The sequence below is a fragment of the Clupea harengus genome, chromosome 21 (genome assembly GCF_900700415.2).
Source record: "Clupea harengus chromosome 21, Ch_v2.0.2, whole genome shotgun sequence".
In the NCBI taxonomy this organism is placed as follows: domain Eukaryota; kingdom Metazoa; phylum Chordata; class Actinopteri; order Clupeiformes; family Clupeidae; genus Clupea; species Clupea harengus.
The window spans coordinates 8,787,471-8,844,970 of NC_045172.1; the positions used below are offsets into that span (position 1 = coordinate 8,787,471).

General features: G+C 46.8%; 1 protein-coding gene across 1 annotated transcript; it reads left to right on the forward strand.

Annotated features, from left to right (window-relative positions):
• The first annotated feature begins 20,556 nt into the window (after positions 1 to 20,556).
• Positions 20,557 to 52,224, forward strand: klf7a (Kruppel-like factor 7a). The gene is made up of 4 exons (XM_012823391.3): positions 20,557 to 22,175; positions 43,006 to 43,654; positions 47,300 to 47,423; positions 51,069 to 52,224. Exons 1-4 carry the CDS (start codon positions 21,990 to 21,992, stop codon positions 51,118 to 51,120), a joined length of 1,011 nt encoding a protein of 336 aa, XP_012678845.1. The 5' UTR covers positions 20,557 to 21,989; the 3' UTR covers positions 51,121 to 52,224.
• The last annotated feature ends 5,276 nt before the right edge of the window (positions 52,225 to 57,500 follow it).

The following is a 57,500-nucleotide window of genomic DNA, read 5'->3' on the forward strand; positions in this document are numbered from 1 at the left end:
TTAAGTAGATTTTGACTTAAGTATTGTACTTTGCTACATTGGAAATTGCATCCGTTACTGAGTAAAAAAAAAAACATAGTTCAATGCGCAAGCATGTGTTGGTAAGTACAGTATTTGTCCCTTTCCATTAGTAGTTTAGACAGCGTTTTTGTTGTTTAGTTAGCTTTGCTCCATTAAGCAAAATATGCATTTCATGGCACTAGTAGCCTAATTTTGGCTAGCACTTGCAACCGCCCTGAGTATGCTAACATCGACGATAGTAAGGCTAGCTATACACTCGTGCACACCCCTCGTGTCCATCCTTCTGTTAACAGCCGTCATCCAATAGACTAATAATAATTCCATTCCTGTCTTTCATTTGTTTCAGGTCATAGCATTATTATGTTCAGTCTCTCATATTGTGTTAAAAGTAGGGCTGTCAATAGATTAAAAAAAATTAACTAATTAATCTCACATTTTGAAATTCATTAATCTAGATTAATCGCGATTAAAAGTTTGTTTGTCTGTTTTTTTTTTTTTTACTTCCAATGAAAAATATCTGAATTTCCATACATTGTCAATCAAATGAGCTGTGACACCCAGGTAATTGTGATTGCTGACTGATGTCCAGTGGTCACCAGTAAGGGTGACGGTGGCAGCTTGCTCGAGGAGCTGAATTTTTCGTGCTCTCTCGCCGTCATAAAAGGAATGTATGCGAGACACAATGGTGCCCCTCGACGGTAAATCGTAAGAGTTGTCTCCTGAAGCAATTCGAATCACCTAAGTCAGCCCAACGTCCTTAACTATGTTGATGGTCCGACAGTCACCGGCAACCCAAACTGCTAAAGCGTTGGTAACCTTTTCACGGACTGGTCTAGTTATTTTACTAGGGAAGTCGTAGAGTGTGGGTTGGCGACCATCTAACCTGGGACTGCTTTCTATCGGGTGCTTTGCATTAAGGTGATAACTTAAAGACGAGCTGCTTCTGTGATAGCTAAATTCAATTTGACAAATGCTACATACAACTTTAGTTTTGTCGATTGTTCCGTAATCTTGCCTTCCAGAAACTTACCGCAGTGGTTCTCAAACCTTTCCTGTCATTCCCCACTTTCAACAAGGGGGGCTATTGGTAGGCCAAGCCCCCTACTTACATTGCCCGAGGGGACACAGGTTCAAGTCTGGCCTGATGTAATTTCCCAATCCTCTCCCCACCTCTTCTCCGCATCGCTTCCTGTCCTAACTTCATAACTATCCAAATAAAGGCATTCAAAAAAAAACTTTTTTAAGTTGCGTTAATTGCGTTAAAATATTTTATCGCGTTAATCGCGGCCGCATTAATCGCATAGATTAACGCGTTAACGCTGACAGCCCTAGTTAAAAGTCATCAGCAATGAAATACACCACATAAACTGATATTAGGCTAATCATGTGGCTGCCTCCCATGCCCTGAAACAGGAATGATGTGAATGCGCACACCGTCACTGTCAGACCCTTACCCTAGTTGGACAAGTCAATGTCAATGTGTATGTCGTTATCTGGAATTCATCACGATATTTAGTCAGATATTTAGTAACGATAAGTGATGGCTTGGCAACGTGCACGTCTTTCATGTTCATGCTCAGGGGTCTCGGTTAGCAAAAATTGAGGATTATGAATTGTGATGCATGTAGAAATAGAAAATAATGCTATAATTCTGTATATATACTGTCGGTCTGTCATCTCAAATAGCTACAGTATTTATAGCTATTTCTGTGTTATGATGCACTCTTGATGGCAGCTCAATACTATGTTGTTTGTCATTCTACAGGTCTAGTCTATGTCAGACAACACCTTGACAGGATGGTAGAGGCTGGAGCAAGTTGGACAACATTCATCAGATGAAGATGATTTATTTTCCTCAATAAAGGTGAGAAGGTACAGGGGAGTTAGAAAGGTACCTAGCCTGTGTCTCAGTCAATATGGATCTGTTGAATTCCTTTCAGAATATCAAAAAACTGTCCCTGAAACTCAATACTGGCCTACCTGCCTTGGCCGCCTGCGAGCGACTCTTCAGCTGTGCTGGATTGCTGTTCACTGCAAAGCGAGCCCGGATGAACTCTACTCACCTTGAAAATCAGCTGCTGCTCAAACTCAATAAGAAGTTTGTATACTAATGCTCTAAAGGTGGACACAAGTAAAGTAACCAATTTAAATGCAGCTGCATTTTTATTTTATCTGTCATGTGGTTCATGTCTTGACATGTCCGCCCAAAAGTTCTTAAATGTTGTGTTGACATGTTTAATGTTTAATGTTTGACATGTTTAATGTCATTGCACTTATATTTCTAAAGATTCTCCTTTAATTAAAAATAACTAGTTTTTGTATTGACTATGACCCCTTGTCCTTTTTTGCACTATATAGGAGCGGCCCCCATCAAGTTGTTGAAAGTAACTAAGTAACTTTTACTTAAAGTACATTTTAAATGGACTACTTTTTACTTTTACTTGAGTAGATTTTTACTTGAGTAGATCTCACACAAAATTGGGTTTGGGCTGTAAAATAGATAACACAAATCGTTAATTTGGTAATCTGGAGGTTGACGCATCCAATGTTTTCCGCCGAACACTGTTGAGCATGATCTGTTGCATATTACCAGGGCTAACGCTGTTGGTTTTAGATGTAATATCATTGGCTGTATGTACTCTGGTGATAACTAAACTGGCAGTAACTACACAGAGCAATAGTTTTGCCGAGCCGTCTGGCAAACTTCCCATTTAAGGGGCCTTTCTCCATCATTCACAGAGTCAAAGAGTATATAGCAACTTGTATTACAACCTGATACGCTTGAAGGCTAGGGTGGCGCACATACCATTTGCAGCTTGAACTACAGGTTATTCATAGGGTCAAATAGAACCTGCCTCAATGGCACACATTTATTTTAACTGCATTGCATTCAAGTGAGATTAGGTATGTTATTATGGCATTAACTTCAACAGCCCTAATATATACATATGTATGTATGTATATATTAGGGCTGTATATATATATGTATATATACTGTACTGTATATATATATGTACTGTATGTATGTATGTATATATTAGTCTCGTCTCTGTATGTATATATTAGGACTGTATATGTGTGTTTGTGTGTATATATATATATATATATATACAGTACATACAAGGATCCTCCAAGAAACAGGTAAAAATGCGAACCCCACATCCCTAAAAGCTGGTCAAACATATGTCGAGAAGCTCATGCAGGCCTCACACTCGTATCGGTGGGTAGCGTTAGCACGCTCGTCTCTTCTCAGGGGAAAGGTAAACACAAGGTGAGCAGGACTCCAGCCCTTTCATCCATCTGCAGATAAGTGGCCGTCGCTCTGTTTGCCCAGCTCTGGTGCGTGAGATTGCATTCTGACTCACATCTGATCTGCGCGCACACACACACCGGCCTCTTTCTCCCTTGCCGTGCCTGCCTGCCTGCCTGCCGACAACATCAGAAACATGGGTATCAGAGATGCCGATAACAGCAGTGGCGAAAAAAGAAGGAAAAATAGCATGGTCTGAATCCACACTATTACACGAGAAGCTCATGGAGAAGACATGAATCCTCAGCTGAGTTTGCGTGTTCCAACTGCGTTGACTGAGACTGTTTGTGTTTATTTGATTTTGTTGATTTCTACCAAATAAATAAACAAAAAAAAACACCAGAATTGGTAAGGCACAGCATGAGTTGTTGCGAGCTAGCTACCCAACAGGACAATTCCCATGGCGGATATGAAGTTTTGTGTCAAATATCTGCTCGATTTTCTGGGCGCCAATTTGTCAGCCAGTTTGTTCAACTACTAGTACATGCAACCAACAAACTGGGTCGGCATTGGAAACCCAGCGTCTGCAGCTACAAAAGCGTCAGTATGGAGAAGCGCCAACCAGTGAGCCGAAGCAATGCCAGTCTTTTGGGTGAGCATGATAAGGAGCTGAATGGAGTTTCGACACCTGTAAGGGGAGGCTCCGGGCACACACACACACACACACACAGAGCTGAGTGTGGTGATGCACGGTGAGTCATAGTTACACGCCATCGTCAGACAGTTTGTCAGAGGCTTTGACAAAAGACAAAGGTCTAAAGCAACGGGCCAACGCGACAAGAATGACACAAGGAACACTGAGAAGACTGAAGAGCCAGGAGGAAGTTTCGTCTGGATATAATTCACAATGACTCAGGTACACAGTGATGTGAAAAACACTGCGCAGACTTGAATGCCAAGCTGCTGTGTACAGTTCTGAAAGATGAAACTGAAAAAAATGGCTAAGAGCTCGAGCTTGCCTTCAGGCTTTTCTGTAGAGACCTTCATTCAGTCCATAACCTACGTTTGTTATGATTGCACATTCAAATAATCGACAAGAATTACAATGAATCTTTGCAACACCACTTGAAGTTATGGTTGAATGAAGAGTTTGCATTACAAAGGAGACTTGATTGTTTGTGAAAATGGACAACATTGCAAGAACACTTTTCATCCAATCAAGATAGTGAGCAGTTTTGTGAACATTTTGCATTACTACGTATCCATATTGTTAAGCAATACCACACAAGAAGGACAGATTGTCACATTGATGCTGTGCTGAATATCAGCACAGCTGTGTCAAGGTCAAGGTTTTGCTTTTAGCATTGTGCCGTTACAATTCCAACAAATGCATTTCCTGTTGCCAAGCAACACAAAACTGACTATAGGTTGGCTCTGTAAAGGGGAAATGATACTCACACTCAGACAGGACAGTGCCGTTACACTAAATATCAGCACCCGTGGAACGCCTCTCATCAAATTACTCTCCTGGAACTAACGGTAGTATAAAATGCCTATCAGGTCAAAGGGTTTTGCCGATGGGGCTTGAACTCACATGCGCGTATCCCGGCGACCCTGGAGCCCTACCAGAGGAGGGATCAGATGCTGGCCTGGAAGAGTGCAAATATTGGGGAGCACGGACCTAACGGCCAACATGTGGCGCAGGCTCAAATCCGTGTCCATCTCGGGGGGGAGCAGCAGCCTGGGCGCGGAGCATGACAGAGGTGCCGCATCATCCATTAGATCTACCCAGGGGCTCCGAGGGACACGCTCCCACAGGCGGGCCCCCACTGACAGCTAAGCCAGGCTCCAGCTGGCCTGTCACACTTCCATCTCGCTCCCTCTCCCTCTGTTTCTTTCTTTTTAGACGTGTCTCTCTATATCTATCCCTCGATCTCTCTCTCTCTCTCTCTCTCTCTCTCTCTCTCTCTCTCCCTTCCTCTGTTCATCTCCTGTTCTCCTCTGTCACACTGTTTTGATCTTGCTCTCCACGTGTCCGCGCGCTCTCTAGATTCTCTCTTGATCTGAAGCTTTTGTTTGTCTATCTCTTCCTCATTCCTCCTGTTGGTCTAGTCATCTCTATTGTGGGTGTCTGGCTTCCTGTCTGTGTTGCTACCTCTATCTCTGTGTGCACTCCACTTATCTCTACAGCTCTTACCTCACTGTCCACCACTCCCTCTCCGTCTTTATGTTCGTCTTTTCTCACACACATACGTCTCCCTCGCTTTCTACTTCACTCTCATTCTAGCTCTTTCTCTTTCTTTGACATATCAGTTGCATTTAAATTGAAAATACACGCTCCACCATGGGGAATACAGAGAAAGCCGGCACGAAAATGATGACAACAAACATGTGACACACAGGTCTAATGTCTAGATACTACAAATTGGACAACATGCCAATCATCAGGACCACAGCTTCCACCTAACACCTGCCAAATCTGCAAAATTGCAAGTCCCCCCCCCCCCCCCCCTTCCTCTGCTGTGGCTGGCTTCGCAAGCGGGCAAACGCCATAACGTCCAAACCATCCTCGGCTCTCTCTGCCGTTTATAAACAGCACCGAAATCACAGGGTTGGAGCCAAGTCAGTGGGAAGCGGCAGGGTGCAGCGAGAGTGTAGCAGCGCCAGAAGCCTCAGTGAGCTTCTCCTCGGCTCGGAGATGCACCACCGCTGGGCCCCGCTCCCCTCCGCTGTGCATCCTGAGTGGGTGTTTTAGGCAAGCGCGGGGTCCAGAGAGCCGGAGTGAGAGAGAGAGAGAGAGAAAGAGAGAGAGAGAGAGAGAGATATTGTGTCACTGGGAAGGTTCACACACAATAAACACAAGCACAAATACAGATACACTAACCCTGAGCTCCTATTGATCAGCTGAGATGATTTCTGCACTCAGCCCAGATTCCGAATCGACAGGAAGGATCTGAATGCGGAAACAGGACGAGGAGTAAGTATTTCAACTGCAGAGTGCACTCTGACACACACACACACACACACACCAACTCATACTTCCAAAGTACTTTTGGTAGGCTAAATGGTAAAGTTTGCATACAAATATCATTCAAATATAAAGGTATAAACACACAGAGACATGCACATGCATAGGAACAACACACAAACAACAGCACATGCTCAACGATAGACAGGGAAACACACGTACACACACACACAGTCAAATACTAACAACACACACACACAACAGTTCCTGCCAGTCATCTCAATGATAAAACATTGGTCTGAGGCGCTCCGCACAGAGAATTCCTGCATCGGAATGTCATTCCCAGGAGCAAGCACAGGTGGGATGCTCGCGGCTGGAGGAGACAGTTATTAATTACCCCCACTTTTTCACTGTTTTTCCGTCAGGAGGCAGGAAGTAATTACCATGGCTGCAGTCACTCTTGGTCCCCACAGCCATCCGGATTGACGCGATAACCAGGACCCCAATAACTACACTGATGAGGCAATCATTGGGGCCAATGGTGGGAATAGCCCAAGTTCTGCCGGGGGGGGGGGGGGTGCTGGGGGGGCCGTGTTTCTTTTTCCTCTTCCAATTCGGCCCTTGTGTGGAAATGTGGGAAATAGCGAAGGGAAGTTGGGGAGGAAGGGAATTACACCGACCTGCATTTATTTTTGAGGCGGTGGCCATTAACGGTGGGCTCGGTTTTTAATTATTTATTTATGCGTTTAAAAGGACTCTATTTGCGCCGAATAGGCTCCGGCTCTAATCAGGAGATGTAGGCAGGAAAACAGTGAAGATAGATGGAGGTCATTAGCGGGATCATCCTTTGCCATTTACTCAGAAGAGAGGGGGAGATCCAGTCTCTTGTGCTGCACCCCTTCTAGACCTCCACGAAGCTTTTGTAAGATTAATTATCTCGGGCCAGGCACACACAGAGACACAAACACACACGCACACATGAGTAGAATTTGGAATGGTGTATGTGTCCGGAAGAGAGAAGAACAGACAAAGGGAGAGACACATTGACATTTCGATCTTGAGTGGTTGAGGCTCAATATAGTCTCTGCATAGGGTTTACCTTGTAGGTTGGACTAGATTATCATATGATCATTGTTGGCAGTGTTTTTTTGCCGCACATGTCAAGTGCATGGGGTTCAATCGATTGAGTGGAGAAGATTATGAGCAACAGCACTCCATGGGACACTTGAGAGGGGATTTAGTATGTGTGTGTGTGTGTGTGTGTGTGTATATGTGTGTGTGTGTGTGGGGGGGGGGGTCTCTGTGTTACATGGATCTACAGGACACTCTGATCCTTTTAACCCTCAGCCCTGTTAATCCGTCTGTCAGTGTCTAAGTCATCGTCATGGACGCAACATGCATGTATATGTGTTCTCTCCCTGCCTCCCAAACAAACACACACGCTCTTGCGCGCATCAATACATATGTGAGCTCACGTGTGTTGGCATGGCCACAAGGACCAAAACCAAACGCTCCTATGGTCCAATACACATCTACAGTACATATGCTCACCCCCCTGAAACACACACACACACACACACACACACACACACATGCACGTACGCACACACTCGCTCACACTCAACAACTGGCTAAGTGCTATATTAGCCTCTCCCCTAATTGCCTGTGTTTGCCGTCTTCCGTTAATGTTACCATGGGGGACCATAGGCGGGCGATCAAAAGCGGATTTCTGACAGGATCTGAAGCACTCCAGAAGGCATTTTGTGGCATGGCGTCCAACGAAAAAATAAAGCCCTCAGTCCCCCCCCCCCCCAAAAAAAAATTTAAATCAGCTCTAGCCACAGCGAACGAGCTGCTTGCACTTTGCCGACCCATCCCAGCTCACTTCGAGCCTCTCCCCGGTCCGGTTTCTTTTCTTTTTTTTTCAAGCTGCGCCTCCGTTAATTGGCGAGAGCTCAGATCCATTTGCTCGAGCCAGCCTCCCAGCAGCAACCCAACACACACACACACACACACGCATTAACACACAAAAACACTCATACGCACACACACACAGAGAGAGCGAGCCTTCCTCGTAATTACGAGTCATTGATCCCCTGATCATAAATGGACGCTTGATGGAGAGGCTTCGGGTTACAGGTTTATGGATCTGATTGCTCCATAAAAGGCAACGCCTTCTCCCTCTGTTCACTGGTGCCTGGAGAAATCACATCCCTGATTAGTCACTTGTTACCGTTACTGTGAGCATCCGTTTTGTTTTTTTCCAGAAATGTCTGCAGTTTAATCACACCACGGATGGACTGGACGCATTGGTTGCTTTCTTGCCATTCTGATGTCCAAGTCAAGTAAGTTACCCCTCGTGGCTACTGTATGAGTAGTGCTGCGCAGTACTGTACTGTACATCCAGGGCTAATTTGCTGAGCCAGGCTGTCCGGCGCTGCGCTTGACCACAGCGTAAATAAATAAATAAGCCCCCAGCTGTTTGCAGGCCTGTGTGCAATCAGGCAGCTTCAAAGGCCCTAATAAAGAAGCCACACAGCCAACACCATTTGCCTATTAATGGAGGCTTCCCCACCCCCACTCCATCAGCCCAATACTCTCTCACACACACACACACACACACACACACACACACACACACACACACACACACACAGACTCACACACACACACATGCTCACGTAGATACGCAGTGAGAAAGGGGCACCCTTATTTGAAAATACTCCCACGTACACTCTTCCATACGTTGAAACACAGCCAGGCACACACACACAAACACTCAGTGAGAGAGACACACACCTACATGCAAATAGACACACATCCACACAGAGATACAGGGGCTCACTGGGGTGTGCCCTGCTCCCCCCCCACACTCCTCCGTCATTAGGCAGCCGGTGCAGGCGAAGATAAACAGAGCCCTCTGCCGTGCTCCATTACTCCCTGTCCACAGCCCCGAGCCCTGGCCCTAATGAACTCCGTTCCCATCGGGGCCCTCCTGAAGCAGGTACAGTGCAGCAGCAAAGGCATGGCGTGGCACTGATGGGCCCTATAGCGTGCAGGGGGAGGGCAAAATTGGCCTTATAAAATGGGCGCAATTACAGCCTCCCTAGGCGCCGCGGCGCAGTGGCCACATCAATACTGCATGAGGGCCCCGGCGTGCAGGTGGGTCAGGGGGGAACGCCGGGGCGGAGGAGCGTTGAGGGGAGGGGAAGGGAAGGGATGGAATGGAAGATGGCCGGACCCACCATGGAGCCCGCTTGCTGATGAATAGGGGCGCTCGCGCCAGAGCGTATGGCTGTCAGCTGAACACTGAGGTGGAAAAATAAGGAGGGAGGGAGGGAGGGAGAGTGAGTGAGGAGAGGGGGATGAGGTGAAGGGGTTAACAGAAAAGGGGGGGAGACAGGGACAGGGTGAGGGCAATGCATGTGAGGTAGAAGGTGAGACAGAAGAAGAGAGTAGAGACAGAGAGCAGAATGAGGAGATGGAGAGAGGAAGGAAGAAAATAGTGTGAGCAGGTGAGGGAAAGAGTTGGAGTGAAAGGAAAGATAGAGTTAGGAGGCGAACGGGGGGGTTGGTAGAAAGGGGGCGAAAGAGGGAGGGGGATGGAAAAAGAGAGGGGAGAGGCCTGGTAGCCAGCTGCGTCCATTTTCATCTGTTCCATCTTTTTCATCTGCTTGACGTTGCTAGTGATTAACCCGCTCAGAGGGGGGACTAATTACTGCGCACAAGCTCCCAGGCATCGCCACCACAGCCTCAGGAACACAGGCTCAGCAACACAGCAGCCCTATAGGTGCTCTATAGCTCTATACATACATGCACACTGTCTGGATATAGAGATTAGTACTGTGGGGGTGAACATTTACATTTATTCATTCACTAGATGAACATACAGATCTGTACAGATATGCATTCAGTCAGTATGTTTGCTCCCTAGTAACTGGTTCCATGCCTATGGAGTTGTTAGCATCTTGCATAGTAAGCAAAAAGATTAGTTTAGGTTAGATTCGGTACATGGAGCCACAGTGAGATAACAAATGCCAGTACACCAGTTTCTGGAGCACAGACCATGGCTGGGTCAAAATACTGCTCAAGCTACAGCTATGTGATGCCTAAATATATTACTCTACAGATGTAAAGGAAGTCTGAAGTGGCAATGGCTGACTGACTAGCAAACATGTATTTATTTTTGAGAACCCAGGAGACGTCCTCTGTAGAGCTGCACATCTAGTGCCAGTCCATGTGTTTTTCTCAGGTCTGGTTTTAAGGAAGGGGGGTGGAGAGTTTGATCAGAACCAGGCCTGGGATTTTAGATGTGCCCAGACTCAGCTAGTAAATAGGAGATTTCTGACCAAGACACAAGTTGGCACTTACTTCTAAAACAAACTTGCATGGAATCATTGTTTTTGTAATTATCACCTCATTTGAAACATACAACAAACTAACAAACGACACGTAAATCAGATATGAGCCGCTTGTTCTTCGATGGCTACAGCACCATTTCTGCTCACCGCTACACAGAGAGGAGATTTTCTGCGCCTGACAGTGTCACACCACACACACAACAGCCTCCACATTTCCACATCACCAAAGCTCACTCTCTCTCTGAACCTAGAAACCTAGAGCCACAATCTGTTGACAGAACTGGAATCTGTCAAGCCTGTCAATCTTAATTCTGAGTTCAGTCTCCCCCCCTCGCGCCAGCCCCAGAGGTGCACCCACTTTAGCAGGGGACAGAAACAGCAGCCTGAGCAGCCCTGGGTTGGGTTAAGTTGAGTTGAGTTGCTAACAGGAAGTCAGTGCACAGAGTGGATTGAGTGGTGGCTGGAAAGAAGCTGCATTAATGCAGTCCAGTACCAACACATAAAGAGGGACAGGTGGGCACATATATACATACATATGCACACACACGCATACAGAGACACACACTCACATTGATTTATTGATTCTGATTGATCATTATTCATTGACTACAAAGAGCCATGAAATAAGCTGTCATGGACTTGTTCTCAAATGCATTTATAATTTCAGAAATACCTCTAAATTATCTCTGATCGTTTGTTTTTGCCTTCACCATTGCATTCATCTTTGACAAGAAATAAAAGGCTACGTGCACCCATCCAGGCATCACAAATAAAGCCAGTGCTGACACGCTCCTTAAATTACAAAGTCAGCAGCACTTTTAACTACACTTTCCCCCTTACAAAGTGATTTCTGAAGAAGGCATATAAACTTATGAATGAATCAATATATTCTTGCATGCTCCTCACTCTCACTTCCCCTGACGTCATCAAAAAACAAAAGAAAAAAAAAAAGAGCGAGAGATTTCAGTTTTGAAACAATGGCTCTCATCGTGCGTTTGATTTTATTTTCCACCCTTCATTTATTTTTTTTTCTTTAACTCCTCGTGTTCACACACACTCCCATCCTAATTCTTCCGTGACATGTACCATCTCTCTCATTACCCAGCATGCAGTGCTGCTGCCCAGCCACAGTCTGCTGGAGCCCTGAGAGTGCTGAGCCCCGTGGAGGCCATGAGCATCCACTGTGTCCCTCTTATTAATTTCATACAGAGAGCGACAGTCATGGCCAGTGGCTTTCGCTCCACTCTCCAGCTCCAGCTTGAATGGATCTCGCCCCCCCAACACACACACACACACACACACACACACACACACACTCACTCACACACCTCATCATCTCTTTCTTCTTCTTCTTCTTCTCCTTCTTTAGCCGGGGCACAGCCTTGTGGATCCCTAATCTGGGATCTTAATGGAATTGCATGCTCCGAACCCATGCCGGATACCAATCTGCCTGCTTTATCTGTGTAAATGGTGACTGTGCGGCGGAGATTTAAGACTGGAAGCAGAGAGTGGGAGTGTATGATCATAAAGCGTGAAGAGGGGGGAGAGACGCTCCCAGACAAAGCAAGCTGTTTGTTCTTCTCGCTCTCTTTCTCTCTCTCACACACACTCCCTCTCTCTGCCTCTCACTTCCTCTCTCCCTCTCTCTCTCTCTCAGTCTCTCACTTCCTCTCTCTCTCTAACACTCTCTCTGCCTCTCACTTCCTCTCTCCCTCTTTCTCTCTCTATCTCTGTCACTCATTCTCTCCTTTACGGGGTCCGTTCATTAAGGAAGAGATGGCTTTGAGCACAGGGATATCCAGGAGCTCTGCTGCTGAGGGAGAAGGGGGGGGGGGGGGGGGGGGGGGGGTGCAGCTTCTGCAAACCTCTGAGGTTTCAACGAGAGCCCAGAAACACTGAGAGAGAGAGGGAGAAATAGAGAGAGAGTCTGCAGAAGGATTCCCCTTGGAGAGAATATGACTGTTTAATTAATCATCTCTATGTTTCTTCCCCGTCATAGATGTGTATATTTGAAAGGAAGTTTAAAAATAAACACAGACAGATCACAGGGAGTTGTGTCTTTGGAGGCGCCCACGGGAAGGGGTCGGGAGACACGTGAAGGTCAGGCAAAGCAGGTCACAAGGAGCAGGTGATCATACCCTCCCACTGAGCTGATCTTCAAGGCCAGGTCTAGCACACACATCATAAGCTACTCCTCCTCCTCCTCCTCCTCCTCCTCCTCCTCCTCCCCCCCCCCCCCCCCCCCCCCCCCGCCCACCTCTCTTTCTCCTTTATGACAGCTGGACTAGTAAAACACACATTACATGAGTCAACACACACAGGACTAGTAAAAACACACACTCAAACGAGACAACACACACAGGACTAGTAAAACACACACACACACACACACACACACACACACAAGACAGGGTGAAGTAATATTACACGCGGTGGCATTTGGAACTGTGCACCCAGTCTGGAGATGAACTGAAAGAAATCCTCCGAGTGAAGTTGTGTAATTGGACGCAGACACCCTGACCCCGCGTCACAATAAACATACATCATGCATACATCAAACATGCAATTGAGATGATTAGATTTGCGCTTTGCAATCGAGGAGGTTGTTTAAGTGTCAAAAGAACCAATTACTGATAATTGCTGATTACTCGTTAGACATGGCGTTTGACTGAAGAGGGCACATCTCGAAGACGGTGCATGCTGCCAAGAGAGAGAGAGAGAGAAAAAGAGAGAGGGGGGGGGAGAGAGAGAGAGAAAAAAAGAGAGAGAGAGGGGGAGAGAGAGAGAGAGAGAGAGAGAGAGAGAGAGAGAGAGAGAGAGAGAGACATATCAAGTCTTCCCAGTCACAGTCACAAAGGAGTTCTTTCAAGTCAAATGTGTAGGACTTTCTTTCTAGCCGTCTTCTTCTTTTTTTTTTGTACCGCACTGCAGTTCCTTCGCTGTAAACAAGTTAATGTCCAGTAAGGTCATGGGACGACAAACAGGCACTGTGCTTTCTCAAGCTTGGACGTTCCCAATCCAACATTTTGTCATACTGTATCCATTATCTTCTATTTTTTTAACCTCTGCACAGTCCTTTTTTTTCCTGCTCCTCGTTTCACTGCATAGTGTCCTCCAGAGGATGGGCTCTCTGTCCAGGATCAATGGGGTGAAACAATCATAAAGCCATTTTCTTTTGTCGGCTGTGTGTGCGCACTGTACTGTAATTTCCTCCCATAAAAAAGGTGCTTACCAGAAAAGAATCCTTAAACAGTAATTTTCACTAGTCCAATCTTAACAATTGCTGATGTTCACAGAGAAACACAAATATTACTGCCATCTCAGCTAAGCAGGGGGAGGGGGGGGGGGAATACATAAAATAAATATATATATAAATATTTTCTGCGCTTAATGGAGAGGCAATTTCATGGCTTCATTTTCGTTGAGAGTATTGATGACAAGTGTTGCTGGAATGGTCTGCAGAGCCACAACACTTATTGATTCGAACCGTTCGCTGTCAATATCAGCTCGGAGCGCGGGGGAAACGAGCTGACAAAGAGGGCCTGTCTGTGGAGAGATTGGGTTAAACCAGAGACCAGACAGGTGAGCAAACTATGGCTGCATTATTAGGCCCTTATCACCAACTAAATTATGATAAGCATTAGTCAGACACCCGCTCTGGATTAAATGCAGTTTCAGTGGGTGTTAAATCTAGAGGTTGTTATAGTAACACAACAAATGGAATACTTGAGAGCATTGTCGAATGTCTACTAAGTATGTTTTATTTATTTATTTATATATATAAAGCATTCAGGTTGCGTACAGCCCATATCTCATCCATTTCTAAGGGGAGAAGATATTCAGGCCGGCATTGAGATTGCGGCCGTAAATAAAACAGACACATATTGGAGCTGTGGCACAGTTCGGGCTGATGAATAAGTCCTTTGGTTAAGGATGCTGCGCTTACCCAGCACCCCTGCTGCTGATCCACAGCCCCCCAGCCCCCACTAACACCAAACCAACCACTCGCCCCCCCATCATCAACCCCCCCCCCCCCATCCCAATGCTGAATGTCAATACCTGACAGCTGCTACGCCGTGCGGTGTTGCCATGGCAGCCTAGTGAATGGCCCGATTCTTTGACCCCTGACTCCTTCTTTTGTGCTAAGTCACAACATGGAAAAAACACACACAGTCCAGTGCACTCCACACACACACACACACACACACACACACACACACACACACACACACATACACATACAAACACACACACACACACACACACACACAGACCGATTAATGTGATTTCCATGATGAACATCAGGCCCCCTGGAATGCCTTCCATATTCATATCTCTATCTCCTGTGCGCTTCTGACAGGTACTAGTAAGGCAAAACAGTTGTGAATATATTACGGTATATTCATGTAAACTAAGGGGAAATAACCCGCTTATGCAATTATGATGATGGAGAGAAATTGTGGCAACGTCCCCAACTCCCTCCCCTCCCCCGTCAGGTGCGACCACAGTCACAGAGTGGAGGAGAGGAGAGGAGAGGAGAGTATCGGTGTGCAATTATTGAAATTCAGTGAGGCCGTATTTGCATCACGTTAACCTTTTGGAGGATGGCAGGGACAATGGGGGGAAATTTCGACTGTCTGTTCTTCCTCGCTCTCTGTCGGATTTAATTGGCTTGAAAAAGCTGCCCTTTTGTGGCCCTGTCCGTGTTTCCCCCCTCCCTGCTTGATGTTTTTGCTGTTTACTCCGTTTTCTTGGCACGAGAAGCACCAACACAGCACTAAAAAGCGAGCCAGCTGAGAGGGCATTTTGGTTCTTTGCTCTTCCCTTTTTTACCCCACTTTCTCTTTCCTTCTTTCTCTCTGTCTCTACCTCCCTCTCTCTCTCTCTCTTTTTTTTACCCCCCCCCGCCCCCAATACCCCCGGGGAGATGAACCCCTATCTCCCCTCCAGTATGCCACACACACAGGGATCACTTGCTGACACACACACAACACATCACACAGCAGGTACTGATAAGACGCCAGCACACACATCCAGGCATCTTCTGCACTGCCATAAATGTAGGTTAGAGAGTTAGGGGGTTATGGAGAGAAAGGGGGGGGGATGATATGGACAGGGTGAGATATAGATAGAGAAAGAGAAAGTTCAAGACAGAGTCAGCGAGAGTGAGTGTAAGAGAGGAACAAATGAGACAAAGTAAACCAGGGAAGAGAAAGAGAGTTGGAGAGAGAGAGGGAGAGAGCGAGAACGACAGTGAGAGAGAAAGAGCAAGGAAAGGGAAAAAAGTCGATAGATCAGTAAGGAGAGAGTAGGTGGTTTTGTTTAGAGGGTAGGAATTAACAAGTAGAGAAAGCCCACCACACATTTGGTCCAGTTGCAAAGCACACACAAGTTACACTCTCAAAAATGTGCCCACCCACACACACACACACACAAAGGCATGAAACTAAATTGCAGTTAACTGTGCAAAAAAAAAAGAAAAACGCATGACAGAATCACCATACAAACATGAAGGACAAATCTGACTACTCCCACATGAACTCAGAGATACACTGTGCACTACAACACAACACAAACCCAGCACCTCACAACAGACAGACAACAGCATTCAAAGGCACACAAATAGTCACAATATACACCCCACACACAAATGCTGAAATTCCATGACACACCACATACACACACTAATATGAAAGCAAAGATACCTCTGCGTACCTGCCAACACCCCTAACCCCCACACAATTAGCCTCACACACAAAGGAATCGTAAATGCATATTATTGCATACACCTACGACACATCAACCCATCCATCCATCCGCCCACACACACACACACACACCTACAGACTATATACCCCCACACACACACCATGCTGTATCGTCAACCACCTACTGTGTCCTGTCCATGTTCAAGTGCAAAGGCCACAAGCTGCAGAGAGTGCATGAACATCTGCTGGATCAGGCACGCAAGAGCCCTACTGACTCACACAGCTTTAGGAGCCGCCACAGGACCACGCTCAGGCTGCACACACACACACACACACACACACACACTCACACACACACACACACACACACACTCACACTACAGACTTACACAACACACACACACACTACAGACTTACACAACACATACACACACAGACACACACACACAAACACACTCACACTCACACTACAGACTTACACACTACAGACTTACACAACACATACATACACACACACAGATACACAAAAACACTTACACTAAGATTTGTGTAACATATACACAACACACACACAAACACATTTACATAAAACACACATGTAACACAACACATACACAAAAACAAACACTAAACAATTACACAACATATACCCACACAGAACTACAGACACACCTTATACATTACATACCAATGACACACAAACATTGACTCAGTGTACACATACACTTGCCATGTACATTTCAATGCTTGTAATAATTTATGCATGATACATCCTTTACAGAGACAAATACACACATACATACACATGAGACATGACTACATACACACACTCACCCCACAAGCAAACAGTGTTCAGTGTGTACCAGTGAACCACACATCCCCATAGACACACTGGGACCATGTATAAGACACAGCACCAACACCCACGTGCCTGTGTACACACACACACACACACACACACACACACACACAAACTCAATCTCACTAGGGACGGGTGGAGCATATCTTATCCTCGCCGCACAAATAAGTTCATTCGGTTCAGCGTTGCCGGACAAAGGTCAAGGGCATTTATCAGGTTTTTTTCGCCCCTCCTTCCACACTCGACAAAACATTGATTAACGCCTGCAATGGATCCAAGGAGCAAAAGAGCAAAATATGCATTATGCCGGAATGATTAGCTCTTTTTTTTTTATAAGGCGGGTGTCGCGTTTGGATGGCTAGCGCTCTATTATTAATGCTGTAATGCTGCTAACTGGCAGGAAAAAGCCTTGTCAGCGCAGAGACCCAACGGAAGAGTGGACAGACTAATGGCATTCCCCTTTAACTGCCGGGTGGTTATGAACACATGGGGACCACTGGCAGGAAATGAACACAAAATTAGCCTCAACTGGGTTTTTTTTTTACCCCTCTCCTCTTCTTCTTTCCCTTTCTTTCTCTTCTTTCGTTTCTCCTTCTTCTTTCCAAACGCTACACTCTTGTCTTGGCTTGTTGGCTTTATGGTGTAACATGGACAGACCTGATTGGCTAGGCCCGGCAGTGCTGGAGTGAGGAGGGTTCCCTTGAGGTTCCACCAGCACAGCCGGCAGCACCTTTTCAATATTTAAACTCTGCTCAGCGCAGTGCCGATAAGTAGAGATGGAAAACATGGGTGTAAGTGTGTGTGTGTGGCTATGCCTTGTGTAGGTGAGTATATCTGTGCTTGGGTGCATGAATGGAATCTGTATGAGTCTATGTGTGTATATATGTGTGTATGTGTCATTTTGTGTACGACTGTGTGTATGATGTTTCATGCGAGCTCTGTGAGTATGTATGTGTGTATGTTTGTGTGTGTGTGCGTGATGTTTTTTATGATGTGAATGAGATGTTTTATGTGTGCTGAGTGAGTGTGTGTGTGTGTGTGTGTGTGCATTCTATGTATGCCCATGTGTGTTCCAGTGGCTGCTTTCTGTTATGCGTCTCAGTGGCTGCACAACACACGCACACACACACACACACACACACACACACACACACACACACACACACGTGGACTGAATGTGAGAAAGTCTCATAATTCTGTTGTTCTTCCTGCGGCTCCTTGGCTCGTGCTCCCCAGCTGAACACACACATAGACAGCACTGCAGGCACAGCAAGACAGACTGCTTGGGAAAGAGAGTGTTACAAGGTTGTGTGTCAGTACACCCGCGTGCATGTCTGTGTGTGTCTGTGTGTGTGTGTGTTAGGGAGACAGGACATGGTAGAGGGTCGCAGAATCTAGGGAAAGGGGATGAGAGAGCAGGAGAGATACAGACAGGGAAAGAGAAAGAGATAGTAGCAAGTGAGTGCCCAAGAGAACGATAGAGAGAGAGAGAGAGGGAGCGAGAGAGGAAGAGAGGTAAGACAAGGCAAATGTGTCAAATGGATAAATGTCAGTGGGTGCTTCGACGATGGCGCACGCTCCTCTCCCTCCCCAAATGCCATGTGTAAATCGTAGTTCCAGGGCCGTCAGCCAGCCCCCCAGAGCAGAATAATGAGATTACAGCTCCCCGTGCCACTGTGGCCGCTCAGGGGAGGGATGGAGAGGAGAGCATAAATCGGGCTTACACAACTAGAGCAAATCGGATACATAACACACCCGGAATGTGGAAGGGGGGCTTTGCACTGAGTCAGATTACAGTAACCCACCTCACTCTCGCCCTCTCTCTCTCTCTCTCTCTTGCTCTCTGTCTCTGCCATGCTCCTCCGTACTCCCCCTTATCCCTGTTTACTTGTTTCACGTGGAGCCCACACATACTCCGGATTTACAGGATTGCCATTCTTCTCCGTGTTTAACCCCACAGCCGTGGTGGCATCATGGGCATATGGTGCGTCCAACATCATCAAGGTGTTCTAGGGAACAGAGCATGTTTGTTTGTTTGTTTGTTTGTTTCCCAGAATGCAACAGGCTCTAAGCATGTGAGTTTAACCGCTATAGCAGCCCCTTCACATCATAAAGCTTGCAGCTGTTTTCTGCTTCTGTAGGCCTATTCTCAAATTCCACATCTAGTGTCTAACCTGAATCCTTTCTACAGGATCTTAAAAGCCATTACGTAAGCTGCTGCAAGACTAAAAGGCATGCTATAAAAATGTGAGACTGGCTGCTCCTCAGTCTGCAGACATGACATTTTTGTGTACTGATACTCTCTTATTAAGCAAAACACAACACACACACGCACACACACAAAGAGAAGTACTTGTCCACCCCTCTGTTGTCTCCAAAGCATTTAATGGTTGAACTTATCTAATTACATGTTAAAGGTTTGGGGTCAAAAGAGTATGGTGGCAACCCCCCCCCCCCCCAGCTCAGGAGACCGGTCACGCTCAGGTCACTGTATTTCCATGGTGATTACACACGCACACTTGGACCAGTTAAGTCTGAAAGTGGCTTTTGTTTATTCTGAGGAGCAATGTGTGAACGTACAAACGTACAAAAAAACAGATAGCCTTGGACTTATTCAAGACTAGTTCCACCTTTTCCCACACATATCTCCTTCTGCTTTTTCACATCCAGTGTATCAGACAAATGTCCAACCTTGACTGGACGATGAAGTTGTATTCTCTCATATTTCATTTCCTCCCCTCCCATCCCATTCTATTCTATATACTTTGAGCATTCAAAATTCATAAACCACCCGAAGTGTAATAATACTGCATTGTAAGGGACTGATGATAACCACTTTGTCTTGCCAGCCTAAAAAACAATATTTGACTGCATTACATCCTGCTGCCTCAGCAAAGTCAGCATGTCAGTGCATACCACTAACAACCATGAGCCAGAGGATTTTCGGATGCGTTGTATTGTCTAACAAGTTCTCAGATAACGGGCAGAATGCCAAATTTAGGCATTTCATGGCTCCTAGGGATTTGGTGAATGTAAACAAATGCCTATGTTTTACGTTTTTACACCCAGCTAACTCATGTAGCCTACCTTGTCATCTGTCAACCTTTAGGATTCATAATAATGTAAAACATGCCAACCAATATTTTGGAAATTAAGTTTCAACACAATCTCCAACTATATCCATACTTTAAGCTATATGCTTGTAAATCCATTGGAATAATTACATTCCCAATGGTAATGATCGGCTAGAGTGATTACTGTCATATTAGGTCTATGGTTACTGTTGTTTGCAACAGCATTATGACTATAATTATTTCATGGTCTGGTAGGCATATCACCCCGAGGTAAACCATTTCAAATCGACATCGATTTTTTTTTACTCTCTCGCTCTTTTTCTCTCGCTCTCTTCCTTTACAATGTTCCAAAGAAGGAGAAATTCAAGAACAAACACTGTACACTTTGGTCCCCCTTTGCGTCCTTAGGGCCGTTTTTGAGGAACATTGGATTTGTGTGCACTGTGCAGCTATTCCACAATATGTGGTCCGAGGTCTGCTGCTGACAGTTTTACGTTCAGTTCAAGATTCACATCAATCCGTAAATTCACGAACCGTCCGTACACTTACCTTGGCCTTATTTACAGCGTGGAAATTAAGTTCAGGAACGTGCGTGGCTGAGAAATAGACTAAAATAGTCTATGTGTAGACACATGGAATGGATAGATATCAGTAATTCGAGAATTTCAAGCAAATATAAGCTCTAGCAAGTGTGCAGATGGAAATTACTCAATCAGAGCAAAACCCGCCTGCACGGGCTTTCAAACACAGATGGCGATCTGGATAGAGCAGGAAAGACGGAGGAAATAGTTCCAACTACGACCACCAGAGGCAACAGGATGCTCCAGGGTAGGCTTAGAGCAAATTTATTATTTTAGAGTTTTACAATTGCATAATGTTCTCGTCGTGGATTCGTACAATATTTGTAAATTCTTCAGTTTTTTTTTTTTTCTTATTGGTCCACTTATAATACAGTGGGGAATAATACTCTAACATCGGTAGATTTGTCTGTAAAAAACATACGTTTACAGATATAGGTGGTGAGGTATGTCTGTCATTAGCATTGATGAGATAAGAGCAGTGACTGCTACTTCTGCTGTGGCAACTGACAGCTTCACACGTTCACGTTGAAAACAGAGCACGCGGCTCTCCATGCTTGCGGACGACGCTCTGACTACGACTGAGCCGGCGCCACTGCCTCTTGATTTATATAGCCCACTAAAAATAGCTCACCTTTCAGCGCTATGTATGGTGTGATTGACAGAGGCAAGCGACCAACGGCAGTACGAAGCCTAATTTGACTCCGCCTGAATACAGATTTTAGCGCCGCCCTAATTGGTCGCAAGCAAAGTCATCAACCCTATTTACCTTATATGGTTACGTGCTGAATTGACTGACAACTGTACACGCCCCCAAACCGCTCTCCGTCGCTGCCCCCTTCTGAATCGCCCTTGGCTCGCACTCGGTACGAAGTAGGCGAGCTCTGCTTCTTGCTTGCGATGAAGTAGAGCAGGGGACGGGTACCTGGAATCTAGTAAGATTGCAATTTTGAAATGCGGATAGCCTGTTTGATGGACATTTTGTGAGAGAGCTTGCATCCTACTCTCAAGACTGAAACCGCAGCGCGCTAACTAAAGCGTACGGACTTGCACGTCCAAGTTGTCACACAATTTACAAATATTGTTTTCCCTAATTACATAGTTCATATTTTTCCATTTTTATGTAGCTCTCACAGTTTTATCGCATAGGATTGGTCATATCGGATCTGAATGGTTTTTGACGTATTTGATCAAGCGAAAGTGGATTCTCTGTATTGTGGATCAAAGTCGCCAAATAGCACGTCGACCAACAACATGGATGTTTTGGCGAATTACAGTATTTTCCAGGAACTCCAGCTCGTCCATGACACTGGCTACTTCTCCGCGATGCCGTCCTTGGAGGAGAACTGGCAGCAGGTGACTTGTGTTTTTATAACGTTACTGTAGCTCCCCGCTGTTAAAATGACTGAAATTGCTGGCAGCATCTTGTAGTTATTGGCTGACAGCATCAACTTCCATGCATCGCTGCTGCCTCTAGATGCTGAAAAGTAGTAATGATTCTCCTGCAATGTTACAAAGTTTCGGATACATTGTTTACAACAGTAGTAGACGTATAGTTGAAGTTAAATTGACTTACAACGGTTGGCATCGTGTACTCTTAGCGTTAGCACTTTGGGAACCAAAGCCTAAACAAAATATTCGCTGAGTTTTCCTTCATGTGCAATTTGATGACAGCCAGTTATTCGTATTTAAAAGGAGCTACGGACATCGCGGTGCAAGATTTGCCTATTGAGGAGAGAGGCGAGTGGAACAAAAAAGAGGATTTAAATAATATAAAAACAGACACGTTCTTTAATAATGCATTTGCTTCTGTCGGTTTCCTTAATGTTTTAAACCTCTCAATGGGAAAAGAGACTCCCATTTGCTATGCATAATATAAGCGCAGCTGCACGAATGTATCAGAGCGATAAGCGCCGTTGACGGAAATGTCCTGAATGATGCTGCTAGAACAGGGACTTTTCTTGTGATCCCATTAATGAGTCAAAGTCTATCTTTAAGAAATCCCATGGAAGTCAAGTAGTCAGTTGTCATTTGCCGGCTCTTGCTGAAAAGCCTATTTAATCCAGCGTTCATTCTTTAAAATGAAGCCATGCGGACCAGACAAAGCACACTGGCATCCACATGGCCATGCGCTTACGCTTACGATAGCAGCCATTTCTCTCTTAAATGTACGATGCGCAGCGAATTAACGCAAGTCTTAGATTCAGATATATTTTAAATGAATGCTATCTAAGTGAAAAGAGTAAAATAGTTTTGTGTTTTTCAATCCATGCGCTCAGTGTCAGCTTCAGCTGAACCACAGTATATTGCAAGGGGCTGGTTAAGATATTGTACGCCTTTCACGCAAAGAAGTGATCCATGAGGTTATTGCGCATACTGTGAGATCTAAAGGGAGAACTCGATGACTCCTTGCATCCCTGCTCTCCTGCCGTAGCATCCACACGTAGCGCATGGTTAATTGATGGAGGTTCGACGTGAACCCCCGGCATCTCTCTTGGTTGATATGCACAAACACAGCCCTTTTCAAACTGTAGTGTATAATCATTACCTTAGCCTGCCTATGGTACAGGTGAACCTACTATGTGGTTCATCTAGGACATTAGGTTGGCTGTCCATCTCTGCGTTGTGTAATAGTAGCTTACATTACCATTTCCTCTGTTTCAAGCACTGTGAATAATCAAAAATGATAAGTTTTCCTCTGTGAAATCAGAAGTATCCATTACTGATTAAGTGCCTTCCTGCATCAGACTGCAAATTGGTGATGTTGCTGATCATGTTCAAGAAACTGTGCCAAACAGTCAAGGACGGTTGGCTCTGAACAAGTGTGTGTGTGTGTGTGTGTGTGTGTGTGTGGGCACACTGAAAGACCATCTACATGAAGCTGTATGAGTGGGTCTATGGACTTTGCAGTAGCCTTGTGAATGAATGGTGGAGGTGGGGGGGCTTGACATCATTAAAGCTGATCAGTGCACAGCGAGGCCAGAGAAACTGGAAAGGGCCACATCGGCTGCCCATGGGGCAGAAAATATTGCTTTGAACAGCGTAAAACGCCGGCATTTGTGTTGGGGGGTGGGGGGGGGAAATAGGCCATGACACTATGGATAGCTGGTGGAGGGAGAAAAAAAAGATGTTCTCACACATCATCACCGCCTGTGAAAGGCCCTGATGCCTCTGCACACAGCTGTATGTATGGCTAGTGGGGCTGGCCAAGATCTTTCCTGACCTGAAAGGGGGAAACATTACCACCACCGCTTATGACAAGAATGATTGTTGTGTTTGCAGCCCGAGCTGGACAGCATGAATCAGGCTGTAAAAGTGGTTGGTGTGTAGGGTGATGTGGAGGATGCAGCTGCTAGATGGAGCTGCTGCCAGCGTGCTGTCTCCACGCAGCCTTTAGGATAAATATGTCTTTAGGGCCATGACGCATGCTCTGTTGAGCCAGAGGAGACAGCCAGGTTTGTTTGCTCCAAAGTCTGCGCCATCCGCTAACAAACAGAGGATGTCTTGCTGTGCGTGTGTTATCAGGGGCAGTGGGAAAGGTTATGTGAAGAGGTTGTGTGTGTGTGTGTGTGTGTGTGTGTGTGTGTGTGTGGTGGGGGTATTGTGAGGAGTGGGATGACCCTTCTTCCATCAGCCCAGGCAGAGCACAGGACAAAGGAAATGCATACGCTTGAGGAAGTGTTGGTCTGGTGAGATACTTGTCAGTATTTTCAACAAACACTCTAAATATAGCCCTAACCCAAATACGGTCCCACACTAACCCTAACCTAGATACTAATCGCTGCCTGGCTCGCAAATGAAGCCTTTAACACATTTCACCCAGTATGCAACACAATGGGATAATTGCCGTGTTATTTGGTTACAACAGCTTTACACACAGCCAATTACACACAAAACAAATAGGGTAGCATAACAAACACAAATCAGTTTTTAACCAGTTTATTTTTTCTGAACCTTGACTGGTTCAGTAGGATGACTTTTCCCAGTAGGAACGGTCCACACACCAAAGAATTCCACCAAAAGGATTTTGCGGTGACATGGGAAATGTGTGGGCTGTCTGATCTGGGATCTGCATTTTGTCTGCCACTGACAGGCGTGCTTTGAGTACCCGAAAGAATATGAAAACAGAGCAGTTTGTCCCCCTCCTCCTCCACCACCACCACCACCACAGCCAATCTCTGCTGATGATTTTTGTGGGGGTCTCAACGGGATATGGTGCCTCATTCCGACTGTTGTAGACCACGTTTGTCTGCTGCATCTATTTCGGGATTTTCAGGAACTTGAAACATCTTTTTGTTCTTGTTGCTTCGATTTCAGCTGCTGGGTATTTTTAGATTCTGCACGGCATGGGGCTCAAATGCACCTTGCCTAATCCTGCAAGGAGAAATGCAGGCGAGGATGGTGGAACTGGCAGGATTATAGAAGAAATCCAGGTGTGATTTTTTTTTCTCATTGGAGGAACAGTGTGCAAACCGCAGTGCTGGTCGCTTACAGGTTGCAGTAAATTAGTTACAGGTTTGCAGTACGTTTTTTTCCTTGATTTTGCAGCCCTCAAAACACCTTCAGTAAGCCGCAGACTAATCGTCATCAAACTTGCTGGTCAAATGTTTGTGGGTTTCATTGCGTATTTGAGGGAAAGAAATGTGGCATGGTGACCAAATAAAGCATCAGTAATATTATGTGACCATCTCCCCCAAATATCTCTCATGCGGTTTCATTTCCAATCGAGTTGCCGCATTCGTCTGTGAATCATGTTTTCTGTGTCACAACCGTCACCAGTCATCAAAAGCCTGGGGTTTAGCTGTCTAGGCACAGTAAGCGGCCATACGTATTAAGCCAGGCTGGGCCCCTATGCAGTGCTTCTGCAGTCCCTCAGATGTGGGAATTGACAGGACAGTGAAGTGAATTGCAGAGGCTGCACATTCTCCTCCGCAGTGTCTCATTGCACAGCCCACTGCTCCCCAAAACTAAAGGAACACATAGAGGGAAAAGAGAGAGAGAGAGAGAGGAAAAAAAGAATATCTTATTTTTTCTCTCTCTCTCTCAGGAAAGAAGAGAAAATAATTCAATCTTGTTTTTTCTTCAGATGACTTCGGCAGGATGAGCCCCCAGAGGGGCCCATCTCGCGTGCCCCACAAACCCAAGGCCCTGGCTGCAGCCAGCTGGCCATGAGGGTTCAAGCGTTAGCTAACGCTAACGCCTCCCTGTTGAGTCCTATCCAGCTGAACGCGTTCCCATTACTGTAGGCGATGACTGCTGGGATGGCTGTTATGTAATTCTCAGTAGAGCCCAGCTGCTTTCTCACACAGTGGTTATGGGAGCAGGCGAGAGAGCACCGCCACACCACATCCCCTTCGCTCCATCTAAACTCATTCGAAGCCAAGCGCCGTGAAATCTTAAAGACTTTTCCGGACAGCGCGGAAATGTTCCCATGCACTGTGAAAGGGGAATGGCCAATGGAGGAGCTGCTAGACCATACGGGTCATTTGTGTGGGGAAGTCCTCTGCAGGTCAGCATAGTGTGTTTTTTTTTCACGCTCTGTATGTTCTCTCCTTCACTGTCTTCACTGGAGGGTTTGATTTAAAACATGCCGGTTTTGTCCTCTGGCTGGCTTCACTCTGTGTCTCCCTGCTTCTTTCTGGAACATTCTCTCATCTGTCAAATCTGAAGAATGGAAAATGGAAAGAGAGGTTGGGCAGAGATGACCATCAAAGTTTTTTTTTCTCCTCCAGACTCCATCTGTCCACATAGTAAGAAACAGAAAGCCTTTTAAAGTTTTTAGCAAGTAAAATAAAAACAAGGATCAGTGGGAGATATGAAATGATGTAACATTCTCCATCACTGAGGTAAGATTCTCAATAATTTTCCCTGAAATTGCCAATATGCTCTTATGTTGGGTTTCACAAGTTTGTTAAGAGTGTAACAGTACTACACAAAACTGAAGGTGCAGCCTCTCATAACTTAGATCACTGTCAACACTGTCATGCATGGCGATACAGTTCCCCTTTCTATTGTATTCACTTTATCAGCCTATCGTTAAATCCTCTATTTAACATAGTTTACTATGTTGTCTCCATTAACGACAGTAGAGCAGTGCGTCAAAATAATCACTTTGCAGATTATTACACATCAGCTCACAGATAAGATTAAGGCCGACAACCATCCGTAATTGAAAACGACAAAAGAACTCAGAGACCCGTCTCCTTGAGGTGGCGGGCGAATCGCAGATGAAATTGCTCGGCGAGATAATCATCTTGCACCGCCGCCATGTAGATCCTTCCTGATACATTATGACACACGGTTCCCCGAGAAGAGGTGGAATGGCTGTAATTAATGAAGTGGCTATAATTAGCTAGCAGACGGTACTCTCCTTCATATCTTCGCGCCCTCTGTTCGAGCAGGTATGCTGCGTGCCTCTGAGGTGCTAAAGTGATGGATAAGAAGTTTTGCTCAAAGCGAATAGTAGGGGAGGAGGCTATTTTTGGGCAGCTGCCATTCCTTAGGCCTGTGTGACATTTCGAAAGCGCAAGCTTTGTGCGCTGTACACAGTTTTTGTGTCAAAGGCTAGCTGGCTGCATAATGTAGGGTAACAGTAACGGTTTATTTCACAGGGAGGAAAAACTTCAATAATTAGGCGACCCATCTAATATTTATAATATGTTAATTCGTCTACTGCTCAGTATTAAACTGTCTTGTGGCTACATAGCACCTTCGACAGCACTCTCGCAATCCAGATGCCACAAGTGTTTTGACAACTGGAGCGGGGAGTTTACGCAGACAAAATGGAGCCCCCGTGACGCATAAAAGTCACCGGCTGTGTAATCGCCGCCGCCAAGCGCAAAAAACTCTGTTCCTTTTTTTTATTTATTTTTTTAATCCCATCATACTCGAGGAAAGACTGCCAGGGTCACCTCTTTAACAATGCTTTCGCTGACCTAGCGCAATCCAATTAAGATCATACACCAGGCTGCGCAGAATGCACCCACTCCTGGCCTCGGAGTCGTTAATCAAGCCAAGAGCAGATGATTGCCGGTGATGGGCGCCACGTTGAAGGGTGATGAAAAGGTTAGGGTTTGATGAAAGAGAGGATGGGAGACGATGCATTCATTTGTTGGAGGCTTCAGGAGTGACTGTCAGCACCCCAGACTATGGGGAGAGACAGAGAGAGAGAGAGAGAGAGAGAGAGAAAGCGGAGGAGGGTGAGGAGGAAAGCATCTTTATGTATGAGTCCCGGCGTCTTCGGAGTTGACGTGTGCAGCTCCAGCACTCAAGGCTTTGATTAACAAGGCGACGGTAGCTAGTCATTTTTCTCACACAGGCATACATGGCTTGGCAATGACTTTCGCATCATTTGAGAGCAGAAATCGGAAATGCTACAATGCTTTAGAGGAGTGAGACAAGGTATTGTATGGAAAAAATAGCACTTTTGATACAGCCTGGAATTTTTCAGATTTGCCTCTGGGATTTCTTCAAAACTAGCTAGGCCTTTAATGACTTCTTCCACATAACTTAAGAAACCTTGGGAAAAAATATTTTTAAATGATGGTACCAAACTATACCAAAACTTTCTCTTTAAAAAGACTTCATACCACTGACACTTTTTTAATTATGTATTGTATTGTTGTATTGAAAAAAAAAAAAAAGCTCTACATTCACTGTGGTAGTGCAATGTAACATCAGCCAGGTTCTCTAAAAAACAATGGTTGCTAGGTAACCCCATTTGTGCAGCCGGCATGTTTGCACTTACTTGTTTGTTTTGGTGTCGCTCAAGGGCGCAAGGTCCGCCCACAGGTCACCCGAAAGCCGTGCATTTTCCTGGACCTCTTTTCTTTTCCCTGGTGCCCTCCACGAAAGTGTCCTTCCAGTGACAATCTGTGCTCGGCAAACACTGAAGGTTGTTATTTTTTCCCTACTGACAGCTTCATCTGTCTCTCTGTATGAAGCCGGATGATTCTGGCACTCTCAGAGGACTTTGCGGATCGCTAGCAGGTTGCAGAAAGCGGGTCCACAAGATGAAAGAGGGTTGAGATACAAAATCCTCCACCACACCAAGTGGTTTAAAGAATTTATTCTCACACTTTGTCATTGACTTACAACACAATACAAATGTACACGTGCCACCCACCTAAACAAAAGCCAGTGTGGTGTTCATTTCCATTTTTATCTAATTTTAATGAATTCAAATCTAATTAGGATAACTCAATACCAGCTCGTTGCTTACTACAAATATTTCTGCAATGAATTAATGGATTGGGTACGGATTCATTTAGCGAGCCCGAAATTGAATTGACCTCAGCAAGTGAAACGCAGCTAAAGAGACAGACCCTCACACAGGAGAAAGAGACACCACTGGTTTGTGTTGTGTAACATGGCAGGGAGGGGGTTGAGAGAGGGGGGGGGGGGCACTGGTGTGCTGTAAAGCAGAAGACACTGAAGGCTAGCATGCGAAGTGTGTCGTGGGGTTTACATTTCAGGACACTCAGCATTTCCTGGCCTCCTCCGTGTGTGTGTGAGTGTGTGTGCGCATGAGTGTGTGTGTGTGAGTGTGCATGCGCATGAGTGTGTGTGTGTGAGTGCGCATGAGTGTGTGTGTGTGCAAGAGTGTGTGTATATGAGTGTGTGTGTGTGTGTGTGCGTGTGCGTGTGTTCCCTCAGCTGTAGCATATATGCAAACCCAGCGGTATTTCCATATGCTTGGAGTTATCCTCCTCTTCGTTCCTGTTGTACTGGCTGGGCTCCAGCCAAGGCCTGCACTGGAGGCTCCGCTGTAGGTAATGATCAGACACCATTACTGCCTTTACATTTCCCTGCCCAGATTAATTACATTGAACCCGAATACGGTTAAAACAACTTCATTTGCTGCGCACTTCTTTGTATTAAAGATGCATTTGTTTTGTGCTTTGGGAAATAGCTTCCAACCATCCCAGAGCAAAAACTACGTGTATATTTTTGAGGTTGGTGGAAGAAAAAAAAAAAAAGCTTTGTTTATTTAGGATCTTGCGGATGGTGGGAAGAAAAAAGAAAAAAATTATTAATCTACCAGATATGCTTAGCCCCTTATATTTTAAGAGTATCTGAGGTGAGGAAGCAAGCATAACCACATGTGGTGGTAGTAGTGAGTTTGACTGCTTGTTGTGTTCTGTCACACATATTGGATAGTGGTACTCCCCCCTGCTGTGAAGTGACTTTGACTCACACAGAAAGAGGATGATGTTAGAGTGCATGTAGGACATCATTTGGGAGTGTGCTGTTGTACAGGCAGACATGTTGGTACAGTGTGTGTAATACTGCGTCGATTACAACCTTCAATTAGACGCTTGTTCATTAGTCAGAGATGTTTTTTGCATAGCATGGGACATATTTATTCTTTGGTGTGTATCTATATCTCCTTGTGTGTATATGTGAGAAAGAAAGGTGTGTATGTGTGTGTGTGTGTGCATGAATAACCAAGCCTTTGTCTAACCATGGGGAAGCTATTTGGGTCGGAAGCTATTTTAGGATGTATTGCTGGTGATACCTAAGGGAGTGGCCCCAGAATCTTTAAACAGTCCATATATATTTGTCTTTGGGAGAGTGTGTGTGTGTGTGTGTGTGTGTGTTTGAGAGAGAGAGAGAGAGAGAGAGAGAGAGAGGAGGTATGATATATGTGATTATTCGTATGGCTTAAGTGTGTCTCCGTCCCTTTGTCTTATGTGCATGTCTCTTCAAGTGTGTCTGTATGTGCACCTTCGAGTCTGCATAGTACAGTATGTGTGCTTTTAGTATCTGTATGTATCAGAGTGCATGGGCATATGCCAGTGAGTGTGCTTGTCTGTGTGTGTGTGTGTGTGTGTGTGTGTGTGTGTGTGTGTGTGTGTGTGTGTGTGTGTGTGTCTGTGTGTCTGTGTGTCTGTGTGTGTGTGTGTTACTGTGTGTGTGTGTGTGTCTGTGTGTGTGTGTGTGTTACTGTGTGTGTTACTGTGTGTGTGTGTTTACTGTGGCCACCTGAGATTTGTCCCTGCCCACTCTCTCAGTCGGTGGGGTTCAGTGGAGCAGGTCGCATGTGCACTCTTAAGCCCCAGCCTGTCTGCATTATTCAGGCCTCAGTGGCTGTAAACATCCAGCAGTCAGACCACTGGTGGCTGCTGCTCTCCAAAAACACAACAAAAAAAAGCCAGGCAGGAAGCTCCTGGCCTGTCGTCAATCCATAAACGCTGTGTATTTACCACGTCTTCTGGGTACAGGATTAGTTGGATAAATGGGACGGACATTTTTGGAGAGAATGTTGTGCATTCGTCTCAATGGAATTATGTGGTTATCTGGGGATGCAGATAAATAAACAATGTGTTTTTTTTTTTTTTTTTAAGTATCTATGTCGAGACGGGCACCGTTCCTTTCTAGATTAGACTAAATGAACATGCGTCCACTTGAAGTCGAAGTTTGGTTTGCTCATGACCTGGCTGATCTGGTTTATCAAACATATCCACGGTGCGTCGGGGGGAAAGGGTGATAAAGGGACAGAAAATCCTAAAGGGGGAAACCCGAGCTGTTAAGAAAAAAAAAGATGAAACACTCACGGCCCTGAAACCGAAAAAAATCCTAAAAGGTTTCACTTTCACTTTTGGCCAGAGCCTCTCGCCTTCCCTCCCTGGGGGGAATGCAACCCAACCCATGCAAGCAGGAGAACAATGCTCCTCCGTAGCTGTGACTCACTCCACTTCAGACAGGCTGCTCCACGATAGTATTCCGGAGGGGGTCAAAGGTCAAGGATGACTAAAAGCGCCCCCGGGTGAAGGGATTCCAGTAGCACACACACTGTCGTCTAGACGGGTCCACACTTGGCTCAGTGGTGTGTGTCTGAGTCTGAGTCTGGCTCTCTCTCTCTTTCGCTCCCCTTTTTTCTCTCTCGCTCTCTGTCTGTGTCTCTTTCTCTCTGGCGTTTAATTCCCAAGTCGCAGCGTTCAGCTAAATGCACTGAAACGATCCTTTGAACATGGATGGTAAAATGGAGCCAGGCTCAGATGTTTGATTCGGATCTTGTGCTGACTGCTCTCAGAGGTGCTGCTTGGCTCTGAGTGCATACTGGATCAGTCCTGCGTGCCGGGAATAGACAGAACAGAAACAGCAAGACATTCCTGTCTTTTAGAGGCGAGCCCATGTACAATTGGCAAAGCGCAAATCTTCCAAGTTTTTAACAGCTCTGTTAAGATACATTTTATGGGGTCTTTTTTATAGCCTTTGTGAAGACAATGCTGCATGAGTAACCCTGAGAATAAAAACACCACAAAAAGAGACAAGATGTCTGCATGTCCTGGTGCCTAGTCTATCAGGCACAGCCTAGATTATAAGTACCAAATCATGTATGTTGGTGTCTTAGGGGGTGTGTTGGTCTGTGTGTGTGTGTGTGTGTGTGTGTGTGTGTGTGTGTGTGTGTGTGTGTGTGTGTGTGTGTGTGTGTGTGTGTCAGTGTCCTACTTCCCCCTCCTTCTCCCCCCTCCCTTGGGTAGCCTTGTCTACAATACCTCTTGTCTGAAACCCACCGAAGCATATCTGTTCCAATCAAAGTGAAAGCACCCTCAGTTGTGTGCCTCACTAGCCAGTGCTAAAAAAGAACACACACACACACATGCACAGACTACAAAAAATAGAACAACTGTATCAAGGAGAACCAATTCCTCCACTCTAGGTGTTGTTAAAGGGATTTAGCGTTAACTCGGTACAGTACGCTCCAAGGCTTAGCCAGTCTTGAGTATTACTGAGGTATTACTTCAGTTATCTCGTTTGGACATGACTCAATCGCATATCCTGGAGGCCTTTCGTGGAGAGTCGGTTGGAGAGGAAATGGAAGCTCGGACTAAGGAGAAGCGCATTGGCACCGACAGACCTGCAAGCAGGATCTCTGCAATTCCCTTAGTGCTGTGACCAATTCTCTATTCACAGCGTGCCAGAACTGAGCGGTGCGATACAAACTAAGCTGATAGCAGCCACCGGAGTTCAGGAAAGGGGGAAGAGAACACAAATTGTTTCCACAGTGGGAAATAAGTGAATATGCCAGATGTTCTCTTTGGTTATACCAGAAGGTAGATGTTCAGATCGTCCTTATTTGGATAGCCTTTGTGTTGCTGCTGATTTCAGCTCGTTTGTTGAAAACAAGCATGGAGATGGGCAGCCTGCCACAGCTAATACAGCATGTCTACTCAAACAAATGAAAAAATTCGGAGTATGCCACGTTATGGCTGGGGCAGTGCCAACTAAGCTCACTCCTGGAGACCGTGGCCAAAAACCCCCAGCAGTGCAGTCCAGCCCAGTCACACGTGCATGAAGTGTGCATTGTCCACGCAGGCCTTTTGGGTGGCGAGAAGCAGCCCTTCCTGGTCCCTTGAGTCTCGCTGCTGTCCTTTCAGATTATCTTATTGTATCATCCTCCTCTTTTGTCTCCACGTGCTATCTCCTAGCAGATCCTCCCCGCCCATTGTCCCCCTCTCATTGTGCTCCCTCCTGGAGATTAGCCCTGCCACGTGCCAGAATTGGGGTCTCTTCCATATCCTCTGGGCAGACTTGCTGCGTCTGGCAACACGCTGTTACCCCTCTGCTGTGGCAAGTGCTACCCGCCCAGCTACCAGCACTATGCCATCCCCCCCCCCCCCCCCCTCTCCCTCCCTCCTCTCTGTGGAGCCATGCTGAGGGCTAATGCACATAGAGTGGTTTAATGAAAATAGCCGGATCCTGATTAGATTAGTCGTCGCTGGCAGCCGGGCGGCCCGCGAGGCGACCGACTTCCAGATAAACAGCAGCACCGACCAAATCCAGTTAAAGAGAGAAGGGGGATCTGTCCAGAGTGTGGCCGGCTATTGGCGTAGTCGACGGGATTATCCCCCTTCTCTTCTTCTCGGCCGTCATCTTCATTCAAATGTTCAGCCTCGCGGGGGGTGTTTTCACAGCATGGTCCAGGCAATTTAGACTGCTAATCATCGAAAATACAGTGGGTTGGCTTTTGTTGAGCACCGCGGGATCTAGCTTCTGGAATTCTTATGTTGTTTCCCCCCCCTTTTGTAATGTGAGATTAAGCTTTCACACTTTTTTTCACATACAGATTTTTTTCTTTTTTCAAAAAGGACCATAAAAATGTGTTGCTTTTTTTTGTTGCTATTTCGAATGCAGTTTGTCAAAATCAGAGTGGCTGAGAAGCGTTGCTGGGGAGAGCCACATTTAAATTCCAACTCAGTGGCCCTCACCGGGGCAGTAGATCTGCACTTAGCACAGAAGCTGAGTGAGCAGAGAGTGCAGGGCGGGTGGAGGTGGGAGCAAGGTCACAACATGGACAAAGCGGACACTGCACGCTTGACGTGGCTTTGCTGATGTAGTGTCTGGGTCAAACTCTGTGTCCGAGTGAAGGACCTCTAACCTCTGTTGGTTTTAGCACCCCAAATGGAAAATAGATTGGGACTGCCCTCACTTTTGAGCACAGAAAATTAGACCACGTTCATGCACTCCAGGCTCCCTATTTCTTGTGTGATAGCCAGTTTGTAATCTTTGTATGTAATTCCCATTTGCTTAATAAACTGCCTTGACATACTGCAATACTAATGGCAGTTTATAAAGTGATTCATGCATGGATGAAAAAAAAACAATGTTAATCATTAAACTTGTCATTTGAACAGATGGCATATACTAGTCTGTTATGTAACAATATATCATTGGATAAAAGGGGGTGTCATGTTACTTAGGTGGTTATTTATCATCCTGGCTTTTAACAGCCAAATTATATTTCAATACGTGCGTGTGTTAGTCATTTATTATGCCCCCTTATGTCGTATGAGTAACTCTGGTTTTAGATACGGATGTGCGTGTGATGAGAGTAGATTTTGTGTTTACTTCAAGTGATAAAGGCTTGGAGAACCAATCCGAAAGCCTGGACTGCAACAATGGACAACCAAGCACACCGGTTCCATACAATTCACAATTGTTGCAATGCAACAGGAAAGCTAATTTCATATGTGTACATATGTGAATCAGAATATAAAGACGGTGGTGTGGGGGGGAGATCGGGGGGTGGGGGGGGGGGGTTATGTTTTTTCCCATTGAACAAAGTGGTTGGAATTTCTGATCCTCACAAGGGAGCCTCAGCAGGGCTCCGAACGACAGCAGAAACGGCCCCTTCAATCTGTCGGGCCCTCCCCTTCCCTTGCTCCCCACATCCCTCATTTCAAATGGCCATGGCCTGATTGATCTGCTGGCATCCGCAGCACTGTTTTATGGCTAATTATGGTGCTCGTTCTCCCTTTAGGGCTGTGCATGGGGGAGCTTGATGATAGCAATATTGGGGGGGGTGGCGGGTGTTTATTGGCTTTTTGGCTTGTAAAAAGCGGTGAGGGTATGTATGCAGAACTGCGATTCCTTAATTGGTGTTATGTCGGAGCAGATGTAGTCTCGCCTGTCACTTATCAGCCATGGAAAGAGAGGGGAGAAAACGGGTGCGCCATCCAAAAACGAGCTGCGTCAGGTAACTCGCGTGCGATTTTCGTAACGAATAGGATTATATTACGGCTTGCCACCAACCTGATAAGCATGCACATAATTAAGCCATCGTTTCCTATCCCCTTATCATCCCAGTGCTTATACAATATCCAGTGGGGGTGGGGGACGGGGCTGGTGGGATGCTGCTCAAAAAGGACAAAGCCATTTGTCAATGGGCAGATGACAAATTTGCTTGGCTGTTCAGGCAATAATATCTTTAGCCAAGGGCTTATTGTTTGGCTTCCTTCTGCCCTGTGGCCCGATTAGTGCTTGTGTCAACAGACCTTCCCAGGATTCATTTCACAAGGCCGGCTTTGCTTTTACGGCTGCTTAACGGTGTCACTAAGCATCAGCTCACATCAAGCCTACAGCCTCGGCAACCCCACAAGTGTGGGCACTCCGCTGTGTGTTGTTACATTTAAATCAATTGCATTAAATTGAGGAATTTGGAAGGCCTGAGAAGTGTGGTTTGTGGAGGCATTGCCGACGTGCTCTTTTTTTCAGGGGTAGTGGAGCACTCAGCCCGGCTCGTTCTCTGTGTCCTTTAAACGGCCTTTAAACAACACGCCGCCTGCCGTCTTTGCCCTTGTATCCAAGTAGCGGTCCGCCTGAGTCCTCAGTAGGTGTGTGTATTGGCCTGTGTGCAAGAGCATATGTCTGTGTGTGTGTGTGTGTGTGTGTGTGTGTGTGTGTGTGTGTGTGTGTGTGTGTGTGTGTGTGTGTGTGTGGGTTCGGTGAGAGAAGGAGAGTGCCGTGTGTAGGTGGGATTATTTTTAGGCGCTGGCCTGGGCGGTTGTAAATCCCCAGTTCTCCGAGTCGTGAGGGCCAGCGCTGATGAGCTCACTGGCCGCCCAATCATTTCCTCCTCTGCCATGTATCGATTGGCTACCATCAGGCAGCGGTGGGGGTAGGGGGGGTGGTGGTTGCAGGGTCCAGACAGCAAGCCAGCCAGCCGGCCGGCCAACCCAGCCCCCCCATCTCTCTCTCTCTCTCTCTCCCCCGTCTGAATCAAACCGCTGGCAGGTGGTCATTTGTGTGTCCCCTACTGACTGATGGGCCCCTCTCCGATCAATGAGCGGCTCGAATGAGCGTCTGGATAGGCATCACTCTACATGCCCATCAGTCAAGGGGCACTGTGAACATAACATCACCTGATTGCTCCTAAATGTTATGCCGGGGGGAAGGGTGGGGGTTGGGGGGTGGGGTGGTATTGGTGGCGACCAAGAGGCTCTTGACTCTCCTCGATGCAAATTATGAGGGTACTAAGAATGCACCTGATGATCCCCAGTGACCCTCCTTTTTGTTTGCTCTAGAGCGCTAATTAGGCTGTCTTAAGCGCTAAACGTGTGATGTGAATTATTATGATGGGACTATGCTTGAAGGTCAAATGGCTTAAAAGTCAGCCTAAGATAAGGAAAACGAATGCTTTCCACATGCACATCTAGTTCACGGATGAGCTTATGTGGCCTGCAGTTGTGCGCAGAAGTATATTGTGCACCACCAAAATTAAATAGAAATGTACATTCGGTGTATTTATCGTCGCATGCTCCTAAAAACCAATTTTGCTATCAGTTGTGGGAGATTGGAATCTAGCTGTACACAGCTCCGCCGACATCACAGAAATGGATTGTGGTGGCTGCAAGCACTTTTTTTTGGTGGGGGGATGGGGGGGGGGGGGCATTGACAAATGCAGCACGCTGGAGGACAAGCACCTGACTTGACAAATAACCCCCGCCGTGCGCATCGCTTTCTGGAAGCTGTTGCTGCACTTTGGCACCGATGGCCACAGGCCAGGAGAAGAGGGACCCCTAAATCACCCCCAAAATTAATAGGCCATATCTGCCTCATCTCACTTAACAGCTGTTTGCATTTTATCCGTCTGCTGGGTGACTATGGGCTATTCATTCATTTTTATAACCACTTTTTTATTAGGCTTGGCTGCTATCAGCCTGTGGGAGGTAGCATTCTGATGCTAATTGGCTTGCACAGCGCGAGGGCATATAGACTAGACCATGGCAGGGTGAAAATAGAGTGTATGTGTGTGTGTGTGTGTGTGTGTGTTTGTGTGGTGTGTCTCTGTGTGTCTGTGTATCTGTGTGGGTGAATGGGATAGCAGAGAGAGTGCTGAGCAACTATCTAATGGGCTTGGCCAACATAATGGGCCAGCGAACTGTTGTGGCCAGAGACCAGTGTAATAGGCTGAATTAGCTGTGCCCCAGAGCTAGCCTAGCAGACTGCTCAGCTCGGGATGAGGCCGAGCTGAAAGGGCAAGACTAATGTGATGAACTGGGGGGCCAGGGTGGGGTCTAGTAAAGGAGGGGGAGGGGGGGGGGGGGGGGGGGACTAGAGCTAATGGAATGGACCGGCAACCGAGGCGCTAAGATGGAAGAGTGAAAACGACATGGTGTCACAGGTGTTGGGATGGAGGGAGAGATAGAGGGATAATTGCACAGCAGGACCCTTTTAGATCTGCCCCTCCTTGCGTTGTGTATGACACCACTCAGTGGAGAGAGACAAGAGAGAGAGAGAGAGAGAGAGAGAGAGAGATGACGAAAGAGAGAGTAGGGGGGGGGGGTAGAGAGAAAAAAAGGGAGAGAGAAACATGCCCTGTCGCGTGATTGACACGAGCGTGTTTCATATTTCACACTCTCATATTCTCAGCTGTTCGGGCTGCCGGGCTCGTCATAGATGAGTCACTTTATCAGAGGCCAGCCAGAGCTGCTTGACAGGAGCTTTTCTGTTTTGCGGTGTAAAATGTCAACAAGGGGGTCTGCGAAGGCTTCCTCTCCACTCCGATGCTCTCAGATAATTAGATTTTTTTTTCTAAAGTGAGTGTGCGTCTGTGTGCTCTGCTTAGATGTTTGTGCACACAAACACAGAGTAAAATAGTCTGTGTGTGTGTGAGTGTGTGCGGGGGGGGGGGGGGGGGGGGGGGGGGGGGGGAGAGACAAAGAAGTTTGTACGTGTTTTGAGTGAATGGCAGCAAGGCTGAGCCCTCGTCATTGTTTGCCGTAGGTGTGGCAGTGGACTGTTCTCCCATTGTCTGGGACAACCTCTTCCCCTATGGCTCGGCCGTGAATTTCAAAGCCTGTCCGCCGCATTCACGGCCGCCGCTCTGCCTAAGCCCCCGAAGGCTTTATTATGATAGCTGCGGCAGAGAGCGAGAACCACGTGACGGCTCACTGTTAGGCTGACTTCCGCAGCCCTGGCTCTGGTTTAGGTCAGTGTTTGGCACCATTTCATGGGGAGTGGTGAGACTCAGAGCAACCGTGGGGGAGAGTCCTCTGCAGGTTTGAAGGTTTGTCACCTGGCCTCTTTTTTTTAGCTTGTGTGCGCGTCCCAATTAAGCCATTCTTCTTGCAAAGTGAAATTTTCACCACAGCAAGTGAAGTCTCCAGATGTTCTGGGGTGATACGGGATGCTGCTCCCTTTATTTGATCTATATGTACATTCTCTATGTATGCCAGGTAGAGATAAACTCCTTAAGATACAACATACAATGATACTATGCACGTAGGGTATTCATATGTTACAGCTTTTCATGGCAAAGTGATAAAATCATAGTAGATTTCTTTTTTTTTTCCTCCTTCTCTCTTGTGGGATTACTGAGGCAGCTTATTGCTTTCCATCTCACTCACAACTGATTAACGGTCTCAGATTTCAGGCCTTTTACTACCGCCCAGTGGTAACTCATTTGATCTCAAATATCAAAACCCTGATAGTCATAACTCACACTGGCTTTCATATATTGAGACACACACAAGCACATACACCCACAGACACACACACGCACACACAGACACTCACTCCGAGTCACACACACACACACACACACACACACACACACACACACACACACACACACACACACACACACACACACACACACACATGCACGCACACACAGACACTCACTCCAAGCCAAACACAAGCACACATACACACACATGCACTCACACACACACGCTGAGGCACCGACACACACCCAAATGGGTGAATTGAATTTACTGCCATATTTCTGTAACAATACCCAGTGAATGTCACTACCTCAGAGGCCGAGGGGAGAGATAGGGGGGGGGTGCGGTGGAGGGAGAGAGAAACGTCTGGGTAAGATAAGGGAGGAGAAAAGGCCTGGTCAGCGAGCGCATGCCCAGCTCAAACACTGCTGCGCACACATTTCAGACGCATACACACACACACACACACACACACACACACACACACACACACACACACACACACTCTCTTTCCCCAGACTATCACTCTATCTCTAGACATTTCTGACTCAACCCAAATAGCTGCCTTACGGTTCGACAAAGACACATTGAAACATGCACATACACATACAATGCAAATTTCTTCACTCTCAGACATAGCCTACATATAAATTCTAGACCTCCTTGAATTCATTGCCTATATACAATTTACACCCCCAAACCACTACATATATACAGACACACAAAAATCCCCCCTCCAGACCCTACACACACATGCTTACACTCCATTCCTGTCTTAACACTTGATTTGACTTGATTTCAAATGCAACCTATATAAATATATATAACTGTGTTTGTGTGTGTGTGTGTGTGTGTATGAAATACATGCCGTCTGGTCCCCTTCGCTTGTCATACACCCTCTCTGAACCCTCGTATGCCCTTTTCCGTGTCACACACACACTCCCCGAACCCCCATTCTGCCAGTTTGCTGTCACACACTCGACAGTCGTGCACCGGGGCGACCTGACACGGCTGACCGCAGGCCCTGGAGGGGCACTAGGCTGCGCGGTCGTCACGGCACCCCTAACCCCCCCCCCCTATTCTGCACCCCCTCCGTGTCAGAAGCGAGTCGCCTGCAGAGAGGATGGGCTTTAAATGTCAGTGCTCCACATCGGCTTTAACTCAGACTGGGAGGAGAGAGGATTACTCAGGCACTGTATACTCTACACTACACCCTCACTCACTCACGCAAGCACATAGCACACATACATGCACACACATGGAGACCACACACAGTCTGTGACACATGATTCACCCAGTCACACACACACACACACATACTTATACAAAGTGACACACTGTGCCACAGATATCAAACACACTCACAGTGAAAGCTCCACACGCATGATACACGTACTTGGAACTACGGCACGTACACACTTATTCTTTCACACGTATACAGCACATACATAAACATAAACACATGCATTTACATGCACATACACACACACACACACACACACACACACACACGTAGCACTCACACTCTTTAATGCATAAGCAACCCACATACTTACACACATGCAGACCACATTCACCTACACAAGAAGATACACACCCACACACATTTGCACAAGCACGGACAATATCACAGTACACGTAAATGTATGCATTACATATGTGTAAAATAATATACATACATTAATACATGCTCACACATTCGGGGAGAAAAATGTGTACATTTATGCAGACTCTCTCCCACTCATAAACAGAGATATGTGCTCACACACACACACACACACACACACACACACACACACACACACACAGGCGTGCACACTCAGACATACACACTGCCCTCCAGCAGTTCAACTGAATCAAGAGTCTTTCTTTGCTGGGTCATTTGAGTGGCTAATTGCTCATCAGCTCATGGCGCATTGACAAACTGAACAAGAGCAAAGAGAGGGAGAGAGAAAAAAAGAAAGAAAGCAAGAACGGGAGCGAAAAATAAGGAGCTTAGTTTGCATTGAAACCCACTGACCAGCCTTATGAAGCCCCTGATTAATGATGTGCATCATCTTCAGTGGCCGCAGTAATCAGGCCGAGATGGATGCGGTCCAATTTGCAGGTGTGACGGCGGCGCTCTCCATCATCTGGGAAAGAGGGGAAAGCCAACAGCAGACTCCCTAAGCCCTGAAACGAAAGTGAGAAGCGGGCAAACGACAGAGGCGCATTGTGAGACGCTGTCTCCGTCTCCCTTCTTTTCCCTTTTTCCTCCCTCTCTTGTTTACATGGCTTTCCTGGAAAGCCTTTGAATTAGATGTTTATATGCAAATGCTTTCAACTCCTTGCAAAGCGCTGACAATCTTTGCGGATAAAAAAAGAGAGAAGGAAATGGGACAAAATGAAAGGCAAACTCCATCGCCTAGCAACAGATGCTGAATTGGTAGGAGGTGTGAACCAGGGATGCAAATAATAGGTGGGAGTTTGTCTTGAAACGAATTGCTCTCATCTCATAATGAAACTATTTATGTCAGCCACCATTTTGTGAAATGGACAAATCCCCTAATGAAATCAAATTTTGGTGTGTGTGGGGGGGGGGGGGGGGGGGGAGAGAGAGAGAGAGAGAGAGAGAGAGAGAGACAGAGGAGTGTGTGAATAGAAGATGAAAGATTTATTTCTTCGCAGCCCAGTTCAGCAGTCAAAATCATTTAGCAGACGACAACGAACATCATGCCAGCCGCATTCACACGAGGCAAGAAAGAACAAGAATGCTCCCTGACGCCTTTTTAGTCTGCCGTCTCACACGGAAGATGACAGCACAGGCTACTGCCTGAGATGCTTAGCTCCGTCCAATTTGAAAGAAGGAGGAACATAAGGAGTTTGGGTAGGGGTGGAGGGATGGTGATGGAGGTAGGGGGGCCATCCGAAAAGAAATGACCCGACACTGATGGCTTTATAGCCCTGCCCAATCCATATCGCGGTGCAATAAGGAGCTATTCTCCGCCATAAAAAGCGGGGCTGCGTGAAATCCAGGCCAGTGGAGCCGACACCAGCCCCATCGGGTCACCAGTCTATCCACAGTCATCTATCACCACCTAAGCATCCATCTCTGAAGACTTGCCCGAGCAGGTAACATGGAATAGAGATGTTCTGCTCTCTGTCGAGCGCTGCTGTTACAAGAAGCGGAGGGGCAAAAATGCACGACACCCGGCGAATGAATCAAGGTGCCACAGATGCGTATATGTAGCCATATCTGTGCTAGTTAGCGCACCCGCGGTGAGCACAGTCAAGGCATTCTGTAAATAATATCTAACTAGGTCAGGGGAATTAGGAACAGGTGGACTAAAAGCAGGCGACTGAAGCTGATGAAGGCTTTTTTTTTGTAGGAAACTCTCTCACCTTCCAAATCCCGAACAGGAATTTACATAAATATGTGCTGAAGAATGACCTGATTAAAGGGAATGAAAATGGATGGTGTTGGTCAGATTTGTGCATTTATCTCCTTCACCAGCCAAATCCTTCCACAGTGTGTGCTCTCCAGATGCACCGGTGGCAAGGGGACTAGCCCGCTGACATTTAGTCATTTTGCATTTCATTTTATCTTAAGTTACTTCAATTACCGGAGAAGAGTTCTTTACATAAGCTCTCATGCTTTCCTAGGTCTTCATTTTGGCATAGCTAGCAGCAAGTTTTATCAGTCAAAGTGTTGACTGGTAATCTTAATAACTGGTTGTGCAGTTGCTGGTTTGTTTCATGCTTAAATGCAACTGATGGTTTTCTCTACTAATTTGTTGAATGTTTGACAAGCCGCTTGACTCTCGTGAATATGTACCCAACCAGACAAACTTTTGAGCTGTGTAGCTGAAAGTGTAGCTGACTACCTGAGTAGTCAGCCAGTGATATCTAACGAGTTGTCTAGCGAAGGAGTGATCTCTTCTCTAACCTTCTCCTCACCTGTTTTCTCTCCTCAGACTTGTTTGGAGCTGGAGCGCTATCTGCAGACGGAGCCCAAGCGTCTCTCGGAGATCTTCGACGAGGAGCTCGACTCCCTGCTCACCACCTCCTTCACGAAGGACGACAGCGAGGAGGAGCTCTCCGACCCCCTGCTCCCTGGCCTAGCCGAGCCTCCAAGCCCGACACCGCCACTCCTTAGCCCACCCAGGGAGCGCGAGCACCCGTCACCCCCGTCCGGCAAAGAGAGCCCGGACCCGCGGGTGGGCGCCGGGGCCGGTTCCGGTACCGGAGGGGTGAACGCGGCCCAGCTGAGTGCAGTCACCTCCCTGACGCCGCCGTCTTCCCCGGAGCTGGGCCGCCACCTGGTCAAGCCGGCCCAGACGCTCAGCGCCTCGGCCGACGGCACACTCACTCTCAAGCTTGTGGCGCGCAAGGTGGGCCTCAGCGCCGCCAAGCTGGTGGCCGCCCACTCCCTGCCGCTGCCCGCCCGGCTCGGGGACGAGGGCGCCGGGGAAGGGGGCGCCTGCCCGGGGTCCGGAGGTGGAGCCGCGGGCGGAGGGGAGGTCCCAGAGAACAAGAAGAGGGTGCACCGCTGCCAGTTCAACGGCTGCCGAAAGGTTTACACTAAGAGCTCCCACTTGAAGGCGCACCAAAGGACACACACAGGTAAGGCAGCTGGACTTTATACAAGTACAGACACACACACAAACACACACACACACACACACATCATAGAGTGGGATCAGGTGAACTAGAAGCCAGGATGATGATTTTCAGTTACATCATGAACACACTAATTTATACAATAGTGTATGAACACTAAACGAAACAGCAATGTAGACTTGAAATTAGGGAAGTACACACCTGCTACGCTTGGCTCAACATACTCTTGGTACCCTTGCGATTCTATAAGATTTCAACCCTGCAATGCAAACCCTTTCCTCGGAATAAAACACTTATTTGAGGCCCAGATACAGTACAGTATCCAAACCACCATCATGAACTTGGAGACCCCATCTTGACAAATGATGTTGCAGCATCTACCAGGATCTCACGCTAACGTACTCACTTCCCTTAAAAAAAAAAAAAAAAAAAAAAAACAGTCATTAAAGATATGGCTCTTTCCCCGCCTGGCTGTTATCCAACGTTTACCCCCCGCCCTGCCAGTGCTTCGGCGCTTGGCCCCCTTCTCAAGGTTGCAACACTACTTCCTCAGCACATTCTGGTGGGAGAGAGCCATAACTCTCGCGCTCTTCGATCTCAATCCAGAACCACTCAGACTGCTGTCCCAAACCTGTCAGAAGAGTGACTAACTGTGCCCTGATTGATGGATTGACCGGAATAAGCCGTGGTTTCCTGTATATTTCACCTCACATCCGCACACGCACACACGCACACACACACACACGCACACATGCACATGTACACATACAAACACACACACCACTCAGTTTGCACTGTGCCGGAGCTGAAGCCCTCATGGGACGTAGAAGTGGCACATGTTAATGGCAGGCGATGACAAACGAGCCACTGTAATCACAGCAAGGGGAAGGTGCCGCTCACATACCAGTGAATACTGCTCACTGCCGCTCACTATAACAGACAAGGGGCTCAGGGAGGGAGTAGAGCTTTGGATAGAGAGATAGAGAGATAGAGAGGGAAGGATGAAGACAGAGAGATATAAAGAAACAGAAAAGAAGTGGAAGATGTAGTTAAATATGATAGCAGAAGATAAGTAGATTCTACAAAAATAGTCTGACATTTCAATGTAATTAGTTAAATCCATAAATCCATTCGGGGCCATTATTTCCTCAAATCCTAACCACCAACACTCACCCACCCCCCACCCCCCTCACCCCTCACCCCCACACACACAGAGACACACACACAGCCAAGTCAGATTAAGATTTTCGAGCAGAATTAATGTGGCTGAATGGGTAGGACAGGGCACCCCCGCAGCACAGTGTTCATGAATGGAGTCGGCAAAGGTGATAAGATGTCGAACAATGAGGGGTTTTTCTCCCCTCTCTTCCTCTCCTTTTTTAGGGAGATTTTTTTTATGAAAGACAAACTTTCTGCTCTTTGTCTGAGGGTGGCCGGAGCGCACGATAATGAGAGCCGAACGGGAGGAAATAAATTTGCGGAGTCGTGATGGTCCCTAAATGGCTTTTTCACCCTGAGTCTGCTCCAGCCTCTGAGATCATAATGACCCATTCTGTCTCCGCTTTAACAGGGGAAATGTAATTAACTGCAGCCCAGGCACCTGCAAGACTGCTCGGAGAGTGGAGAGGGGGTGGGGGGGTGGGGGGGCTGGACAGAGGAAAGAGAGGTAGATGGTGATGGTGGTTGTTGCGGGGGGGGGGTAATGGAAAGCGGGGGATGGGCCGTTGCTAGGCGACGAGAGCATCTCTCGAGCTTGGAGCAGGTAATTGGCTGATTATTTGCTGCTTGTGGTGCGGGCTGCTTCAGTCACTTGAGCTAGGGTAGCCTGCAGAAGCACACACATTCTCACTCCCACCTACCAACACATCCACACACACACATATATGCTAACCAAACCTACAGCCAAGTACAGCCGTGGTTGCCAGGCAACTGCCTCCTCCTTTGCCAGCGCGAGCCGTAATTAGCTGGTGGCATGAAGGGGCCGATGATGCCAGACTCAGCCGGCTGCACGGCTGCTACCACCGCCTCCCCCGCTCCCTCCCCATCACTGCCCCGTTGCCTGGCAACTGACTCAGGCATCCATGCCTCCCCCGACTTCTAATTGGCCACCGCACTGGCCGTTGGTGGGTGCAGGTCTCAACCTGCCCTGATGCTGCTGGGGCTTCTTACTCTGTGTGTGTGTGTGTGTGTGGGTGTGGGTGGATGTGTGTGCACGTCTGTCTGTCTGTCTGTCTGTCTGCCTCACCAGTCCATTTTTAATGGGCTGGAATATGACTCTTAAACAGTCTTGCACCTGTGCCCCCACCATTCACATTCACTAAGCTGTGATGTTTTTTTTAGCTTGTGTGTGGCAAAAACAGTGAAGTGGAAGACAATGAAGCAAGCACACACACACACACACACAAATAGATAGGGAGAGAGAGAGAGATAGAGAGAGAGAGATATTCTCCATCACGTACACACACTAAAAACACTCCAATTTTACGGGACTGCGCAGGGTTTTTTCACAGGGCGATTCACCGTCTCGTTTGTGAGATTTGTGAATGTGTCGAGTTCCAGCGACACAGGGCAGCTGGCAGACGGTAAACACACAGTCACTCCCCATTAAACATCATTACTACTAATTATCATCACTGCCTCAGATTCACATAAACTTACATCACCCCACACATACACACACACACACACACACACAAACAGAGAGACACACTTAGACAAATACACACATCCCATATAATATCACAACTTAGCTGATAGACAGTTGATAGCAGTGTAGGGGAGAGCCCCTTTTTAAATGGTGCGGAGAGATACGAGCAACAAGGCAAACACCTCCTCAGATACCCATCACAGTCACTCTCTCTCTCTCTCTCCCCTCCTTGGTCCCCTGTGAGGAAAGGTCCGGTCCTCACGGAGAGGCAAGGAGCAGCAGTCCATCTGTTAGAGGAGGAGGAGGAGAGGGAGGGAGGGAGCTATGGAGATAGGGGATGGAGGGGAGAGGAGTGTGGTTGTGGGGGAGGGGGGGGGGGTTGTCGGTGGATCTCAGCAGAACCTCACCAACAGCGAACTCATTTAGGACGACAGCTGCGCACCCTGATGATAATTGTGTATTTCATAAACGCCACCGGTTGTTGTGTATGTGTGTGTGTGTATGTGTGTGTGTGTGGGTGTGTGAATGTGTGGGTGTGTGTTTGTGTGTGTGTCTGTGTGTCTGTGTGTATGTGTGTGTGTGTGTGTGTGTGTGTGTGTGTGTTTTTGTGTGTGTGTCTGTGTGTCTGTGTGTGTGTGTATTTGTGTGTGTGTGTGTGTGTGTGTGTGTGTGTGTGTGTTTGTGTCTCGACCGGAGGAGGATACTCTGACTGGCTAATCAAGTTGGGGGAAAAAAACAAATGAATGAACTGGCTGCTGGAGATGAGTCATGCTGTTTTGGGGTTTCCTGCTTTTGTTTCCTTCTTCCTTTTGCTCCCCCCCCCCCCCCCCCCCCTTGTTTCCCCATCATCCTATCTCTTGGGGACTGGGGATAGTCTGGGATAATGGGGCGGGGGAGGGGGGTGTTGCTTGTGATGCTCTGATAGGCTGGGTGATATCCAGGTGTGTGTGTGTGTGTGTTGTCCTCTCTTTAACCCTCCCATCCCCCCTTTGGTGTCCCAGGTGAGAAGCCTTACAAGTGCTCATGGGAAGGCTGCGAGTGGCGGTTCGCCCGGAGTGACGAGCTGACGCGGCACTACCGCAAACACACCGGCGCCAAGCCCTTCAAGTGCAACCACTGCGACAGGTGAGGCACACACACACACACACAGACACACACACACACACATGCAAAACACTTCTGTGTCTCTGTCACGTTTTTTACTCTTACCCTCACACACACACAGGCACGAAAACATGTGCACACTTACACATAAATGACAAAACATATAACCATGCACACACAGACATGTACAAACACACGAGTACACATACACTCAGCAACGTATAGACATGATTACACTGCATTCAGAAAAAAAACGTAATACTGCTTAAACACACTATTAATGACTGCTGTTTGCACTGATACTATTACTACTGTCAGCATCTACACCTTCTGTGCCACCCGACCACAGATTTGACCCCGCCAGCCCCCCCCTTCATAGTTTTGGTCGATACCCCCTGCCCTTTTAATGCCCCCACCCATCATCCCTCTCCACACATCAAAGGCTAGAACGCACCACGAGCTGTCTGGTACAGTTTTCCGGTTGTCCGGACTCAGAGCGGGTGAAAAGTTATTTGCATTAATTGGACATATGATCGTTCTCGGCTGCACTTCGCATCACCAGAAGGTTCCCGTTTTGGAGTGCCACAGCTGAGCGTCATTAAGGAGAATAATAGCACTCCAATATAGAGTCAGCATTTCCAGTAACTCAGTTCTCAGTGTGTACTGTAAGCGCCTCTCTCCGTAAATTGGGGCTCCCATTTGCCTGTATCAGTTGCTCTAATTAAAAAAAATCAACAGAATGCCACCCAGTTTGCTTATGTAATTGTCTAAGACTATAAATATGGTATGACAAGAAGTCAGACAAGCATGCAGACACACACCTGGCTTGGTTTAGACAAGACACACTCACACACGCAAACACAGCACACACACACACACGCACACACACACACACACGCACACAAACACACACACACAAACACACACACACACACACACACACACTCACACACACACATATCACACACACACACACACACGCACTAAGAATGTCCTCTCTATTTCTGAGCTTGTGTGTGTGTCAGCCCCCCTTCCTTCGTGCTGAGTGAAAGATTGCTTAGCCTTGCTGACACCCTTACTTACGTTCCCTATCTCTTGATGCCATGGCAGATTCCTGTCTAACCAGGCACTGGAGGCTAGAAATACCTCCAAAGACGGACTCCACACTTAATCATTGGGCAGAGCTGTTTTTTTTTGTATCAACTGCTAAGGCTGCTCTTGTGGAAAGAATAAAAAAATCCCTAAAGCTGGACTTTTAAACAAATAAACAAGTAAACTTGCTCAAATAAACTGCACAAACTAAAAGCACTTCTAGCGACAGCTGTGTAAACTCTGAAATAAGTCTCAGAGCTTTTAAATGCATCCTTCATTTTCGAGACTCACCCTTTTAGCCTTATGCTAATCTAATATCTAATGATGTATTGGATCAGATGTCCCTAGTTCGTCACTCACTAGGTTGCTAAGGAAGAACACCTGGGCTCTGGACTCTGATTGATGCCCCCTTCTCCCCCAGCCCATCAGCCCCGCCCTTTTACCCACAGACACCCCCAAAAAAGAAGAACTGAGCTGCAGAGTAGAAAAGACAGATGAACAGCACAAGTTGATGAGCCGTGAGCCCCCTTTTGTCCCCGCATCACCGCTGCTCCTGAGGCAGGCACACACACACACACACACACACACACACACACACATACACATCATTCAGGGGAGTTGGGGGGATCCTTTCTCCTCGCTCCTCTCTCATCCCCTGTTCCCCTCTCTCTCCGAGCTGCATCTTCAGTCCTCCCGGCATCCGCCACAGGGCGCGAGGCCTGTCGCGGAGTTAATCTTAACTCATCCTCCTTTTGATGTACAAGCGCGTGAAGAGAAGCAACAACACACACCCACCCACCCACACACACACACTTACACACACTTACACACTCCCACAACAACAAAAAAACCTCCTTCACGCTGATTAGCGCGTGGAGTGTCTACATCAAACCACGGGCCCCTCCCTTCCCTCGAGATCCAAGCTGTTCCTGGATCCTCTGGGACACCATTGTTGTGCAGTCAGGAGGGTGGGGTGATAGTGGTGGAGGTGAATGGGGAGGTGGGGTGGGGGGGGCAGCCACGGATTAGCATTAGAATGTGAGTCCGGGGGGGTGATGGGGGGGTTAGTTTGGCCACTGGAGGGGAACAGCATGGGGAGCGGAGTGAGTGCGCTGAACAGTAAATACAGTAACGGCCCGGGCGCACAGTTTGCAGCCGGCGCGGCCTCGGGGCTGCTTGCGGATCGCGCCTGCTCGGCTGTGCGCACTTGCCGACCCCCTGCCGAGTGACAGGAGAGGGGTGGTGACGAGGAGGGAGGTGGGGGGGGGGGGGGGGGCAGCTGGTGAGACAGCCTCTGGCATCGACTCACTGTGCCATCTGTCCTAACCCCCCCCCCCACACACACACACTCACACACACAAACACACACCCCCCCACACACACAGGCACACATATACATCAACCACAAAGTAGCACTGGCTCACACACAAACCCCTCAATACAACCACTTTTCCTACTTAAGCACAGGCAGCCACCGTAAGACAAAAACGTCATGTGACCCGGACCACCATGTGTTCACTTTGAAAGCTTTGGTCAGTTTGCATGTGGCATATGGTGTGGGTCTTAATACATGACACCTTTCACTGAAAAGCACTGATTCTGGATCAGGTTTTCCTCACGGCTAATGATGCGCAAGTAACCATGAACAAGGGAATCATGATCAGCCATACAACAAAAAATCAGATCAGCCTTCCAATTAAACACAAGATCCAGATCTATCTGCTTAACAGATTGTATTATTCACATATCTAGTTTAAAAGTTTGGAAAGTTGGTGAATTGCCACTTATGGAAATTTTGTGGAAATTTCTAGCAAGAGAGTTACATTAGCATAGCTACAATAACACCACAAAATTAGAAAAGGTCATGAAGGCCATTCAACAAACCTTCCAGGATTATTATTTGTGGAATTATAAGGACAGGTGTTTTTTTATTTAACTTGACTACTACTAGAAAATCTTCAGGAATAGCACTCAGATACTCAGTTCTGCAGCTGTGATTTGTGCTTGTTGTGAAGTGCACTCCTCCAAAAGCGGCCCTACCTTTTATGGTGTTGAAATTCATGGTTGGGGAGATCAAACACTTTTCAGCTCGTCTGCTCTCGCCGGTCCATCATTTTTAATAAACAGCTGAGGAGAATGTTTGTGTGTCAACACGCTCATTTGGAGAGGCCCATTTGGGGCCGTCCATTTCCATTCACACCACAGCTGCAGTTCTTTAAACCGAGAAGGGGGGGAAAAATGTCAATTCCACTCGCTTTTTTTTTGCTTCCCTTAGAATTATGCACACATTAGCATAGCGTCAGTGTAGCTGTTGACAGACAGGCCGTCTCCGTGGCGACGACGGCAGAGCTTTGGAGTGTTCTCTCGCTCTCAACACATGGCCAAATTTGCATGTGCAAAATCAAAAGTCACCGTCTGCTGTATGATGCACGTGTCCCGAGCTCTTCAGTGAGTTTGTAACACAGATTGTTGACTCCTTTTCCCCTCTTTTTGTTTTTCCTTTTCTGTCTCTCTTTCTGTCTGTCTCTCCTCGCCCCGAATCTGTCCCTCCTTTCTCTGTCTTTCTCTCTTTAGGTGTTTCTCGCGATCAGACCACTTGGCACTACACATGAAGAGGCACATCTGAGGAAGGAGAAAGAGGAGGAGGAGAGAAAGAGAGAGAGGGTGAGGAGAAAAGAAGAGAGGAGAGAGAGGAGAGAGGAACATTAAGACTGTAAGAGCGAAAGAGAAAGAGAGAGAGAGAGAGAGAGAGAGCGGCGGGACTTATCAAATGAACAGTGATCCTGGCCCCATCTTGAGAGAAAAAAAGACCCAACGACAAAAAACTGAAACACAAAAAAAAAAAAAAAAAAAGACTGAAAACACAAGAACTGCTAACTGATCATCTGCTCACAAAACAAAAAACTGGTCTCTGATCAGCTCGTATGGCTGTCAAACTGATCTCCAATCAGCTTGTATGGCTGTCATGGTTAGTGTTGTTTTTTTTTTTGTCTTTTCTTTTTTTGTTTTGGCCAAAGACTTCTTCGGAGGAGTGGTGCAACAGATGGAAGCCATGTTGTGTCAACGTGGCCACCTTCCAGCACCCAAGCCTGAGCCATGGGATCAGGTACTGCCAGGCAACAATGGCGTGCGATCTAATCACGTAACTCGCGGTTCTTATTTTTAACTAGCGGAGCTCGAGGGACAGCGTTTCGAGAGCCTGCACCTATCAGCGAAGGACACATCTGTGGTTTCGTGTTTGCCCCAAGTGAACACCCGTGCTTGCGCTGGTATGCTCAGCCCCCACGATTCATGCACTTGTGCCAGAGAAAAGATGGTTGCTAATTTGCAAGCTGCGGTGACTCGTCTACGAGGAATGTCGTCATTCAAAATACGACCAAAATGGGAGACGTTTCTCTTAGTGCTCTGCACGGACACAAACCCAAAGTGGGTTCCCTACCTTCCTCTGAAGAGCGTATCTCTCTCTCTCCTTTTTTTCTCTCTCCCTCTCTTTTTCAGCCACTTATGAGCTGCGCAGCGACACTTTTGGACCTTTTATATTATATTAAAAAAGAATCTCGTTTGGAACTACTATGTCTTAACTAAAAATTGCGTAACTTTTCTCCCCTGCTTTTATGAACTTCATTGTGGAATGGACGTGCACAGAAGTGAGAAAAAAAAATGAAAAAAAAATTTGCCATATGCACAAGCTTTGCGAAAGCCCACCACAGCCAGCCGTCGCGCCAAAATCCACACAGCGGGAAAAAAATGATTTTGTGAACGCCAAAATGGAAGGTCAAAATGCGAAGAAGGTTCCTTTTGCTATTGCAATGCCCCCCCAACCCCCCCTACCCTGGTTGTTTTTTTGTCACTACCACTTTGGCAACTACTGGAGCCACCCCCTAGCCCCCTCCCCCCCCCCAAAAAAGAAAAACTCAGTGTCCCTTTGGGCTTTCCAAAAACAGCATTGTCACTTCAGCTCCTCGTTCTTCTTAAAGCAGACTGAAGAGAAGACTACATTCTTCAGCCTCCCCACCCCACACAATGGACCAGCTTAAACCCTTAACCCATCATATCTGGTCATACAGTACTTCATACAATTGTGTGACCAGGCTTTCAGTGACACCTCTCATGACTAGAGACAGCAGTTGGTTTTTCATCGTTTTGTCTCAGCCTGGGCCCTGCGAGGCCCATTGGGAAGTGAAGACAAAACACCTGCATCCACTCCTTGAGCATTAGTTAAAACACTTTCTAATGCATTCTAATGACATCTGTGTTCCACCATAGCTGATGTCCACATGGGAAGTGGCGTTCTCAGTGTTTTTATTTTTCTAGTGTGTAACACAGCAAGTACAGTAGACAGTGGCTTGACGATGTATGTGAGGAAAGTCCATGGTGTTTTGTTTTTTGTTTTTGTATTGTTGTTTTTTTCTGAGATGATGGGGGATGGTTTTTTACCCTGACCATGTACAATCAAGAGGGGTTTCAGTGGCACTTTGAACAGAAAGTGTTTGTGAATGTACTGTCTGTTTGTCTGTCAAGTTTGTGTCTCCGTCTGTGTGTCTGTCTGTGCATGACTTCTGCCCAAGTTGAGCAGTGTAATGTTGGTCATGGAAGGGGTATATACCAAAAGAGAGCTAAAAAGAAGAAAAAGATTTGTGTCCCATCATATCTCAGCTTTTACATAGACGATGTATGACAACCGGAAATATCTACATACACGAAAGCCCAGAAGTGTCCAATATGGCCCCACTTAGGAGCCATTTGATTGGTAGCACAGTATAGCCTGAAAAACTGGACCGTGTTCAGTTTGGACTGGATTCGGAATGTGATCCTACAGAGGAATTCAAGAGATGCCTAAAGCCAGTTCTGCCCAAGTGCCAGAGTCTTACAGATGGGCCAATCAAGGCTCAGAACGACACAGATGGACCAATCACAGCTCAAAAATAAATGTCATGCAGTCGGAGCCAATTGGCACTCTTTTTTTTGCTCTCTAGAAATATACCCCCCGAGGTGCTGGCCTGCCATAGAGACTGAGTGGTGTTAAGTGGGTATGACTGAGGCAAATGTGACGGTGATGACACAACATTAGAATTGTGAGCACAGCCCAGCCAGGGCATCCATTGGTTCATGGTGTTTGCTTTTATTTCTGACCCATCGCCATCCCATGCCTGTGAGAAAAAGGAGGAAAAAAAAACGAGGCTAGGGAAAAAAAAAAGAAAAGTATGCTTGATGTGGCACTCCCAAACACGCTGTCATATTTTTAGCAAAAGCTCTTGCTGTTCAGTCATCTGTCAACATGCACCAGCCTACTCCCACCTCTCCGCTCGCTCCCCCCACCCTTCTCTGCTCACCCCATCCCTTCCTCCCTCCTTCAGGTTCCCTCATTCCAGCCACCCGATTGGCCGGTCCACTGGCCAATGGGAATGGGACCTCTGACAGCAGGGATGTCTGGGTAACGAGGAAGTGATATGGCGAGTTCCCAGCCACGGTCAGCCCTGGTCAGTGCTCCAATGGAGTGGAACAGAGTGAGACCACACGAGGGCCTGCTTGCCCCGCGCTTAATGCTGACCACGAGATTGTATCGCCGGTGCCCGACACACTCAATTTCACTGCTGTGGCCAAAAATGTCTGCTTCCTTCCCTCGGTGTCTCCACAGGCCACATTAGTGGTATGAAAAATAACAAAGACACAAGGTCACCAGAAAAAACCCAGGGCTCTCGCAACTATAAGAAAAAACTCAATAGGGAAGAAAGACAGAAAGAAAGAAAGAAAAGGATAGAAATCTACAAACAGCCCCCTGCAGAAGCTCCAGCCCTGTGGGCTCTAGTGTGTGAGTGTGTGTCTACGGGTCGAATTGCTGCCATATCAATCGAAGGGGCCATGAAGTAGTTCTGCTGTTAGCACACACAGACAGTTGAGGTTTTTGTTATTTGTAACCTGTCGATGGAACTTTCTGAATGTCTGCCCCAACCCAGCCTCGTACGAAGAGAAGGGGATGTCAAATGTACATGCGCACACAGCCTACTAGATTTGTAGCCTTTTGTAAACATCTTCAAGTAGAATAGAGAGAACAAAGACAAAAAAAAGGACAGAGGTTTATCTGACTTTGCACTTGAAAAGTCAGCGTCTGCCCACTCTCATAACGTTAGCATTGTCAGTTCAGCTAAATCCAGAAAAATCCAGAAAAAAAACACTAGCTAACAAGGATGAGTAGATGTTATTTTGTCACGCCGTGACTTTGTTATGGTTTTTGGCAGCTGTCCTTAAAAAATGCACTGAAGGGAAAAGGAAACCAGAACATTCTGAACAAAGTGATTATCGAAGTGCAAATGACCACACATTGCTTGTTATCACGTTCTTGCACTGTATTGAATTGGGCACTTTTTGTACACTGCTAGTCTAGAGGTAATTAAGGCAGCTGTATCATGAACATTTTTTGATGTGCTTAGCTCATTGAGATGCACCAGTCAACCAGAAACCAGTTGTAGGGAGGGAAGGGAAGGGAGGGGAGGAGGAGTAGGAGCAGGATGGAAAAACACGAAAGAGACACACAAATGGGTTGAAAGGATCACTTTATTCGTCCTTGAGTCGGGTACACTGCATCTTGAAAAGATTTTGCCTTCTGAGCTTGTCTGTTGTCACCTCTTTGTGTCTGTATGTGTGTGCGTGTGTGTGTGTGTGCGCGCGTGTGTGTGTTTGTGTGTTGTGGGTGATGTCTGGAGGTCGCCAAGCTTCCTCGTCTGTGTCTGCCCGCCCATCCCTCTCCTCGGCTTGAGACCACTGGGACGGATGCCCATGCACTGGTGCATTGTGGGATTGCACTGGTTAGTGAAAGCGGTGGGCCAGTGCCCCCTTAGCCTGTTCTGTTTCACCAACAGGCTTTTTGCCGCCCCCCCAACTCCCCTCCGACATTCAGTCTCAGTGCACAAGAGCACGATGGTTTGGGAGAATCGCAGTCTACAGACCACTAGACAGGAGCCCCTTAAGAACACACGTGTGTGTATGTGTGTGTGTGAGGCGGCTGTTCAGGCGGCCCCCATGCTTTCCACTAAATATCAAGTGGCAGCAAGTAACACACACCGACAAAAATCGCCAAAACCTACTAAATAACTTTTAGTGCATCTTTCTTTACTAGCGCTTTCTGCTCATCTTTTCTCTACTCTCTCCTTCCCCCTTTCTCTCTCTCTTTCTCTCTTTCTCTCTCTCTCTCTCGCTTGGTCTCTGTCTGTGCTGTCTATGCTGGAGGCTTCTTGCTGGGGGCAAGGGGATTGAATAGGGGGAGAGGGGTGGGGGGGGGGGGGGGTTGGGCGGGAGGTAGGGGAGGGGGGAGGGGGGCTGATGTCACGCTAACCCATCCTGCTGATGCCAGGTGTCTGTTTCCAGTGGATGAATCATTCCCTCTGTCTACCCGCTTCACCTCCGCCCCATCCCTCCATCACAGCACCTGCTTTATGTCTGCTCCCATATTACACTTGCTCTCTCTTTCTCTCTCTCACTCTCTTTCTCTCTCACTCTCTCTTTCTATCTTCAGCTCCTGTCTTACTTCCTTATGTTCTTCTCCTTTTTTTGGCTGTACAAAGTGTTTTAAGATATGATTTGTATTATATGATGTTAGTATGACAATGTTCTTTATTAAGGAAAAAGAAAGATTTATTTTTGTTACTGGTTTGTTTCATAATTCTTTTTTAAATTGGTATTGTAATATATCTATGCAAGAACTGTTCAGTGAAGCATTTTTATTTAAGAATGTTACGTGTAATAAATGGTTAGAATCTTTCTCTGCTGTGGTGTGGTGACTTTTTTCTAGTGTTTCCAAGGCACCATTCAGACAGGACAAACTGTATCCAGATCTGACACACACACACACACACACTCTCTCTCACACACACACACACACACACACACACACACACACACACACACACACACACAGAGACATATACATACTCGCATGTTACCCTGAAGTGCATTAAAATTACAATTCATTACCATCTCTCATTCTTCATACAACAATAGGCAATAAAGCCCCAACAATAAGATTTCCATATTGCCTCCCTCAGTTAGTGTCATTGTATTGTGGAAATCATTCAGAGGTTGCGGTATATCACAGAGGGTGCACACCACACACTCTCTCACACACACACACACACACACACCACACACTCTCTCACACACACACACCACACACCACACACTCTCTCACACACACACGCGCGCATAATGACAGTGCAGCGCCACACTATTGAAAGAGCTAATGCGTGCCTTGTAGCAATTTGGAGCTTAATTACAAATAGAGGATGCTCATGAATATCTATGATACCCCAAATCTCCTCTCCTTCTCTCCTTCTCTCCTTCTCCCTTCCCCTCTTTCCTTCGCGCTTTCTCACTCCCTCGTTTTCGTGAGGTAATTAGGACTGTTAGTTACCAGGTTGATGACTTATCTGCCATTTATGCAGCCTTTTGCCGTGACTTACATATAAAAGGGTAATTCAATAACTAATGGATAATTAGGGTGCAATTAGGTACAAGAAAATGGCTTCATGCACTATATTAATTTGGCAAATGTCTCTGTGTGTGGCTTATTCCCGTACGGTTTCTCATCTATAACTAATGCAAGTAATTGAAACGGGCACCCTCATCAGCTAGCGTACTGTCACAGTTAATGTCTTTCGCTCCGTGATTAGACAGCTGGGGATAAAGGTCTCAGTCTTCAGGGTTTGTTTTGCCCCATTCCAAGACGGCCGTGAAAACAGACATTCCGCAGAAGAACACGTTCGGCCCCTCCGAACACCCGCCCCATTTTCCACCGTTTTCACATCCGTATGGTTCGAGCTGAAACAGAAATGAAGACAGTGGTAAGCTCAAAGCCAAGCTTAGGCCACCAGAGGAAGCCCGGGGCCAAAAACGTATTTACTGGTTTAAGATTAAATGTTAAATTACGTGTGAAATTATCCACAGACAAGTAAACATGAATTTCAGCCAAACCTGAAAAAATACTATTGGTTATTTATCAGAATTGTTTTC

Bases quoted from the DNA above. Each gene is read 5' to 3' on its own strand.
- klf7a (XM_012823391.3), top strand. From the start codon at position 21,990: ATGGTTTTTGACGTATTTGATCAAGCGAAAGTGGATTCTCTGTATTGT. The intron at 43,655-47,299 runs GTAAGGCAGCTG...TTGGTGTCCCAG, and splicing joins GCACCAAAGGACACACACAG to GTGAGAAGCCTTACAAGTGC. The intron at 47,424-51,068 runs GTGAGGCACACA...TTCTCTCTTTAG, and splicing joins AAGTGCAACCACTGCGACAG to GTGTTTCTCGCGATCAGACC.